The sequence below is a fragment of the Gopherus flavomarginatus genome, chromosome 1 (assembly GCF_025201925.1).
Source record: "Gopherus flavomarginatus isolate rGopFla2 chromosome 1, rGopFla2.mat.asm, whole genome shotgun sequence".
Taxonomy (NCBI): domain Eukaryota; kingdom Metazoa; phylum Chordata; order Testudines; family Testudinidae; genus Gopherus; species Gopherus flavomarginatus.
Window position 1 is genome coordinate 143,187,172 of NC_066617.1, and position 60,948 is coordinate 143,248,119.

At 49.0% G+C, this 60,948-nt stretch overlaps 1 protein-coding gene and 1 pseudogene across 2 annotated transcripts; both read right to left on the minus strand.

The window, feature by feature from the left end:
* Positions 1–10,217: 10,217 nt before the first annotated feature.
* On the minus strand, positions 10,218–20,909 carry LOC127057587 (C-type lectin domain family 6 member A-like). Of its 2 annotated transcripts, XM_050966477.1 has the most exons (6): positions 20,848–20,909; positions 20,198–20,299; positions 19,628–19,738; positions 11,939–12,090; positions 11,617–11,750; positions 10,218–11,273 (listed from the first exon to the last, which is right to left on the minus strand). In XM_050966477.1, exons 1-6 carry the CDS (start codon positions 20,882–20,884, stop codon positions 11,114–11,116), a joined length of 696 nt encoding a protein of 231 aa, XP_050822434.1. In that variant the 5' UTR covers positions 20,885–20,909; the 3' UTR covers positions 10,218–11,113. The 2 variants fall into 2 exon arrangements, with proteins under 2 accessions (XP_050822434.1, XP_050822425.1); XM_050966468.1 differs by lacking the exon at positions 20,848–20,909 and having other exon boundaries at positions 20,198–20,465.
* A 10,369-nt stretch (positions 20,910–31,278) lies between these two features.
* Positions 31,279–57,167, minus strand: LOC127042946 (C-type lectin domain family 4 member D-like; annotated as a pseudogene).
* Between the last annotated feature and the right edge of the window lie 3,781 nt (positions 57,168–60,948).

Here is a 60,948-nt window from a genome sequence, read left to right on the forward strand (position 1 = left end):
CTTTACGCCCAGTTATTGTATCTGACTCAGTGACCCCCTGCAGCAGTGAGTTCCACCAGCAGTCCATATGCCGTGTGAATGTGAATTTCCCTTTACTGGTTCTGAAAGTACCAGCCATTCATTTCACTGGGAACCTCTTTTATTTTTGTAATTTAGGGCTGAGGGAAAAAGTAGGACAGATCCTTTCACAGCACCCCCCATGAGGAGAACCAATCCCCCTTAGAGCTGTACAGTCCCTGCTTATTGCATCTTATCTGGTGTCCTTTCCAATCCAGCTCAATAAGCAGCAGCCAGAACCCACCAAGGATGCTGGAGATGAAACAGGCACTGAGGATCAGGATGGAGATCACAGCAATGACCCAGGGGCTCATCCAGGGGCAGCATCCCCTCTTCTCTGCAGGGGCTGAAATACACCAGGCAGCAATCACACAGACCAGAGCCAAAGGAGCAGAAGAGCCAAGGAGGCCCAGCAGGTCTGTTTCTAGCACAGTGCCTGGAGGGACTTGATAGGTTTTACTCTTCTGTGTGCTCACAGGAACCATCTCTTCTTCTCTCCATTTACTCTTTTGTCTTTCCTTTCACCTCTCTCTCTCCTCTCTGTTCCTTCACTGCTTCTCTCTTCCATTTCTTCCTTTCCCCAAATTTCATTCTTGCTCCCTGTCACGGAGTTTGGGGGAGACAGTGCACCCACAGCTTCCTGCAATTCACCATGACTCTCAGCCAGCCAGTAAAACAGAAGGTTTATTTAGATGACAGGAACACAGTTTAAGATAGGCTTTGCAGGTACAGACAACAGGACCCCCTCAGTCAGGACAGAATGTCTGTCTGGTCTCCCCTCCATTATCCCAGCCAGCTTCAAACTAAAAACTCTCCAGCCCCTCCTCTGCCTTTGTCCCTTTCCTGGGCCAAGAGGTCACTTGCTCTCTGTTCTCCAACACCTTCAGTTGGCACCTTTGCAAGGGAGGGGCCCAAGCCATTAGTTGCCAGGACACAGAGTGTCGGCCATTCTCTGTGCAGACAATATCACAGGGACCCTCTTGGGCTCTGCAACAATCACACACCCTGTTCCCCCACACCTAGATACTTAAGAAATGCTGAGGGGAAACTGAGGCACCCACAGTATTCAGAGAAAACATTAAGAACATTCCCACTTCGTCACACTCTCCTTCTTTGCTTTGGCTTTTCTCTCCTCTCTCCCCTGCCAATTTCCTTCCCATTTCACCCCTAGTTCTTGTCTCTCTCTCCAGGGGCGGCTCTAGGTATTTTGCCTCCCCAAGCACAGCAGGCAGGCTGCCTTCAGCGGCTTGCCTGCGTGAGGTCTCCGGTCCCGTGGATTCAGCAGCACGCCTGCGGGAGGTCCGCCGAAGCTGTGGGACCAGTGGACCCTCTGCAGGCATGCCGCTGAAGGCAGCCTGCCTGCTGCCCACATGGCGACTGGCAGAGCGCCCCCCCGTGGCTTGCCGCCCCAGGCACACGCTTGGCGTGCTGGGGCCTGGAGCCGCCCCTGTCTCTCTCTCTCTGTCCCTCTATTTCATCCTCTCTCTCCTTGGATTGCCCATTTCCGTAAGGCCCTTCTATTGATCTGACTTATCCATCAGTCCTTGGCCATTCCCTTTTCTAGGGGTCATTACCACCATCTGTCCCCCAGCAGAGCAGAGATAAATTCCCCCTTGTCACCTGCAGTTCCAGGGCTGGTTTCCCCCATTGGCCTCATGGTCTCTGCCAGACCTTGCTCTCCCTGTCAGCGAGTTCGGGTTTCACATGTAGTCACGAGCACGGAGACTCAGAGCTGAGGAATTGATGTATTTGGAGGTGGCCAGACACAAACAAGGAGCATATAAATTCTCTGCTGGGGCTGGCAAGCAGCACCGGAGGTTGAGGAACCCCACTGAGTGTGCACAAGGGGAAGCTGGGGGTCTGCTGCCTCTTGCATTACTTCTCATCACAGGAGAAAAATATGGAGAGGTGAGCATGAAATGGAATGAGCCAAATGAGCCAAAAATAAACCTCAAAGTTACAGAGAGAGAGAGAGTGTTAGTGGAGAGTAGCTAGTGCACTGTAAAGTCACATTGTAGCTTGGTGCACACTAACTTCCCCATGTGGACAAGGGCTAAATGTGTCTGGGCTGCTGGAGGTGCCTGGAGTGTATTGAAGAATGACTATTAAACACCTGGTAGTGGGACCTCGTAGGATGCTGAGCCAACAGTCTCCTCCTGCTGGCTATGAATCTCTCGGTGGAGCCTTGAACTGGAATACAAGAGGGACCACAGGGCAGGACTGAGGGGCATTGGCAGAGCTGGGTCCAGGCACAGTGGGATGAGCCAGAGCTGTGCTGCCAATACAAATGAGGGAGACTGGGTAAGATTTCATTCCACCACATTGGGGAACTCAAACTTTGCAGAAGGTCGAGCTTGGTGCCCAGGAATCAAGCTTCTGTGTCCTAAGATGTGACTTTAAGATATAGTAAAGACAAATAGATATAGCCACAAAGTGCCCATACATGAAAGGTAACTTCACAGTATTAAGAGGAGGGGAAAAAAAAAAAACCAAAAAAAGAAGAGAACCATCTCTACAGCATCAGACATTCATCTTCTAAATCCATTAACAGGTTTGACACCCCTTCAAGGGAAGTGGTGGAAACCTCATTGCTCAAGCCATTCAAAGTAGGTGAGATAAGGAAGTGGAGAATGTGCTGCAGGGAATGACCCTGCCCTGACTCCCAGACCAGAGTGAACTAGAAGATCTTTTCAATGCCTACGAGATACAATTGTCCCTCTTTCTGTGCCTTGGCACAGCAGGGTATTAGTGGCTCTAACACAATCTTTGGTCTGGTTTGTTCTAATAAGAATGTTTAAACTATTGACAGGAATCAGTGACCAGAATTCTTACAGTCTTAGGTTTTTAAAAGGGTTTCCAGCCCTTCTGCTCACACAGCAGTTATTATTAAGTATTTTCTGTGTAACCCTTGTGCCCCTCTGAGTTGGCAGCAACAAGGGCTGGGTTCAGTATCCAGGGGTTCCGTTTCAGTAACACAATGCATAACCGGCTCAAGCCCCCACCCAGTGACCTGGGACACTTACATACCACACCCCCTGGGCACCTCTAGGAGGCAATACTTCCCCTCTCGCAAGCACGGAATCTGAGTGTAGCAAAATCCTTTTAATAAAGGAAGGAAACAATGCAGCATCCCATTGGAGAAACACCACAAACAGGATTATAACACAAACCATAAACAAAAACCCGCCTCCAAGTATGTTTGGCAATGTCCTTTCCCCCTTAGGGTCTTAAGTCCAATCACCCCAAAGTCCAACAACCCAAAAGTCTCTGGTCAGTGCCACCCCAGAATTCAAGAGTTTATCTGCAGAGTTTCCCCCCCCCAGCCTGGGTGGAAATGAGGAGGGGAAGGTCCACACAGGGAGTTAAGGGGCACCTTACGTGGGCCAGGGCCAACTGCTCCGCCTCTCCATGGTGTTCTGCTGCAGCCTTCACCACGACCAGCTCCACTACACCAGCTGTGCCGCTCCTCCAGCTGTCCCTGCAAACCACTTCACTCCGCTCACTGTTCCATGGGCTGCTCCAACACGCTGCAAACTGCTCCGCTCTGCTAGCGGCTTAATGATAGGTCTTCAGGCTCCCCCACTAGTTAACACAGCACTCAGTGATTTCAGCTCTTAGAAGGGGAGCTCTGGTGCACCATTGGCCCAACATGAACTCAGCTCAGCAATCTCTAGACAGGCTCCTAATGGAATCAAAATTAGTTCTACTCTTTTACAGTGGAGAGAGGAGGCAGTGCAATTGGCATTGCAGGCCCTCAAAAGGGACTCATACCATCAGGTACACACACACCAGTCCCCAACTTCTCTCAATTCACTGGGTATTGGCACCCATGTCCCTTGTTTAGCAAGTGTCACTTAAGTTATATAGAGACATCTCTGTCATAAAGCAGTCTCATAGTTCCTCATTCACATAACCAGCTGGCAACACTTTATTTATCCTGCCCCAATAACAAAAATTGGGGATCCCAGAGCTGTCAAAATAACCATCCCAGGCTGTATTGGGCTATGCTGGGCATGCCCAGGCAAATATCTGAGAATTCACATTCCTGAAATTCTTTCCACACTTCCCATAATTCACTACCAGATGTCAGGGTAGAGCTCATCCTGACTCTGCTTACAGTGATAAATATTCATAATGGCTATTTACTGTACTGCTTAGGCCTTAGGTACCCTGCAAGTACAGCCAGATTAGAGGGCCCAGATAAAACAGGAATGTCTTCCAGAGTGTCAGCAGGGCTCAATCTTGTTGATTTCAATTGTGGGCTTGTCTCCATGAGAAAACAGCACCAATTTAACAAAATGAGTTCAGAGGCTTGTAGCCATATATGCATGCATGGCCACGGCCATCCCTCACTGTCAATCTCCCAGGGAGGCCACACCTTTTTGTTGTCACATACCTAGAACAGCAGTCTGTAAAAGGGGGAAATTAGCTGTCTCTAGGGCTCAAATCCTTAGACAGGAGAGAGTAGTGAATAGTCTATAAGCCCAGGCCCTGAGGCAGGGCAAGGTACCAAACAGTCAAGGGGCTCAGGCCTCAGGCAGGGTGGAGCACCAATAGTCTAGGGCCTCAGGAGGGTTTCTCTGATCCATGCAGTGGGGCAGAGCATCAGACAGTCTATTGCCAGATATATTGGCTCAGGCAGACAGCAGACAAACACAGGTCTCTTGGCCTTTGGTGGCATGGCAGGGGGACCCAGGCCCACCCAACTCCACCAGGCCCCAGTGGCAGAGTGTTCCACTACTGGGTCAGCAGGGATCCAGCCACAGCACACTGACCTTGGTTCAGGCAGCAACATGCCAGACTGGAGTCAGCTATTCTCAGGTTACTTCCACCCCTCCAGATGTTCCTGAGTCCCAGGGTCAATCTCCATCTCCCCAGAATACACTGCCAGTGGCAATTCCAGCAGCTCCTCAGGGTTGGGTGCATCTGGCAGCTCAGAAGAGTCCTCAGGACCAGGGCCGGCCTTAGGATTTATGGTGCCCTAGGCGAGATTATTAAACTGGTGCCCCTGTGCCTGATCTGCTCTTAGCAACACAAACATAAGCTTATAGTACTGGAAAACTTGCCACATTCACATTATTAAAACCAGTTTAACTGAATTAAGCACACTGTAAGGCTGATGGACTAGCACTAAAGAAGCAGCACTATAGAAAAAATTCTGATATGACAGAATGATGCAAATAATATATTTTTTTTAATTTATCAAAATTTTATTGGAAATTTATATGAAGAGGTATTGAAACAAAGATTTATTTTTAATTAAAAGCAATCTTTCTGGCTTTTTGGCTGCAAAATCAGTAATAATGTCATCGTATGACAAAGACAAAGTCGTGTCTTGTTTGATCGCAAGAATAGCAAGACCAGTAAAGTGTTCCTGACTCATTGTAGAGCGGAGATAGTTTTTAATGAGCTTTAGTTTTGAGAAACTCCGTTCTCCTGATGCTTCTGTTACAGGAATTGTCAGTAGAACACGAGTGGCAATATACACATTAGGATATATGTCAACAGGTTTGCGGGTATGAATAAACTGTACAATGTCCATCACCGATTTTGCATGTGGCAACATTGATGACAGTGTACTCAATTCTTCGTACAGTTCAAGTCCATTTAAATCAAAACTATCACCGTGCTTCAGGAGGCTCTCTAGGTTCTTGCACTTTGTCATTAGTTGCTCTTGTTTTCCTATTTTGTTGAATTTAATTATGTCATACAAAAATCCAAACTGTTCATGGCGTACTTGCAAGGTATTAAACCTTTCATCAACAGCAGATACTGCTTTATCCATCACAACATTAAAAAATTCAACCTCAAATTTCTTTTCTGAATCGTCTATGGGCATGATCTGCTGTACAGATTCTTCACAAAGAAGTGTCCCTGGCCTTTTTAACTCATATTAACTATGTATTTACTTTATGAAAGTTGGAGAAAACATTGTGAAAACGTAAAACATTGGCTGCCCAACTTCTGGGCTGGCAAAAGTTATACTGACTCACAGGGGAAAAAAAAAGCAGGAGAATCTTAGTACAACATATGGTCACTCTATACCAGGGGTCGGCAACCTTTCAGAAGTGGTGTGCCAAGTTCACTGTAATTTAAGGTTTCTCGTGCCAGTGATACATTTTAATGTTTGTAGAAGGTTTCTCTCTATGTCTATATTATATAAATAAACTATTGTTATTATCTGAGGTCTTGGCCACCGGTCCTGCTCAGGCCACTTCCAGCTGAGTAAATGAAACCCCAAACCGGCAGCGAGCTGGTGGCTGGAACCCTAGACAAGGATCCCAGGCCCTGCTCAGCCCGCTGCTGGTCTGGGGTTCTGACCACCAACTCCTGCCAGCCAGGATCCCGGCCGCCAACCCCCCCTCAGCCCGCTACCAGCCTGGGATTCTGCTCACCCAGACTGGCAGGAGGCAGAGTGGGGCTGGCGGCTGGGCTCCTGACTGGCAAGGGGCCGGCAGCCGGAACCCCGGAGTAGCAGTAGGCTGAGTGCTGCTGGCACCCCAGACTGGCAGCAGACTGAGCCACTCAACCCCCCCACCGGCCCTGCTCAGCCCGCCACCAGCCCACTCAGCCCGCTGCCGGCTGAGTGAATGGAACCCCCGGCTGACAGCAGGTTGAGTGGTTCAACTGGCCTGCTCAGCCCACTGCCAGCCTGGGATTCCTTGGGGGTCCCCAGGCCAGCAGCAGGTGCTGAGTGGGGCCGATGGCTAGTATCCCAGTTGGCAATAGGGCAGCAGCCGGAACCCCCGAGCAGTGATGGGCTGAGCCGCTCAGCCTGCTGCTGCATACCATCAAAAATCAGCTCACCTGCCACCTTTGACAGGTGTGCCGTAGGTTGCCGAACCCTGCTTTATACACTAGTAAGGAGATGAGCATATTACAGTTGTTGGAGGGCTCTTATCAGGAGTAACAGGCTATAGGAAAGTCAGTCAACATTTTTGGTTTCTCTGATGAAAACTGACCCACTCCCTGCCTCAAACCAAACCTGTCACTAATAATTGTCAACAACTTAATTTTCTGTTTTTGGCTAAGATATTGATTTAAAAAAAACATTGAAATTGGATTCAGGATTGTTAGCAAGAATTTTTGGCAAACAAAGTTGTTAAATGACAATCTAAATGGCAACACAATACTGCTTTCATGCTTGGCTCATCCCCCAGCCTGCTGGTCCAACAGCTGCAGTAGAGGAGGAGATAGGTGGAAAACTGCAGGACCCCAAAATCCACCTCTTGGGGTGCAGAGTGGCAACAGCAGCAGCAAACCCTCAGGTCCAATCACACGCCAATGGGCACCGCCGCCAGCCCAACGGACCATGGTGAAGTTAGCACAGCATCTGATCTCAGGGACAGGGCACCCATGGAGCCACAGCAGCTCATCCTGCCCTGTGCAGCTCCCCCCGGATGAGATGGATCGCTGGCAGCTGCCAGCCTGGGGGAGAGGCGCTCCCCAGCTAGGGTGATAGATCCAGATGTCCTGATTTTATAGGGTCAGGGCCTGATATTTGGGGTTTTGTCTTATATAGGCACCAATTACCCCCACCTAGAGTGACCAGACAGAAAGTGTGTAAGATCAGGACAGGGATGGGTGGGGGTGGGAGGGTAAAAGGAGCCTATATAAGAAAAAGACCCCAAAATTGGGACTGTCCCTATAAAATAGGGATATCTGCTCACACTACTCCAATCCCCTATCCTGATTTTTCACACATCTGGCTAACCCCAGCCAAGCCCTGTGTGACATTCCAATTCTGGCTGCCTGCCGAGGAAGTGAGTTACTTTCACTTTCATTCCTCAGCAGGCAGCCAGCCAGCCTCCCCTCCCCCCACCTACCCCCAGCACCTCACCCAACCCAGCCCTGACGGAGGGGAGGGAGGAGAGAGAGAGAGGAGTGCTCCTGGGGAGGAGGGAGAAAGGAGGGGGTGCTCCGTGGGGCAGGGGGGAGAAGAATGGATGTTATGGGGGACAACAAAGGATACTGGTTCCAGAGCCACAGAGCCTGCCTCACCTCACCTCAGCCGGGGGGAAAGAGTCACACTCACAGGTGAGCTCCTTCCCCAACCCCTACCCCCTCATCTTCCCAGAGACCCCAGCAGCTAATCCCATTCCTCAGACTGTGCTGCATTCGTCTCTCTGTAGGACCCAGCAGCCCTGCTTCTACACTGTCTGGGCTGCCTGTAGAGTGGTGCCCCCAGGCAGAGTGAGGCCCTACGCAGCTGCCTATTCTGCCTATGCCTAAGGACGGCCCTGCTCAGGACAGCATATAGCTGCTCCTCACCCAGCAGCAGGGCGGAGACATCTGTCTCCCTCAGCAGCTCTAGCCAAACTGAGCTGCAAGGCCTGCCTTTTATACTTTCATAGATTCATAGATTCATAGACTCTAGGACTGGAAGGGACCTCGAGAGGTCATCGAGTCCAGTCCCCTGCCCTCATGGCAGGACCAAATATTGTCTAGACAATCCCTAATAGACATTTATCTAACCTACTCTTAAATATCTCCAGAGATGGAGATTCCACAACTTCCCTAGGCAATCTATTCCAGTGTTTAACTACTCTGACAGTTAGAAACTTTTTCCTAATGTCCAACCTAAATCTCCCTTGCTGCAGTTTAAGCCCATTGCTTCTTGTTCTATCATTGGAGGCTAAAGTGAACAAGTTTTCTCCCTCCTCCTGATGACACCCTTTTAGATACCTGAAAACTGCTATCATGTCCCCTCTCAGTCTTCTCTTTTCCAAACTAAACAAACCCAATTCCTTCAGCCTTCCTTCATAGGTCATGTTCTCAAGACCTTTAATCATTCTTGTTGCTCTTCTCTGGACCCTCTCCAATTTCTCCACATCTTTCTTGAAATGCGGTGCCCAGAACTGGACACAATACTCCAGCTGAGGCCTGACCAGCGCAGAGTAAAGCGGAAGAATGACTTCTCGTGTCTTGTTTACAACACTCCTGTTAATGCATCCCAGAATCATGTTTGCTTTTTTTGCAACAGTATCACACTGTTGACTCATATTAAGCTTGTGGTCTACTATGACCCCTAGATCTCTTTCTGCCATACTCCTTCCTAGACAGTCTCCTCCCATTCTGTATGTGTGAAACTGATTGTTCCTTCCTAAGTGGAGCACTTTGCATTTATCTTTATTGAACTTCATCCTGTTTACCTCAGACCATTTCTTCAATTTGTCCAGATCATTTTGAATTTTGACCCTGTCCTCCAAAGCAGTTGCAATCCCTCCCAGTTTGGTATCGTCCGCAAACTTAATAAGCGTACTTTCTATGCCAACATCTAAATCGTTGATGAAGATATTGAACAGAACCGGTCCCAAAACAGACCCCTGCGGAACCCCACTTGTTATACCTTTCCAGCAGGATTGGGAGCCATTAACAATTACTCTCTGAGTACGGTTATCCAGCCAATTATGCACCCACCTTATAGTAGCCCCATCTAAATTGTACTTTCCTAGATTATCTATAAGAATATCATGCGAGACCGTATCAAATGCCTTACTAAAGTCTAGGTATATCACATCCACTGCTTCTCCCTTATCCACAAGGCTTGTTATCCTATCAAAGAACGCTATCAGATTAGTCTGACATGATTTGTTCTTTACAAATCCATGCTGGCTATTCCCTATCACCTTACCACCTTCCAAGTGTTTGCAGATGATTTCTGTAATTACCTGCTCCATTATCTTCCCTGGCACAGAAGTTAAACTAACTGGTCTGTAGTTTCCTGGGTTGTTTTTATTTCCCTTTTTATAGATGGGCACTATATTTGTCCCCTTCCAGTCTTCTGGAATATCCCCCGTCTCCCATGATTTCCCGAAGATAATAGCTAGAGGCTCAGATACCTCTTCTATTAACTCCTTGAGTATTCTAGGATGCATTTCATCAGGCCCTGATGACTTGCAGGCATCTAACTTTTCTAAGTGATTTTTTACTTGCTCTTTTTTTATTTTATCTTCTAAACCTACCCTCTTCCCATAAGCATTCACTATATTAGACATTCCTTCAGACTTCTCAGTGAAGACTGAAACAAAGAAGTCATTAAGCATCTCTGCCATTTCCAAGTCTCCCGTTACTGTTTCCCCCTCCTCACTGAGCAGTGGGCCTACCCTGTCCTTGGTCTTCCTCTTGCTTCTAATGTATTGATAAAAAGTCTTCTTTCTGTCCCTGTGTCACCGCCCTCTGCTTCTGGTGTGGTGGGTGTGGCCTTTCTGGTTCCACCCACGGGCAGTGTTTGGCCGTCCCTTGCTGTCAATCTCTGAGGGAGGCCATGCCTCTTTGCTACAATGCTGACTGGGTTAAATTGGTGCAAGCCCCTCCCTGCGAACACTCTTGTTTCTGTATAAAGGAGCCCTACAGTAATTTAGGTTAGGTGATTTCTCACTGACTGGGTATAAAGCATCAGTCCTAAACCACAATAAAAGCCTCCACACAGGGGGGTTGCACCAATGGAACTAAACTGTTTGTAAACCTATGTAGTTCAGTCAGTCCAATTCCAATGTAGACAACCCCTTGTCCCTGAGTGATGTTAAAGCGTTGGACCATTTAAGGGTTTTAGCATTGCACAGGGACATGGACAAAGCCCCATTTCTGTTTCAAGGGGAAGTTGAGTTGTAGGATAGTCAAGAGGAAAGAAGATCAGACCTAGTTATTTTTGCGGCATGGATAGGACCTTATTCCTGGTAAGTTGTTACCTGGAGCAGGACTGGCAGGGTTAATATGAACAGGAAACCCCCTTTCAACATTTCCCAGAGCAAACCCACTGATCCTGCCTTTCCCAGCCTGCCTCCTCTACCAGTCTCCTGGGAGCTTCAATGACATCACAGGCAGAGCTCACTGCACTTTGGCTTGTTCCACATTAGATATTTTCAGCAGTTTTCAAATTTTTCCAAAATTGATCTAGTGAGTGAGTTTGGGCCCCAGCATCATCCTCCACTGCCTACACCCAATGTCATGATAGCCGAGGGCTGATCCAAACCCTCCTGCCAGAGGTCTCTGTGAGCTGACCCAAGCGAGAGATGTGCTGACTCTTCAGCTTCATATCCAGGACAGGGTTTCTTCAAAATATAAGTGCTGCAGTTTCACAAATTCGATTATATACTTTGAAACATGCGATGTCATTCCAATTCCTGTTTCCATGTTTGGTTTGTTTTCCCTCCACATGCATGACAGCACAGTACTCACTGGGCTCATTATTGGGTTCTCCAGGTCTCCAGAACCTGTAAAATAGAGACGCTCATGTGTTAGAGATGCATCATTATAAATGTTGCAGGGGAAAGAGTTGTAGCTGATTATGATGAGGGAGAAGGAGAATTGCAACACTTGAATCAGCCACAAACACTCCTCTTCTTTCAGCACACTGTTCCCAAAAATTCATTCATAGCCTCTGTCCATGTTTCCTTTGTAAATCATCTCTCTATTACAACAAAAACAGTTAGTTCCAGTTGAGGGTAAGCTGCTCTCTCTTTTTCGCTCTCTCTCTCTCTCTCTCTCTCCATTGTGTATTAATCCTGGAACTAAGTGGAGGGTGGTAACTGGTCTCCATCCCCAGGAAATACTCACGCTGCAGTATCATTATATGGAGTCTCATCCACCCAGTGCCACTGGCCTTTCTTCTCCTTATCAGTCAGACCAATACAGTAATTCCTTCCTTCGCTGCCTGTAACTGTTCCATTTACCCGAGTGAAGATGAAATCCTGGATAAAAATAAAATCAAATCTCTACCAAGTGCAGTACCTGGGCAGACAGTAGGAGATTGAGGTCCCTGTGGGGGTGCTGGATGTAATGGATGAGGAAGCCCAGGATTGAATGAACATAAAGCCCAAACATCCTCTCCAGGGCTGCACTCTGAGTGCCCAGAAGAGCCTGACTCCCAGCAAGTTACCTGCTCAGCTTCTGTGTTGATTACCACCAGGTGGGAGCCCATCCCTGTGCAGTTCCTCTCACTGTCATCCCAGGTCATAAAGTCTTTAGAGAAGTAGTAACAGTTGGCCTGAAAGGGCTCCCAGCCCTCGGGACAGCACGTCCAGACTTGCTCTGTGAGAGAAGAGGTGAATGAACCACAGAAAATAAAAATGGAAAGGACTTGTTAGATGACACCCAGTTCAGTCCTCAGGTCCAGCACAGGGTAGTCCCATCCAGTCCATCTTCATTTCACACATATCTCGAGCAATGGGGACTAACAGAGGCCTTCATGGTGAGGAAATGATTCACCACATGCAGACTAATTCTTTTTTCTCCTACTTGGTCTTTTTTATACCTAATTCTTCCCCCTAAATCCCTCTTGGTCAGTTTTTTCTCTCATTGTTGCTTGCCCCCTGGAGGCACTTGTAGGCCATTAACACACACTAACTAGTTCTGTGCTGGACTGTTTCCCTTCCTGCTTCTGCGCTTGCTCTGGCAGCATGTCCCTTAGTGTGTCCTCCTTCACCTTCTCCCCCTCTGTCCTTTTCCTTCAGTGTTCCTCACTCTTCGCCTCTTCTCACTCTATACCCCACCCCTAGGTGACCTCATTCACTTCAGGTATCAGAGAGGTAGCCGTGTTAGTCTGGATCTGTAAAAACAGCAAAGAGTCCTGTGGCACCTTATAGACTAACAGACATATTGGAGCATGAGCTTTCGTGGGTGAATACCCACTTCGTTGGATGCATCATAAGGTGACACAGGACTCTTTGCTGTTTATTCACTTCAATGGCTTCATGTCTTGTCTTTGCTATGACGTTGTCTCTCACCTTTACCAGCCATTCATTTGCACCTCTCTCCATTCGACTCATGAGCTCCTCCAGAGAAACCCTCCTCTGCTCCCTTCTATATCATAAATAACAATGTCAGTATCCCCCACTTAGACTTGTAATCTTTGTGTATATTTAACTCCTCTGTCTCTCCCGCCTTTATCCACAAATCCATCCTGCTGCTCAACACTGCCAGTCCTTTTCTCTTTCCATTGTTACTGCCAAACCCTTAGCCCATGTCTTGGCCATCTTTCTGTAATCTTGACTGCTGCACCTACCCCTCTCTGGACTCCGCAGGTTTCATACTGTGTCCCTCATGTATAATATTGATTCCATTTCATCTCCCTATCCTTTCCCACTTGAGTCTCCTCCTTGGCTTTGTTCTTCTTCTGGGTCAGATTCAAATCCCTCACCCTGACCTTCAGGGGCCTCCACAACTCTGCCCCTGTCTCCATCTCATCTATAGTTACTTTCTACTCCTATATTCAGCCACTTCAGCTTATCTCATCACTCTCCTGGTCTTCTTCCAGAAATAGCTCTGCACCTTCTCTTGCTGTGGCCTCGAAACCTGGAATATCCTCCTTGACCTCCACATGCTCCTGCCTCAAATCACTCCTCGAAACTCATTCCTTTCAGTCAGTCTTCCACCCTTGCCCTCTCTTCCGACTGCCTCTAATTTGCCATATTATGGTGGAGTGGTCACAAAGCCATAGTTAAGGATGCATCATAGATTTGTGTTTAATGGAGAATAATGGGGCCCCTGCTGATTCTAATGTCAACACCGACTTCAGCATTGCCAGTTTGAAAGTGCCCAATTAATTGATGAGGCCATCCTTTACTACATATTGCCATATGTCTTTTATGTGTCACAGCACATTTGCCAAGTTGCAGTGGCTTCATTTAATCGAACTTGGCATTTCTCCATGTAAGAACACTCACTGCAGTCACTGTGTTCTTCACTACATTGGCATTGTTCTTTGCAAAGTTCTGCATTATTTGCTTTTATATTTTTCATGTCCAGTTTAAACAGTTTCTTTTAAAACTAGGAAAATTCACAGAGAAAAATCTTTCTTTAATGTTAATTATCGTTGCTCTGTTCTACATTCTTCTCAAGGGCTGACAAAGAGTTCAGGCCAACAACCACACTTCTGTTTCTCTACAGACACCAAGAGAAAACTTTACAACTCTTACCTATTACTGTCCTCCTTCCACAACACACTGGTCACACCAACAGCTTCAAAAAGCTTTAATTCCGACATACACAGAAGGAAAACACATAAGTTCCATAGATTCATAGAATTTAAGGCCATTAGATCATTTAGTCTGACCTCCTGTCTCCTGTATGTCACAGTCCCTAGAATTTCATCATTACCCCTCTATCGAGCCTGAGAAATTGTGTGTGACTTATTAAGAGATCAACTTTTAATTGACAGGCAAAACTGTGACTGAACAATCTGTACCTCTACATCCAATGAGGACACGATCCCTATTGCAAACTCTTGCCTTCTTCACAAGGTCTTGTTCGGCCACTACTACTCACATTGAGTCACCTACTAGAAAGAACCCTGGACTGGAATTCTAGGTTCTGTTCCCAGTTTTGCCACTGGCCTTCTGGGTGACCTTGTGTAAAACCGTTGCCTCAGTTTCCTCATTTGCAATTTGAGGACAATGATACTGCCCACCTTCACAAAGAGCTTTGAAACCTACGGATAAAAAAGCAGTATACAAGAGCTGAGCAGACGTAGTAGTACCTTACTCCACAAGGAGGCTGATTGAAGTGAATGGGACTATTTCTGAAGTAAGGTATAATGGGCTGTGAATAAAGAGGCAGACCTAATCCACTGTCTGACAGTCAGCTGGACTGCTCTGTTGATAAATGAATGTATAAGGTCACTGTTAAAGTTTGCATCTGACAATGTGAGTATTCACCCACGAAAGCTTATGCTCTAATATGTCTGTTAGTCTATAAGGTGCCACAGGACTTTGTTGCATTTTACAGATCCAGACTAACATGGCTACCCCTCTGATACTTGTTAAAGTTTAGTGACTCATAGTTTGGGCATTAGAGCACATCAGATTGTAAAAGCAGCAAAGAATCCTGTGGCACCTTATAGACTAACATGTTTTGGAGCATGAGCTTTCGTGGGTGAATACCCACTTCGTCGGATGCATGTAGTGGAAATTTCCAGGGGCAGATACATATATGCAAGCAAGCTAGAGATAATGAGGTTAGTTCCGTCAGAGAGGTCGAGGCCCTGTTCTAGCAGTTGAGGTGTGAAAACCAAGGTAGGAGAAACTGGTTTTGTAGATGGCAAGCCATTCACAGTCTTTGTTTAATCCTCAGCTGATGGTGTCAAATTTGCAGATGAACTGAAGCTCAGCAGTTTCTCTTTGAAGTCTGGTCCTGAAGTTTTTTTGCTGCAGGATGGCCACCTTAAGGTCTGCTATAGTGTGGCCAGGGAGGTTGAAGTGTTCTCCTACAGGTTTTTGTATATTGCCATTCCTAATATCTGATTTGTGTCCATTTATCCTTTACCATAGAGACTGTCCAGTTTGGCCGATGTATGTAGCAGAGGGGCATTGCTGGTATATGATGGCGTATATTACATTAGTGAATGTGCAGGTGAATGAACCGGTGATGGAGTGGCTGATCTGGTTAGGTCCTGTGATGGTGTCGCTGGTGTAGATATGTGGGCAGAGTTGGCATTGAGGTTTGTTTCATGGATTAGTTCCTGAGCTAGAGTTACTATGGTGCGGTGTGCAGTTACTGGTGAGAATATGTTTCAGGTTGGCAGGTTGTCTGTGGGCGAGGACTGGACTGCCATCCAAGGCCTGTGAAAGTGTGGGATCATTGTCTAGGATGGGTTGTAGATCCCTGATGATGCGTTGGAGGGGTTTTAGCTGAGGACTGTATGTGATGGCCAGTGGAGTCCTGTTGGTTTCTTTCTTGGGTTTGTCTTGCAGTAGGAGGCTTCTGGGTACACGTCTGGCTCTGTTGATCTGTTTCCTTATTTCCTCATGCGGGTATTGTGGTTTTGAGAATGCTTGGTGGAGATTTTGTAGGTGTTGGTCTCTGTCTGAGGGGTTAGAGCAGATGCGGTTATACCTCAGTGCTTGGCTGTAGACAATGGATCGTGTGATGTGCCCGGGATGGAAGCTGGAGGCATGAAGGTAGGCATAGCGGTCGTAGGTTTTCGGTGTAGGGTGGTATTAATGTGACTATCACTTATTTGCACTGTGGTGTCTAGGAAGTGGACCTCCCGTGTAGATTGGTCCAGGCTGAGGTAGATGGTGGGGTGGAAGCTGTTGAATTCATGGTGGAATTTTTCCAGAGTCTCCTTCCCATGGGTCCAGATGATGAAGATGTCATCAATGTAGCGTAGGTAGAGAAGGGGCGTGAGTGGACGAGAGATGAGGAAGTGTTGTTCCAGGTCGGCCATAAAAATATTGGCATATTGTGGGGCCATGCGGGTGTCCATTAGCGGTGCCACTGATCTGGAGATATATATTGTCATCAAATTTGAAATAGTTGTGTGTGAGAATAAAGGCACAGAGCTCAGCAGCCAGTTGTGCTGTGGCATCACCAGGGATACTGTTCCTGACAGCTTGTATTCCATCTGTGTGTGGGATGTTTGTGTAGAGATCCTCTACATCCATGGTGGCTAGGATGGTGTTTTCTGGAAGGTCACCAATGCATTGTAGTTTCCTCAGGAAATCAGTGGTGTCACGGAGATAGCTGGGAGTGCTGGTGGCATAGGGTCTGAGTAGAGAGTCCACATATCCAGACAGTCTTTCAGTGAGAGTGCCAATGCCTTAGATGATGGGGCGTCCAGGATTTCCGGGTTTGTGGATCTTGGGTAGTAGATAGAATAACCCTGGTCGGGGCTCTAAGGGTATGTTGATTTGTTCCAGTGTTAGTGTAGCGAGTGTCCTGAGTAGATGGTGCAGTTTCTTAGTGTATTCCTCAGTGGGATCTGAGGGAAGTGACCTGTAGAATTTGGTATTGGAGAGTTGTCTGGCTGCCTCCTTTTGGTAGTCAGACCTGTTCATGATGACAACAGCACCTCCTTTATCAGCCTCTTTGATGATAATGTCAGGGTGGTTTCTGAGGCTGTGGATGGCATTGAGTTCTGCACGATTTAGGTTATGAGGCAAGCAATGTTGTTTTTCCACAATTTCTGCCTGTGCACGTCGGCGGGAGCATTCAATGTATAGGTCCAGACTGTCATTTCGACCCTCAGAAGGAGTCCATGTGGAGTTCTTCTTCTTGTGCTGTGGGTGGGAGGGTACCTGTGATCAGTGCGCTGTTCAGTGTTATCCTGAAAGTATTCTTTAAGTCGGAGATGGCGAAAGTAAGTTTCCAGATCGCTCCAGAACTGTATCATGTTGGTGGGAGTGGCAGGGCAGAAAGAGAATCCGCGAGATAGGACAGACTTTTCTTCTGGGCTGAGTGTGTAGTTGGATAGATTGACGATATTGCTCGGTGGGTTAGGGGTACCATGGTTGTGGCCCCATGTGGGTTCATTCACCTGCACGTCCACCAATGTAATATACGCCATCATATGCCAGCAATGTCCCCTGCTATGTACATCGGCCAAACTGGACAGTCTCTATGGAAAAGGATAAATGGACACAAATCAGATATTAGGAATGGCAATATACAAAAACCTGTAGGAGAACACTTCAACCTCCCTGGCCACACTATAGCAGACCTTAAGGTGGCCATCCTGCAGCAAAAAAACTTCAGGACCAGACTTCAAAGAGAAACTGCTGAGCTTCAGTTCATCTGCAAATTTGACACCATCAGCTGAGGATTAAACAAAGACTGTGAATGGCTTGCCAACTACAAAACCAGTTTCTCCTACCTTGGTTTTCACACCTCAACTGCTAGAACAGGGCCTCATCCTCCCTGATTGAACTAACCTCGTTATCTCTAGCTTGCTTGCATATATGTACCTGCCCCCGGAAATTTCCACTACATGCATCTGACGAAGTGGTAATTCACCCACAAAAGCTCATGCTCCAAAACGTCTGTTAGTCTATAAGGTGCCACAGGATTCTTTGCTGCTTTTACAGATCCAGACTAACACGGCTACCCCTCTGATATCAGATTGTAGTCACAGACTTAGAAAATAAAATATTTAAACACTTAGCGTGAAATCCTGGTTTCATTAAAGTCAGTGGCAAAACTCATATTGACTTCAATAGGGCCATGATTTCAACCTGTTTATTTTTATGGAGATATATGTTTAAAGTATAACTCCTTGTAAGATATGATTGTCTTTTGGGATTTCTTAGAGAAAAAAAAAACATTTTTAACTTCTGCCTCCCTCTTGTATGTAGAGCTGGGTGAAAGTTTTTAAATACAACTTTCGTTCACCAAAAAATACAGATTTGGGTCAGAGGAAACATTTTGAGAATTTGTGTCAAATTAAATTCTTGTTTTAAATTTTGCATCAGTTTTCTTTTAAGAAATCTTTAAAAACTCAAACAATGAAATGTTTCATTTCAGGTCAATCAAATCGTTTTTTTGACCCAATATGAATTTTTTTCAACTTTTTTGATATGCCTAGTGTGACAGACCCAGACCAGTGGGGTGCAGGAGTCTGGTTGAGAGCAAATATACTGGTCACTGGATGAGTAGTTTTCTGTTCCCTGAGTGACCAGAGCAGAGGCTGCACTAGAGTAATCAGGAACCTGCTAGAACCAATTAAAGCAGACAGGCTGATTAGATCACCTGCAGCCAATCAAGGCAGGCTAATCAGGGCACCTGGGTTTAAAAAAGAGCTCACTCCAGTCAGGCGGGGAGAAGCCAGAGGAGAGGAAATGCGTGTAAGGAGCTGGGAGCAAGAGGCACAAGGAGCTGAGAGGGAGAAGGAGAGGGTGTGCTGCTGGAGGACTAAGGAGTACAAGCATTATCAAACACCAGGAGGAAGGTCCTGTGGTGAGGATAAAGAAAGTCTTTGGAGGAGGCCATGGGGAAGTAGCCCAGGGAGTTGTAGCTGTCCTGCAGCTGTTACAAGAGGCACTATAGACAGCTGCAATCCACAGGGCCCTGGGCTGGAACCTGGAGTAGAGGGCGGGCCCAGATTCCCCCCAAACCTCCCAACTCCTGATCAGACACAGAAGGAGTTGATCCAGACTGTGGGGAAGATCACTGAGGTGAGCAAGTCTGCAAAAAGCGCAAAACCCACCAAGGTAGAGGAGGAACTTTATCACACTAGTAAACCAAAAACTCAGTTATTCACACAGCTCTCCTTATATTTAAGTTTGAGTTAAGGCTGTGTAAATTACGAAAAGGAGATATTTGTTAGAAGTTATTCTTTATAGTGGACCAAAAAAGAGAATTTCTGTCCCAAGGGAAAAATGATATTTTGACATTTGTATTCATCCTCAATCAGGATGAAAATTGAAATATTGAAACTTTAAGGAACAAAACGTTCTGAAAAAATTTGACTCAGAAATACCAAACATTTCATTTTGACATTTTCAATTGAAACAAAATATTTAGCCATTCCCAAACCAAAACCTTTAATTCTGATTTTCCCAGAGTGAAAATTCTTCTTAAATAGACCTTCATTACCATCTCAGCAAAAACAGCACCTCCTACTGAGTCTCCAGCACCATTCCCTCCAGCTCTCACTCTGTTACTGCCTATTTACCCATTCATGTAACTCAGGGCTCAACTGGCTGGTTTGTGTGATCTCGCTTGGTTACCAGCCCCACCCAAGGTGAGGATCTCTTCAGGCTACACAGGAGTTTGAATCAGATTCCAGGTCCCAGAAAAAATGGGAATTGCATGTGGTGGAGAGTCATTTCTGCTGACTTTCATTCATACTGACCTTTCCCTTCCTGACCATCTGAAACACAAGTTTTTTCCTTCAGATACTGGCGCAGCCAAGACAGTTTCTCTTGCTCTTTGTGCCGTGTCCTAGTGTCCCAATGCCAGGTAACTACAGACACAGAGAGAGTGAAAACCAGAATTACAGCACTAGCCTGTGGAAGAGGGGGACCAGATCTGCAGGATGAGAACAAACTCTTGGTCTGTCTCTTGCCAAGTGCCTCACAGGAAGGCAATGTAACTGCTCCTCATAAATGTATCCAGCCCCATCTTTAAACCCTGTTATTGTTTCTGACTCAATGACCCCCTGCAGCAGTGAGTTCCACCAGCCGTCCATATGCCGTGTGAATGTGAATTTCCCTTTACTGGTTCTGAATGTACCAGCCATTCATTTCACTGGGAACCTCTTTATTTCTGTAAGTTAAGGGCTGAGGGAAAAAGCAGGACAGATCCTTTCACAACACCCCCCACGAGGAGAACCAATCCCCCTTAGAGCTGTACAATCCCTGCTTATTGCATCTTATCTGATGTCCTTTCCAATCCAGCTCAATAAGCAGCAGCCAGAACTCACCGAGGATGCTGGAGATGAAACAGGCACTGAGGATCAGGATGGAGATCACAGCAATGACCCAGGGGCTCATCCAGGGGCAGCATCCCCTCTTCTCTGCAGGGGCTGAAATACACCAGGCAGCAATCACACAGACCAGAGCCAAAGGAGCAGGAGGGCCCAGGAGGCCCAACAACCCCAGCGGGTCTGTTTCTAGCACAGTGCCTGGAGGCATTGCATAGGTTTTCCTCTCTTCTGTGTGCTCACAGGAACCATCTCGTCTTCTCCCCATTTTCTCTTTTGTCTTTCCTTTTCTTCTGCTTCTCTCTCTTCCCTCCTCAACTCTCTCCTCACTGTCTGTTCCTTCACTGCTTCTCTCTTCCATTTCTTCCTTTCCCCAAATTTCACTCTTGCTCCCCTTCTTTGCTTTGGCTTTTCTCTCCTCTCTCCCCTGCCAATTTCTTTCCCATTTTACCCCTAGTTCTTGTGTTTCTCTCTCTCCTTCCTTTCCCTCTCTGCTCCTCTATCTCATCCTCTGTCTCCTTGGATTACCCATTTCCATAAGGCACTTCTATTGATCTGACTTATCCATCAGTCCTTGGCCATTCCCTTTTCCAGATGTCATTACCACCATCCACCCCCCAGCAGAGCAGAGATAAATTTCCCCTTGTCACCTGCACTTCCAGGGCTGGTTTCCCCCGCTGGGCTCATGGTCTCTCCCAGATGTCGCTTTCCCTGTCAGTGAGTTCGGGTTTCACATGTAGTCACGAGCATGGAGATGCTGAGCTGAGGAATTGGTGTATTTGGAGGTGGCCAGACACAAACAAGGAGTATATAAATTCTCTGCTGGGGCTGGCAAGCAGCACCGGAGTTTGAGGAACCCCACTGAGTGTGCACAAGGGGAAGCTGGGGGTTTGCTGCCTTCTTATCGCATGGGAAAAATATTGAGAGAGGAACATGAAGTGAAACTAAAATGAGCCAAACATGAACTTCGCAAAGATATGTAGAGAAGGAACCTCCCTCCTCTGCATCCCACAGAACTTCATGGTCCCCCCGTCCCAAAGTCAGTGGGACTCCCTGCGCAGATCTCCTCAGTGGCTTCAGCAAGCCGTCTCTGACTCACTTTTCCCCTAGACCCCACCAATAACTCTTTAGTCCAGGATTGGCTTATGAGACATGGAGATAGGGTGACCAGATGTCCCAGTTTTATAGGGATAATCCTGATTTTTGGGTCTTTTTCTTATATAGGCTCCTATTACCCCCCACCTCGTCCTGATTTTTCACATTTGCTGTCTGGTCACCTGTAGTGAGGCACCCTGGCTCCCAGCTGCGCCTGAGAGGGCCGAGCCCCTGCAGCCTTCAACGTGGGAGGAGCCACCGCCACCTGTTCCCGCTCCCCGGAAGTCAAGGGGCGGGACAGGAAGTATAAAAGCACAGCCCCGGCACTCACTTGGAGGCTGGCTGCCGAAGAGACCAGACGTGGGTGGCCGAGCTCCTGCCTGGCCTGAGCTTCCCCGTGCCTGGTATCCTGAGGAGCTGCCTGAGCTTCCCTGTGCCCGGTATCCTGAGGAGCTGCCTGAGCTTCCCCGTGCCTGGTATCCTGAGGAGCTGCCTGAGCTTCCCCGTGCCTGGTATCCTGAGGAGCTGCCTGAGCTTCCCCGTGCCCGGTATCCTGAGGAGCTGCCTGAGCTTCCCTGTGCCCGGTATCCTGAGGAACCCATGGTCTGGGACCCCTCAGACGACGCCGGCGAGCGACAGGTACCCGGAGAGGGGGAGGCCGGAAGTGGCCCGGGGGTAGCTGACCCTAGTTTGGCTCCCGAAGAGCCTGAACCAATGTCAGTGTGTTGCGGCCAGGATCCCCACTGACAGCAGCAAGTCTTGGCCGCTGCTAGGGCCCCGGGCCAGAATGCAGTGGAGTGGGAGGGCCTGCGTTCCCCCGGCCACCCGTCCAAGGGTGGCAGACTCCCCCTCTCGCTGGCCTGAGGAGGCCGTTCTTGTAGGCTTAGAGACTATTTGCTCAGCCCCTGCTGAAGGGCCTGAGCTTTGAACTGCTTATTGCCCCGCCCTGACCAAGGGCTTGGGCTTAGAGACTATTTGTTTGTTTAACCCCTACTGAAGGGCCAGAACCTGGAACTCTTTGCTGCCTGTAGTGAGGTGCCCTGACTCCCAGCTGTGCCTGAGAGGGCCGAGCCCCAACACCGGACAGTTACACGTGGTGCCTTCTCTGACGAGCTCTGCCCAGGATGTGGGTGCGGGCTCTCGACTCAGGTGAGAAGGGGGCTGGGGGGGAGAGACTCCCCTCCCGAAAGATGGATCTTTCCCAGCTCCTTGTGCTCGTGACCGAGACTCAAGAGCGACAGCAGGCGGCCCAGTCGCAGCAACAGCAGAAGCAGCAGGCCACCCACCTCCAACAACAACAGCAACTTGTCGAGCAGCTGGGAACGCAGTAGCACCAGCTGCTCCAAGAGCTGATCACCCAGCACCAGGAGTTCCAATGCCAATGCCTCCAGCACCTCGCGGCAGCTCGGTCCGCGCCAGAGGGAGTCCAGCCAGGGGGCACGGAGATGGGGGGGCAGCCCAGTCCCCCGATCCGGCTGATGAAGGTGGGCCCCAGGGATGACCCCGAAGCTTTCCTCATCACGTTCGAGCGGATGGCGGTCGTCACAGGGTGGGCCCACGATCGGTGGGCTGCCATTCTGGCCCCCTACCTGACAGGGACTGCCCAGGTGGTCTATCGTGGCCTGTTTTCAGAGGCAGCCCAGGATTACGACCAGGTGAAGGCCGCGATCCTAGATGCCCTAAATGTGAGTCCGGAGATGTTCTGACAGCGATTTAGGAGCTTGGCCTACCCTTCCGGGGCCCGGCCCCGTATGGTGGCCCAGGAACTCCACGAGATCTGTAAGCGCTGGTTGCAGCCAGAATGACAGACGACGGAGGAGCTAATGGAGCAAGTGATGCTCGAACAGTTCACCCACATCCTTCCCCCGTGGGGAAGGGCCTGGGTCCTCCGCCATCGGCCTGCAACCCTGGCCGCCGCCATCTCACGGATGGAGGACTTCCTCACGGCAGAAGTACTGGTGGGCCCGGCAGTTCAAGCAGCCCCATCGGGGGCAGAGTGCCCTAGCTCCGAGAAGAAGACGGTGCTCATCTGGGCTGACGGACAAGTTTCAGGTCAGGGGGTGGAGGCCCGGACCCACACCACAGCGCCCTCCGGCCTATCTGCTCGGACCCCGGCTCCAACAGTGAGGGAGGGCCCCTGGAGTCCTCTGGCGGACAACCCCAGGGCCCGGCCCCGGTCCGGACAAACAGACTGGGGGCCCTGTTTCTCCTGCGGGGAATGTGGTCACCTACAGCGGGACTGCCCCAGACTCGAGTCCGCTTTTGGCCAGGTCTGTTCAGGGGAAGCCCGTGCCTGCTTGTCCCAGGCAGCCAAGATCACTGTGCCCGTGATAGTTGAGGAGTACCCGATGACGGCCCTCCTCGACTCGGGCTGTGGACAGACGTTGATCCGGCAATGGTTGGGTCCCCCGGTTGATGCACGGCTGGGAAAAATCCAGCTACAATGCATCCACGGGGACATCAGACCTTACCCCAGCACCCAGACCCAACTGACGATTGATGGGGTCACCCGGTTGATGGTGGTGGGCCTCGCGCCGCGGCTCTCCTATCCGGTGATCCTGGGCCGGGACTAGCCGGATTTTCCTGCAGTCCTGCGCCGCCACACCGGGGATGGCCCGGAGCCCATGCCGGCCTTGGAAGGGGAGGCCCCAGAAGCTGAGAAAGACGAGCCGGAAGCACCTGACCTGGCCGGCCAGCTGGAAGGAGTGGGGAACATCGGCCCGGGAGTGGTGGAGGATCCCTCGGCCCCCACGGACTTTTGCCGAGACCAAAGGGCCGACCCTACCCTCAAGCAGGCATATGAACAACTAGCCACCGTGGATGGAACCATCCTCGATCCTGGCCGGGCGGCGCAGTGGCCGCATTTTGAGCTGCAACAAGATCGCCTGTATCGGGTCGAGAAAGACCCACACACTGGGGAGCCCCGGACCCAACTCCTTGTGCCCCGATGTCATCGGTGGGCGATCCTGAAGCTGGCCCACAACATCCCAGCCGCCGGACACCTAGGTCATGAAAAGACACTGGCCTGGATCCTAAGGTGCTTCTTTTGGCCGGGTATACATCAGGAAGTAAAACACTACTGCAACTCCTGCCCCGAGTGCCAATTGGCCGCCCCCGCCAGAATGCCTAAGGCCCCCTTAGTGCCCATGCCCGTAATCGAGACCACCTTTGAGCGCGTGGCTATGGATCTAGTGTGGCCTCTCCCCAAGAGCATCACGGGGTTTCAGTACATCCTGGTTATGTTGGACTATGCCACCCGGTTTCCCGAGGTGATTCCCTAGTGAAGCATCACAGCTCGCACTATCGCAGGTGAATTGGGCGACACGACTTCGCCCATGTCGGCCTGCCCCAGGAGATCCTCATGGACCAGGGGACCAACTTTACCTCGCGATTACTACGCCAAGTATGTAAACTCCTGGCGATTAAGCAACTGCAGACGTTGGTATATCATCCCCAGACCGATGAATTGGTTGAAAGGTTCAATCGGACCTTAAAGGACATGCTGTGCAGATTTCCGCCGCAGGACTTCTGCCAGTGGGACCAGCTACTACCACCCTTGCTTTTAGTGGTACGAGAGGTCCCCCAATCGTCGACCACATTTTCGCCATTTGAACTGCTGTACAGCCGCCAGCCCTGGGGCCTCTTGGACCTAATGCGGGAAACCTGGGAGCAAGCCTCATCCCCCGCCCAAGGCCTTTTGAAGTACGTGATCCAGCTGCAGGAGCATCTTACGCAGGCGGGTGCCCTGGCCCAAGAGAATTTGAAAGCCGCCCAAGAAACACAGGTCCAGAGTTACAATCAGGGCACACAGGCCCACGACTTTCAACCTGGAGACCGGGTCCTTCTCCTTCTTCCCTCCAACAAATCCAAGCTCCTGGCTCGGTGGCAAGGACCGTATGAGGTGGTTAGAAAAGTGGGCCCAGTTACCTATGAAATCAACCAGCCTGACCGGCGAAAGAAGCTGCAGCGATACCACATTAACCTTCTCAAGCCGTGGCGGGAACGAAAAGGTTTTCTAATTAACCCCTACCCACCAGAACCAGAGCTAGGACCTCAGGTAACTCACACTGAGGACCTGGAGGGACCCCAGCTTGGGGAGACGCTGACGGAGATGCAGCTTAAGCAAACCCAGTGCCTCCTGCAAGCATTTTCCCGCACTTTCACAGCCCAACTGGGATACAGCACCCTGGTATACCATATGATTCAGACAGAGCCTGGAGTGGTCGTCCGGAGCGTGACCTGGCCCCTGCCATACCATAGGAGGTGTGTCGTTGATGAGGAGATCCGGAATATGTTGGACCTGGGGGTGACTGAACCCTCGCAGAGCGAGTGGCATAGCCCCGTGGTGTTGGTCCCGAAGCCCGATGGCTCCCAGCGATTCTACATCGACTTCAGGCACGTCAACACCCTCTCCAAATTTGATGCATACCCCATGCCCCGGATAGACAAGCTCTTGGCCCAGTTAGGAGAGGCCCGTTATATCACTACCCTGGATTTGAGTAAGGGATACTGGCAGATCCCCCTCGATCCGGCTTCCTGGGAGAAGACTGCCTTCGCCACTCCTACGGGCCTCTATCAGTTTACCCAGATGCCCTTCGGCCTCCATGGGGTCCCGGCCACATTCCAGCGCCTGATGGACCGCCTCCTCCGACCGCATCAAGACTACGCTGCGGCCTATCTGGACGACATGGTCATTTACAACCGCTACTGGGAGAACCACTTAGAGCGGGTCGCGGCGGTCCTCAGGTCCCTGCGGGCGGCCGAGTTAACGGGCAACCCGAAGAAATGCCGCATTGGCTGGCAAGAAACCACCTACCTGGGGTACACCATCGGAAATGGACAGGTAAAACCCCTCATGGACAAGGTTCAGGCCGTTGCAGCTTGTCCCCTGCCAGCCATGAAACACCAAGTACGTCAATTCTTGGGGCTGGTCGGGTATTATCGACGGTTCATTCCCCAGTTCGCAGCGATCGCCACTCCCTTGACGGGGCTCCTAACCAAGGACCGCCCACGACAAGTGAAATGGACCCCCGAGTGTGACGAGGCCTTTCGAACACTGAAAGCAAGTCTCTGCCGTGAGCCGGTCCTGTATAGCCCCGATTTTGACCAGCCGTTCATCCTACAGGCGGACACCTTGGAGGTGGGGCTTGGGGCTGTCCTCTCCCAAGAGGTGGAGGGGGAAGAGCATCCTGTCCTCTACATCAGCTGGAAGCTGTTCCCCCGAGAAGAAAATTACGCGGTGGTTGAGAAGGAAGCCCTCACGGCGAAGTGGGCTTGCGATGCCCTGTGATACTACCTCCTTGGGGCCCTATTCACCTTGGTCACCGACCATGCCGCCCTCCAGTGGTTGGCCCGCATGAAGGACCATAACATGTGGCTGCAGCGCTGGTACCTGGCGCTGCAGCCCTATGCCTTCACTGTTCACCATAGGGCTGGGAAGGATCATGCCAACGCGGACTTCCTTTCCCGCCTGGGGGGTATGGAAAGGTCTGGCCCTGCTCCATGGGAGCCAGCCTTGAGGTGGGGGACGTGTAGTGAGGCGCCCTGGCTCCCAGCTGCGCCTGAGAGGGCCGAACCCCTGCAGACTCCAATGTGGGCGGAGCCACTGCCGCCCGTTCCTGCCCCCCCAGAAGTCAAGGGGTGGGACAGGAAGTATAAAAGCACAGCCCCGGCGCTCACTTGGAGGCCGACAGCCGAAGAGAACAGACTCGGGTGGCCAAGCTCCTGCCCAGCCTGAGCTTCCCCGTGCCCGGTATCCTGAGGGGGACTGGCCGAGCCTGCCCCGTTCCTGGTATCCTGAGGAGCTGCCTGAGCTTCCCTGTGCCCGGTATCCTGAGGAGCCCATGGTCTGGGACCCACTGGAAGATGCTGGCGAGCGACAGGTACCCAGAGAGGGGGAGGTCGGAAGTGGCCTGGGGGTAGCCGACCCTGGTTTGGCTCCCAAAGAGCCTGAACCAATGTCAGTGTGTTGTGGCCAGGATCCCCACTGATAGCAGCAAGTCTTGGCCGCTGCTAGGGCCCCAGGCCGGAATGCAGTGGAGTGGGAGGGCCTGCGTTCCCCCTGCCACCCGTCCAAGGGTGGCAGAGTCCCCCTCTCGCTGGCCTGAGGAGGCCGTTCTCGTAGGCTTAGAGACTATTTGCTCAGCCCCTGCTGAAGGGCCTGAGCTTTGAACTGCTTGTTGCCCCGCCCTGACCCAGGGCTTAGGCTTAGAGACTATTTGTTTGCCAAGCGCCTGCTGAGGGGCTTGAGCTCTGAACTGCTTATTGCCCCACCCTGACCCAGGTCCTGGATTTAGAGACTAATTGTTTGCTCAGCCCCTGCTGAAGGGCCTGAGCTCTGAACTGCTTATTGCCCCGCCCTGATCCAGGGCCTGGGCTTATCGACTATTTGTTTGTTTAACCCCTGCTGAAGGGCCGGACCTGGAACTCTTTGCTGCCTGTAGTGAGGTGCCCTGACTCCCAGCTGTGCTTGAGAGGGCCGAGCCCCAACACTGGACAGCTTCATCACCCTACGTGGAGAGTGACACACATCCTCTCCTATGAACCCTTTAGGGTTTCCTCGGAGTAGATAATGCCAGCCTGGGCTCTACTACTCATCCTACCTCTTATACTTGGAGATGAGAATCCTTTTTGATGGTGTCCCCTGAACAGGCACTGGCTGTAAAAGCACTGGCAGCTTGACTCCAATGGCACTGCCGTACTTGGATGGATGGTGGCTGGAGGAGAGGAGGGTGAGATGTAGGAGACCCAGGACCCGAGAAAGACACAGGGCCTCCGACAGGGTGGCCTAGACATCCATCTGATCCCTTGTGGGGCTCTCAAGAGCTGGATTTCAGCCCCACAACCTATAGGCACAGACTTCTACTTGCACTGGTGGGTGCTCGACCCCATCTGCCCCTGGTTCCGGCCTGACTCCACCCCTTCACCCCAAATCTGCCCCTTCACTGCACCTATTTTTACTCCTTTCCCAAATTCCTACGCCAGCACCGCCTCTTCCCTGCCACCTCTCCTAAGTGTGCCACTTTCCCGCTCCTCCCCCCTCTCTCACAGAGTTCACTATGCCACCAAACAGCTGTTTGGAGGCAGCAAGCACTGTGAGGCAGGTGGAGGAGTGGGGACGTGGCACGCTCAGGGGAGGAGGCGGATGCAGAGGCAGGGGGGCAGGGAGGGAGCTTGGCTGCCAGTGGGTGCACCCACTAATTTTTCCCTGTGGGTGCTCCATCCCCAGAGTGCCCATGGAGTCGGTGCCTATGCCACAACCTCTTTTGATCACTGGGGGGGAACAAGCCCCACTAGCTGAAGGAACTGCTAGGGAGGGAGTCCTGAATGAAACACAGCCCCATTAGATCCCTTACAGGATGTCCCAGGAGTAAGTCTTTGTGCACTAGCTGTGTGACAGGGGATGGATCACTTGATGATTACCTGTTCTGTTCATTCGCTCTGGAGCACCTAGCATTGGCCACTGTCGGAAGACAGGATACTGGGCTAGATGGGCCTTTGGTCTGACCCAGTATGACTGTTCTTATGGTAGGGATGCCATGATGAAGTTGTGTGGGAAGCCTTTGATTGAAACAGCAGATTGTGCTGCAGGGCAGGATGGAGGGGCATTGGCAGAGCTGTGTGGGGAACCCAGAACTGGAATAGCGGTGGGCTGCAGGGAAGGATTGAAGGGCATTGACAGAGCTGGGGCCCAGGCCATAGGAGGACAAGCAAGAGCCATGCTGCTCAACACGAATGAGGGATAATGGGTAAGATTTCATCCCAGCACATTGGGAACTCGAACTTTGTAGAAGGTCAAGCTTGGTGCCCAGGAATTAACCATCTTAGGTTCTGTGTATTAAGATGTGACTTTATTAAGATAAAGACGTCAATAGATACAGCCTCAAAGTGACCATGTATGAAAGGCAACTTTAAAGTATTCAAAGAAAAAAAGATAGGACCCCACCAGGAGAGAACCACCTACACAGCATCAGACGTTCGACCTCCAAATCCGTTAACAGGACTGACCTCTTCAAAGGAAGTGGTGGAAACCACATTGCTCAAGTAATTCGAAGCAGAATGAGATAAGGAAGTTGCTGCAGGAACCAACCCTGTCCTGGCTCCCACGTGGGATGAGAACTAGAAGATCTTTTCAAGGCCTTGGAGGTACAGTCTTAGGATCAGGGTGTCAGTTGACATTGTACCCTCTTTCTGCACCTCAGCACAGCAGGGTATTTATGGCTCTAACGCAATGGTTGATTTGTTTTGTTCCAGTAAGAATATGTTTAAACTGTCAGCAAGAATCAGTGGCCATAATTCTACAGTTTGGGGTTTTTACAGTGGTTTTCTGGCTCTTCTGCTCACGCAGCACTTGTGAATATTTATCACAGACAGTAATTATTAGGAATAATAGCTTAGGTCTTGTTTACACTGCAGGTAAAGCCAGATTAGAGGGCCCAGGTAAGAGAGGTACATCTCCCAGCATGGTGTCAGCAGGGCTCGATGTTGTTGATTTCAACTGTGGACTTGTCTCCATGAGAAAAGGGCACCAATTTAACTAAATGAGTTTAGACACTGATGAAGTTAAATTGGTGCCACCCCATCCATGCTGACACTCTTATTTCTGTATAAAAGAGCCCTCTATTAATTTAGGTTAGGTGATTTCTCACTGACTGGATATAAAGCATCAATCCTAAACCACAATAAAAGCGTCCACACAAAGGAGTTGCATCAATGTAACTAAAGCAGTTTGTAAACCCATGTACTGTAGTTCAGTCAGTTCAGTTCCATGTGTAGACAAGCCTCTGTCCCTGAGTGATGCTAAAGCACATGGGCGGTGGGTATAATAAGCCAGGGAAGGCTTTACCGTGCTGACTCGCCACCGGACAACTGGGCTGTTGTGGTCCCTGCCATTCCCCGAGACTCCCACTGCCTCCTCCACTCCACTCCACCCCCGAAGGTCCCTGCTGCTCGCTATGTCCCTCCTCCTCAGGACAGGGGAGTGAGGAGCGATGCAGAGAACCAGTGGCTGGTGGACCGAGGAGAGCCAGTGGCCAGTGGACTGAGGAGTGGCTTGGCGGGGGCAGGGCCTTTGGGGTGGGGAGGAGCTGGTGCTCGGGTTGGCTGCCAGCGGCTCAGCTCAGTCCAACTGTGGCAGGGGGGCCGTCAGGGGCAGGGTGGCCTGTGGCTTGGCCCAGCACTGGGGCTGGCCTGGTGCTCGGGGTGTGGGGTTGCTTGGTCTGGTGGATCGGGGGCTGGCAGCAGCTTGTATCGATGTGGCTGGGCTAGGAGGGCCGGGGCTCCTCCAGTTTGGGGGGTGCCTCTGGGCTTTTCCTTTTATGGAGGGAGAGGAGTTTGGGGACTCCAATGTGCGTGGGGGTGGGGTCTTGTGTGGAAGGGGCGGGGCCAGCAGGCTAGCCTCCCCAAAGCAGGGATTCACCCACTGCCCATGTTAGAGCACTGGACCATTCAAGGGTTTTAGCATTGCTCAGGGACATGGACAAAGCACCATTTCTGTTACAAAGTGGAACTGTATTATAGCAGAGTCAAGGGGAAACAGGTCTGACCTAGTTATTTCTGCAGTATGGACAGGGCCTTATTCCTTGTTTTAACAGCCCTGCTGCAGTATGCAGACAATGTAAGTTGTTATCTTGACCAACACTGGGAGGGTTAATATGAACGGGAAACCTCCCTTCAAGATTTCCCAGGGCAAAACCACTGCCCCAGCCTGCTTCCTCCACCAGTCTCCTGGGAGCTTCAATGACATCACAGGCAGAGCTCACTGTACTTTGGCTTGTTCCACATTAGATATTTTCAGTTGTTTTCAGAGTTTTCCAAAATTGATCTAGTGAGTGAGTTTGGGCCCCTATATCACTCTCCATTATCTACGCCCAACGTCATGATAGCCCAGGGCTGATCTAAACCCTCCCACTAGGTCTCTCTGTGAGATGACCCCAGCAAGAGATACGCTAACTCTCCAGCCTCACATCCAGGATGGAGGTTCTTCCTCAAAATCTAAGCATTGCAATCTCACAAATTTGATGATATGCACTGGAACAAGGGACGTTATTCCAATTCCTATTACCATGTGAATTTTGTTCTCCTGGCACATGCATGACAGCACAGTTCTCACTGTTGTGAGGACTGGGTTCCTCAGGTCTCCAGAACCTGTAAGAGAGAGAAGCTCAGTGTTAGAGATGCATCATTATAAACGTCTCAGGGGAAAGGGTTGTTGTTGATGATGATGAGGTAGAAGGAGAATTGCAACACTTGAATCAGTCACAGACAATTCTCTTTTTCTAAAATTCATTCATAGCCTCTATCCATATTCCCTTTTCAAATCTTCTGTTAGACCAGATATGGTTAGCTCCAGAGCTCCAGTTGTGGGTAAGGCGCTCTCTCTCTCCATTGTGTATTAATCCTGGAACTAAGTGGAGGGTGGTAACTGGTCTCCATCCCAGGAAATACTCACGCTGCAGTATCGTTATATGGAGTCATCCACCCAGCGCCACTGGCCTTTTTTGTTCTTATCAGTCAGACCAATACAGTAATTCCTTCCTTCGCTGCCTGTAACTGTTCCATTTACCCGAGTGAAGATGAAATCCTGCATAAAAATAAAATCTAATCTCCACCAGGTGCAGTCCCTGGGCAGACAGTAGGAGACGGGGGTCCCTATGGGGTTGTGGTGGTGCTGAATGTGATGGATGAGGAAGCCCAGGATTGAATGAACACAGAGCCCAAACATCCTCTCCAGGGCTGCACTCTGAGTGCCCAGAGGAGCCTGACTCCCAGCAAGTTACCTGCTCAGCTCCTCTGTTGACCACCACCAGGTGGGAGCCCATCCCTGTGCAGTTCCTCTCACTGTCATCCCAGGTCATGTTGTCTTTAGAGAAGTAGTAGCAGCTGGCCTGAAAGAGCTCCCAGCCCCTAGGGCAGCACGTCCAGACTTCCTCTGTGAGAGGAGAGAAGAATGAATCACAGAAAATAGAAACAGAAAGGACTTATTAGATGATACCCAGTACAGTCCTCAGGTCCAGTACAAGGTAGTTCCATCCAGTCCATCTTCAATTCACACATATCTCAAGCAATAGGGACTAACGGAGGCCTTCATGGTGAGGCAATGATTCATCACATGCAGACTAATTCTTTTTTCTCCTACCTGGTCTTTTTTATACTTAATTCTTCCCTCTAAACCCTTCCTGGTCAGTTCTTTCCCTCATTGTTGCTTGCTCCCTGGAGGCACTTGTAGGCCATTAACACACACTAACTAGTTCTGTGCTGGACTGTTTCCCTTCCTGCTTCTGTGCTTGCTCTGGCAGCCTCTCTCTTAGTGTCTCCTCCTTCGCCTTCTCCCCCTCTGTCCACTTCCTTCCTCAATGGTCCTCTTCTATTCTACCTCTGCACCCTACCCTTGCCTGTGCTCATCCACTCTAATCACTTTATGTGTTGTCTCTTCTGTGAAGACTCTCACCCTTACCAGCCATTCAGTCCCACCTCTATCCATTTGACCCCTGAGCTCTGCCTGTCCTTTCCTCCCTCTCTCTATCCGTACTGCCAATTCCTCAGGCCATGCCTTAGCTATCTCTCTCTAATCTTGACTACGGCTCCAACCCCCCATCTGGTCTCCTCAGGTTTCATATTATGAACCTCAAGCCCATCCAGCTTACTGCTGCCATTCCACCCCCCAATCTCCCGCTTAAGTGTCTTCACTGGCTTTTGTTTTCTGCTTGTGTTAGATTCAAACCCCTCACCTCACCTTCAAGGCCCTCCACAGCTCTGCCCTGTCTCCATGTTATCTATAGTTGCTTCCTACTCCTGCATTCAGCCATTTTGGCTTATCTCATTACTCTCCTGACCTTTTTCCATAAGCAATGCTACAACTGTTCTCACTATGTCCTCGATACCTGGAATAACCTCCTTGACCCATGTGCTCCTACCTCAATCACTCCTCAAAACTCATTCCTTTCAGTCAGTCTTCCATCACTGCCCTCTCTTCTGACATCCTCTAATTTGTAGTATTATGGTGGAGTGGTAACAAAGGCATACTTAAGGTTGCCTCAGAGAATTTTGCTATATGGGAAAAGAGTGAGAATATTTGCAAAATAGTTTACTACAGGAAAAAAAAACTACAGAAACATACAAAATAGGTGTGTAGGAGGGCTTTTCATTTGCTGTCCATTTGGAATTTGTAAGACAGTAATGTACTTAAAAATATTTCAGATACAGAAATGTTTTGTTATTGGATCCCTGGTGTCTCACTTTTTAAAATAGCCTTTTGCAAGGGTACAGATGGAGGCACTTTATGTGTATTGCTATAGTTTACACAAACACCCCTTTATAATTTTCCATTTTGGAATTTCAGAGAAAAATATTTTTTGCCTCATAACTGATGTGAGCTGCAGCAAATCGGAAGCACTGCAGTGAAGATATGAAAGTGTTTACTACCCAGCAACCTATGTTGCTAGGCAGTGACTTATATATGTACCTGGTGTTAGGAGAATGTGAAGCAAATAGGGTAAAGACCAAACAATAATAATCTTGCTTCTGGCCTTGCTTTTAATTTAAAGAGGCTGAATAAGCAAGCAAGAGAATGTAAGTGAAAGCACAAGGCTGTCCCTCCACCACACAGAGTGAAAGCTTTACCTTTCAGTAACAAGAGAAGATAAGGGGACCATATTTAACAAGGGGTTGTGGTAACCAAGCAGCAGGAAGGGGGGAAGATGTAAGGAAGAGACTCTGTGAGAGAGTGATCATGCCCCAAAGTAACCCCACTCCTTACCCCTCTGTCGATGGGTTCCGCCGGGGCTTGACCCTCCTGGAGGGGGAGGGGAGCCACACTGGCCTCGATGTCTTCCCTGCAATTACAGTCTGCTCTGGCCTTTCGGCAGGTCAGAGTAGTGGCAAAGTCAAAGGGGGCCCAGCCCTTGGTTCAGGCGGGGCACCAAACACAGTTTAAACAGCCCTGGCCCTTTGGAGCAGGGCAGAGCAGTGGCAAGATCTGTGGGGGGCCCAGCCCTTGGTTTGGGCAGGGCACCAAACACAGTTTAAACCGTTACAGGCCTCTCCGACTGGGGAGAGGGGGAATCTGCCACCCGGTTGCGGGTGGCAGGGGGAACGCAGGCCCACCCACTCCTCTGTGTTCCAGCCTGGGGCCCTGGTAGCTGTTGTCACCTCTACCGGTGGTCAGTGGGGTCCTGACCGCAACACACTGACATGGGCAACGGTAGCTCTGCAGCCTGACTGGAGTCAGCTGCCCCCGGGCTACTTCCTAATTCCCCCTCTATTCCTACCTGGTCCGGGGCCTCTGTTCCGGAGACGTCCAGGACCATCGGTTCCTCCCAATCCGGGCTGGGCGGCAGGTCCGGTAGAGTTTCGGGGAATTCGGGCCACGCCTGGTCTGGGGGCTTCTCGGGGCCGTAGTAGGGGCGAGGCAGTTCTGACAGCCCCTCGTCGTAGTAGGGGCTGGGCAGCTCTGGCAGCTCCTTATTGTAGCAGGGGCGAGGCAGCTCTGGCAGCTCCTGGTCTCGACCTCTGGCTTGGGCAGCCTCCCAGTCACGAGCAGCGGCAGGCATATCTGCTCCTGCCGGTGGCCAACCCACAACTGAAGGCTGGGGCCCAGCTTTTATTCTTCCGGGTCACCGTCTGACCCTTTGAGGGGCGGGACTTCCGCCCAGCGGCCCCGCCCCCGTGGATGACTGATGGGGCTCGACCCTCCCGGAGGGGGAGAGGAGCCACACCGCCTCGCTACACCCTCCCATCAAGTATGAAAAAGGTGGTATTTGATTTGTCCTGAGGCCAACTTGGGTAACTATAAAGGAGAGAGAGAGGGAAAAAAAAGAGTGGGTAAAATATTTCCCTCCTTCTTGCCATCTCCTCCATACATTACAACTTCTCCTGGTGCTCACCAGGGACTGCTTCTCCTTTGTTTGTTTTCTTGTCACAAATGCCATCACAAACCTCTCTAGGGAGGGAGAAGAATAGGGCAGCTGTCTTGGGTTCCCTCTGTTATCCTGGAGGCCCAAGTGCACTCTGTCATAGGGACATATTACCCTGGTCTAGCCAAGGAATAGAAATTATTGAGGGGGTACGAGGCTGTCTGCCAGCTCAGGATAGGGCTGCAGGCTAATTCACTCATATATTAACAAAGAATTGTTAAAAGATATTGCAGTGTAATAAGGCCCATTCACTGATGTATTAGTTTAGTTCAAAGGAAATTGTAATGGTATTGTCTTCACTTAGCTATAACCTGTTGTCCGGTTTTTGATTGGAACACCCAGTCGAAAAGGGATACTGGTGGCTCTGGTCAGCACGGCTGACTGGGCCGTTGACTGTCCAGCTGGCGGCGCCTTGAAGCACTTTTCCTTTTTTAATTTTCTGGCTCTCTTTCTTTGAGTCTTTCCTTCTTTCATTGTTTCTGCTGGTTGTGACTCCACAGTCTCAGCTACGTTAACAAAATCACCCTTTGCTGATAATGTGTATCATCTGCCATAACCACAAGTGCAGCCAAGGACAAGCAGTCAGCACTGTTTGAGACACTATGGTTAAGCCCTGCCTCTCAGACAAAGGGCAAGATGTGAACTAGTAGTGTCTCTCCATCCCTAGGAGTTTCAGTCTAAGCTCAGTCTCTCAGGGCTTATCTACATAGGAAAGTTTTACCAGTATAATTATAATTAAACCACTGGTGTTGTCCCAGTACAATTCCCCCCATGAGTATATCCTTATTCTAGCCTAAGAGTAGCATTTTGGGGGGGGGGGGTTGCAGGGGTTAAGCTTAAATCTCTTACAAAAAGAGAGAAGATAAACTAGAGAAAGTTGCTCTTAAACCAGAATAAGAGTGTTCCCACAGGGAATTATACCAATGTAATACAGCACTTTAAATTCACATCCCACCTTATTCTGGTATAATTTACCATGGAGACAGGCCCTCCTTTGAAAAATCAGCCCTCTTTCTGCGCCTCCTCACATCAAAGTATTTGAGTCTCTCACACAAGGGGGTTGAGTCTTTTTCCTCTTCTCTTCTGGTAAGTATGTCTTTAAAGTAGCATGAGTCAGTAGCCATAACTGTAACAGTTTGTAGTTTCTACAGAGGTTTTAAAGTCCCTGCTGCTCACACAGCACTTGTGAATATTTATCCCAGACAATAATTATAAGAAATAATAACTATTCACTGTACTGCTTAGCCCTCATCTACACTGCAAGTACAACCAGGCTAGAAGGCCTAGTCATAACAACAACATCTCCCAGCAGAGTTTCAGCAGGACTCCATCTTATTGAGTTTAATTGCAGGCTTGTCTCCATGACAAAACTGCACTGATTTAACTGAACCCTGAGTTACTCTAAGACTTCATGTGGGCCTCTCTAAAAAGCAATTGTAAAAATGGCTCCTCCATGCCCTACAGACCCCGCTCCCTGTGTGAGTTCCTAGTCAACCTACTGACTTTACATGTTTGCTACCTTTTACTCCTGTTAGCCTTACAGAGCAAGTACAGCTCAGAGAGAGAACTAGAGTCTGTTCCTGCCTGTGCATCATCAGCAGAGTTGTTATTTGCTATGTAATTCTGCCCTAAGTTACACACCCAGGAGATACAATGAGGGTTGTGCAGGCATCCTTGAGGGTAGAATTTGCCCTGCAGAATCTTAACAGCAGTGATGATGAGTGAAGAAGAAAGAGCCCAGATTGAGTCTCAGAGCCCAGGGGGATTTGCAGGGATGGAAATTAAAAAAGATATCTATCTATATCTTTATCTGGACTCATTAAGAGACAATGAAGATCTATGAATGCTTGTGACAGATCCTTTGATGTCCACTGCTAGATCCCTCCCTTCCCTGCCACACCCTGCCCCAGAAAAGAAGCAGTGAAGGTGGGTCCTCTAGACCTGTCTAGAAAGGCTGCAGGAAGCAGCCAATCAGAGCCCTGAAGGCTCAGTTAAAAGGCGCTGCAAGGGCTAAGCAGATTAGATGCTGGCTGGGAGTGTAAGGATGAGGAAGGTAGTGAGATGCTCCTGGTGAGGAAATCTGTGAGACACCCTGCTCATAGAACTTCAGCCCTGAGGTAAGGGTGAAGAGGAAGGGGCTATGTGGGAAGTGGCCCAGGGAATAGCAGCAGCAACTATGGGTATGTCTACACTACAAAATTAGGTTGAATTTGTAGAAGTCAATTTTTTAGAAATCAGTTTTATACAGTCAATTATGTGTGTCCTCACTTAAGACCATTAAGACCATTAACTCGGCGGAGTGCATCCACAGTATCGAGGCTAGCGTTGACTTCTGGAGCATTGCACTGTGGGTAGCTATCCCAGAGTTCCCACAGTCTCCGCTGCCCATCAGAATTCTGGGTTGAGCTCCGAATGCCTGGTGGGTCAAAAACATTGTTGTGAGTAGTTCTACAGGTTTGTAGAAATTTTGGTGGTGCCTAGAACCCGTACTGCACCGTCTTCTGGCAAGCACCCAGGAGACAACGACGACTAGCAGTCGTGCTGGATCGTCTGCTGCCAGCTAAAGATGTATAAGAGAGATGGAGTGGATCAAGACAAAAAAGACACCAGATTTATTCTGCATTCATTTGTATTCATTTCCTCCCCCCTCCCTCCCTCTATGAATAGTTGGGGCAGGGATAGCTCAATGGTTTGAGCAATGTCCTACTAAACCCAGGGTTTTGAGTTTAATCCTTGAGGGGGCCATTCTCTGTGACAGTTGTGTGTATTTCTCCTTGATGCAAACCCGCTCCGTTTGTTAATTTTAATTCCCTCTAAGCCATGTCATCAGTCGCCCCTCCCTCCGTCAGAGCAAGAGCAGACAATCGTTTCACGTCTTTTTTCAGTGCAGATGCCATAGCACGGAAAGCATGGAGCCCGCTCAGATCACTGCAGCAATTATGAGCACTGTAAATACCATGCGCATTATCCTGCAGTATATGCAGAACCAGAATCTGCAAAAGCAAAACCAGGCAAGGAGGCGATGGCAGCGTGGTGACGAGAGTGATGAGGACATGGACACAGAGTTCTCTCAAAGTATGGGTCCTGGCAATGTGGACATCGTGGTGTTAATGTGGCAGGTTCATGCTGTGGAACGCCAATTCTGGGCCCAGGAAACAAGCACAGACTGGTGGCACTGCATAGAGTTGCATGTCTGGGACGATTCCCAGTGACTGCGAAACTTTCGCATACGTAAGGGCACTTTCATGGAACTTTGTGACTTGCTTTCCCTTGCCTTGAAGCACAAGAATACCAAGATGAGAGCAGCCCTCACAGTTCACAAGCAAGTGGCAATAGCTCTGTGGAAGTTTGCAGTGCCAGACAGCTACCGGTCAGTCGGGCATCAATTTGGAGTGGGCAAATCTACTGTGGGGGCTGCTGTCATCCAAGTAGCCAACACAATCAAAGAGCTGCTGATATCGAGGGTAGTGACTCTGGAAAATGTGAAGGTCATAGTGGATGGCTTTGCTGCAATGAGATTCCCTAACTGTGGTGAGGTGATAGACAGAACCCATATCCCTATCTTGGCACTGGAGCACCAAGGCAGCAAGTACATAAACTGCAAGGGGTACTTTTTCATGATGCTGCAAGCACCGGTGAATCACAAGGGATGTTTCACCAACATCAACGTGGGATGGCTGGGAAAAGTACATGACACTTGCATCTTCAGGAACTCTGGTCTGTTTCAAAAGCTGCAGGAAGGGACTTTCTTCCCAGACCAGAAAATAACCATTGGAATGTTGAAATGCCTATAGTTATCCTTGGGGACCCAGCTTACCCCTTAATGCTGTGGCTCATGAAGCCGTACATAGGCAGCCAGGACAGTAGTTAGGAGCTGTTCAACTATAGGCTGAGCAAGTGCAGAATGGTGGTAGAATGTGCATTTGGAGGTTTAAAATCTTGTTGGCACAGTTTACTGACTTGGATAGACCTCAGCAAAACCAATATTCCCATTGTTATTACTGCTTGCTGTGCACTCCACAATCTCTGTGAGAGTAAGGTGAAGATGTTTATGGTGGGGTGGGAGGTTGAGGCATATCGCCTGGCCGCTAATTACGTGGAGCCAGACACCAGGACGGTTAGCAGAGTACAGGAGGGTGTGGTGCGCATCAAAGAAGCTTTGAAAACCAGTTTCATGACTGGCCAGGCTATGGTATGAAAGTTCTGTTTGTTTCTCCTTGATGACCCCCCTCAACCTTGGTTCATTCTACTTCCCTGTAAACTAACCACCTTCCCCTCCCCTCTTCCATCACAGCTTGCAGAGGCAATAAAGTAATTGCTGCTTCACATTCATGCATTCTTTATAAATTCATCACACAAATAGGGGGATAACTGCCAAGGTAGCCCTGGAGGGGTTGGGGAGTAGGTAAGCACTGGGTGGGGTGGGGAAGGACAAGGCCACACTGCACTTTAAAACTTATTGAATGCCAGCTTTCTGTTGCTTGAGCAATCCTCTGGGGTGGAGTGGTTGGGTGCTCGGAGGCCCCCCCACTGCGTCTTGGGCATCTGGGTGAGGAGGCTATGGAACTGGGGGGGGAGAGGGCGGTTGGTTACACAGGCACTGTAGCAGCTGTCTGTGCTCATGCTGCCTTTTCTGAACCTCAACGATATGCCTGAGCATATCAGTTTGTTCCTCCAATAGCCTCAGCATTGCCTCTTGCCTTCTGTCAGCAAGCTGACACCACCTATCATCTTCAGCCTGCCACCTGTTGTGCTTTCCTGGATTCTGACATTGTCTGCCTCCATGCATTCTGCTGGGCTCTTTCAGTGTGAGAGGACTGCATGAGCTCAGAGAACGTTTCATCACGAGTGCGTTTTTTTCATCTTCTAATCTTTGCTAGCCCTGGGAAGGAGAAAATAGTGTGAGCGTTGAAACATTTGCAGCTGGTGGAGGAAAAAAAAGGGAGAGTGCTAGTTAAAAAGACACATCTTAGAGAACAATGGGTACACTCTTTCACAGTAAGCCTTGCTGTTAACATTACATAGCACATGTGCTTTTTGGTACAAGGTCACATTTTGCCTCTTATTGAGGGTATGCCGGTTTGGTGTGAGAGATCTTTCACGTAGGGCCGGGCAACAGAATTCAGCTTGCAGGCAGAAGACACAGTCTTTCGGCTTCTTTAAGCTTCATAACATCTGGGAATGGTTTCAAACAGAAGCGCCCTCATTTTGCATACCAAGCACCCGTTGGGTTGGCCATTTAAAAGGAGGGGCTGTGGTTTTTGGCTTAATGTGCAGCACAAACCCAACTACCCCACCACCCCAATTCTCTGGGATGATTGTTTTACCCCTCCCCCCACTGTGTGACTAACAGCAGGGAACATTTCTGTTCAGCCACAGGCAAACAGCCTGGCAGGAGCCTCTGAATGTCCCCTTAATAAAATCACCCTATTTTAATCAGGTGACCATGAATGATATCACTCTCCTGAGGATAACACAGAGAGAGAAAGAACGGATGCTATTTGAATGCCAGCAAACACCGGGACCATACGCTTTGTTATGCAATGATTCCAGAGTATGTGTTACTGGCCTGGTGCGGTAAAGTGTCCTACCATGGAGGATGGAATAAGGCTGCCCTCCTAGAAATCTTTTGCAAAGGCTTTGGGAGTACATCCAGGAGAGCTTTATGGAGATGTCCCTGGAGGATTTCCGCTCCATCCCCAAACATGTTAACAAACTTTTCCAGGAGCTGTACTGGCCGCGAGTGCCAGGGCAAATTAATCATTAAACATGCTTGCTTTTAAACCATGTATAATATTTACAAAGGTATACTCACCAGAGATCCCTTCTCCGCCTGGCGGGTCCAGGAGGCAGCCTTGGGTTGGTTCAGGGGGTACTGGCTCCAGGTCCAGGGTGAGAAACAGTTCCTGGCTGTTGGGGAAAACGGTTTCTCCACTTGCTTGCTGTGAGCTATCTTCAACCTCTTCCTCCTCATCTTCTTCGTCCCCAAAACCCGCACCCCTGTTGTGTGCTATTCCATTGACAGAGTCAAAGCACAGGGGTGGGGTAGTGGTGACTGCACCACCTAGAATGGCATGCAGCTCATCATGGAAGCAGCATGTCTGGGGTTCTGACTCAGAGCGGCCGTTTGCCTCTCTGGTTTTTTGGTAGGCTTGCCTCAACTCCTTAAGTTTCACGCGGCACTGCTGTGGGTATCTGTTATAGCCTCTGTCCTTCATGCCCTTGAAGATTTTTTCAAATGTTTGGGCATTTTGTCTTTTGGAATGGAGCTCTGATAGCATGGATTCATCTCCCCATACAGCAATCAGATCCTGTACCTCCCGTTCGGTCCTTGATGGAGCTTTCTTGCGATTCTGGTCACTTCTACTGATGAGATCTGCACTCACCTGCAGATTGCCACATTGGCCAAACTGGAAATGAGATTCAAAAGTTTGCGGGCCTTTTCTTGTCTACTTGGCCAATGCATCTGAGTTGAGAGTGATGTCCAGAGCAGTCACAATGGAGCACTCTGGGATAGCTCCTGGAGGCCAATACCATTGAATTACAACCACACTACCCCCATACTACCTCAAATTTAACCCGGCAAGGTTGATTTCAGTGCTAGTCCCCTTGTTGGGGGAGGAGTACAGAAATCAAATTTAAGAGCCCTTAAAGTCGGAAAAAAACGGCTTTGTCGTGTGGACGGGTGCAGGGTTAAATCGATGTAACGCTGCTAAATTTGACCTAACTTGTAGTGTAGACCAGAGCTATGAAAGGAAGTCACATGTGGCTGCAATTTGTAGGGTCTGTGGGTTGGGACCTGGAGTAGTGAGGGTGTCTGGGTCCCCTCACTGGCAGAGTCACCAAAGGCCTGAGAAGGGGAAAAGTTTTGTGTAGAAGCACAGGGCTGGAATTTAAAGGGCTCTAGGCTGGGACTGAAGACCCTGCAGAGGGCCAACCATTTGTTGAACTTTGTTACCCTGGGGACGGAAGTGAAGGAGTGACTTGACTGGAGAGCTGGGGACATCACAGGACTGCTAAAGGCAAAGAGTTTCCAGGGAGAGAGCCCTGGGGGCACTGCTCCATACCAGGGCAGGGATGGACTTAAAGTTAGCCCAGAAGACAGAAGAATTAACTGGCTTTGTCATAAACAAATAGTTAAGGGTTAATGTCTCTTTTACCTGTAAAGGGTTAACAAACAGGGAACCAAACACTTGACCAGGGGACCAATCAGGAGACAAGATACTTTCAAATCTCGATGGAGGGAAGCCTTTGTTTGTGTTTTTTTGGGTTTTGCTTTGTTCTCTCTGGGTCCTGGAAGGGACTGGACGTGCAACCAGGTTTCTTGCCAATCTCCCTGCTACAGTCTCTCATATATTCAGAATAGTGAGTAATTTAGTAAGAAAGGCGGTTATAGTCTTTTGATTGTTTCTATATTTGCAAATGAAAAGTTTTATATTCCTTTTTACCTTACGGAGAGTAGCTAGGGGAAAAAGTAGAAAGACTCTGTTGCTTAGCAACAGAGAATGCAGCAGAGGAACAGCAGTTCAGGCAGTAAAACACCAGATGGTGCCCCAACACAAAAAAGCAGGAAACATGACTTCCAGGACAAAACTGGATGCAGAGGAACAAATCAAAGACGCAGACCACAGGCGAGACATGGAAAAAAAACTACAAGAGATGGAGCTGAGAGAAAGAGAAAGAGAGGCTGCCCACAGGAGAGAGTTGGAACTCCTGAGGGAAGCCCACCGGCAGGCCCTGGAATTAGAACAGGCTAAGCAACAGAACACAGCCAATCCTAACAACACTTCTCCAATTATGGTTCCACATCCCAAGAAATTTCCCACCTACAAGGCAGGTGATGACACTGAAGCCTTCTTAGAAAATTTTGAAAGGATCTGCCATGTATACAGCATCTCTGAAAACCAGTACATGATAGAGCTGAGGCCGCTGCTCAGTGGACCCTTAGCAGAGGTGGCGGCTGAAATGCCTAAGGAGAACATGAACGATTATAAACTTTTTCAAACCAAGGCCAGATACAGAATGGGGATAACACCTGAACATGCCCGTCGGCGGTTCAGAACCCTAAAATGGAATCCAGATGTGTCATTCCCCTGACACGCCTACCACATTGCAAAGAATTATGAGGCCTGGATATCAGGAACAACGGTTAACAATATGGACAAGCTGCACCTCCTGATACAAATGGAGCAGTTCTTAGATGGTGTTCCTGAGGAAATAGAGAGATACATCCGAGATGGGAAACCCAAAACAATAACCGAGGGGGGGGAGATTGGAGCCAAATGGATGGAAGTGGCAGAAAAGAAAAAAGCTACTGTCAAGGGGAGCGACTACCCCAGGGGGCACACCGACAATAAACCCTATAACCGAGGGCAGCACAAGACCCCACCTACTACCCAAGGAAAGCCACAGACGCCATATTCTCCCACCTCACCAGTCTCCAGTAACCCACCTCGGCCCAGTGACCAGTCAGCTGGGTGATGCTTTAAATGTAATGAACTGGGACATATAAAGGCCAACTGCCCAAAGAACCCCAACCGAGTGCAGTTCATTACACCACCCTCACACCAAAGATCCCCAGGCCCAGATGCCTCTCAAATACCCTTGGAGCGAAGGGAAATTTTGAGAGTGGGCGGAAAGAAGGTTATCGCGTGGAGAGACACGGGGGCACAAGTGTCAGCTATCCACCAATCCTTAGTGGACCCCAAATTCATCAACCCAGAGGCCCAAGTGACAATTTACCCCTTCATATCACAAGCTGTAGACTTGCCTACAGCTGAACTGCCTGTCCAGTACAAAGGCTGGTCAGGAATGTGGACTTTTGCAGTCTATGACAATTATTCCATCCCCATGCTACTGGGGGAAGACTTGGCCAGCCAGGTGAAGCGGGCCAAGAGAATGGGAATGGTTACACGCAGCCAAACCAGGCAAGCTTCCCGACCCATTCCTGTTCCTGAGCCGTCCACAGAGACCCCGTCTGTGTTACCAGAGACCCAGACCGAGGTAGTGGACCCGAATCCCCTACCAATGACTGAAACAGCCACAGTGCCTCCAGTCCCAGACCAGGAACTGGAAAAGCAACCAGCACCAGAACCGTTGCCAGCACCGACACCAGCGCTTGCAAACCCATCTTCAACCCCAACGCCTGAGGGTGCCAGCGAGCCTAAACCGGCTGAAGCAGCAGACAACCACACCCAAGAGGCTCAGCCAGAGACTAAAATACCACCTGGTGCACCAGCGGAGAGTGGTTCACCCACAACGAAAACAACCCCATCACCTACATTGCTTCCAGAGGGACCAAGCCCAAATCCACAGTCTAAGGAAGAACTGGTGTCTCCAGCTTCAAGGGAACAGTTCCAGACTGAGCAGGAAACAGATAACAGCCTTCAGAAAGCTTGGGCGGTGGCACGGAGCACCCCACAGCCTCTCAGCTTTTCTAATCGATCCCGGTTTGTTGTAGAACAAGGACTTTTATACAAGGAGACTCTTTCTGGTGGACACCAGGAAGACTAGCATCCACAAAAACAGTTGGTGGTTCCAACTAAGTACCGAGAAAAGCTCTTAAGCTTAGCCCATGATCATCCTAGTGGCCATGTTGGGGTGAACAGAACCAAAGACCGGTTGGGGAAGTCCTTCCACTGGGAGGGGATGGGCAAGGACGTTGCCAAGTATGTCCGGTCTTGTGAGGTGTGCCAAAAAGTGGGGAAGCCCCAAGACCATGTCAAGGCCCCTCTCCAGCCACTCCCCATAATTAAGGTCCCATTTCAGCGAGTAGCTGTGGATATTCTGGGTCCTTTCCCAAAAAAGACACCCAGAGGAAAGCAGTACGTACTGACTTTCGTGGACTTTGCTACCCAATGGCCGGAAGCAGTAGCTCTAGGCAACACCAGGGCTAAAGCTGTGTGCCTGGCCCTAACAGACATTTTTGCCAGGGTAGGTTGGCCCTCCGACATCCTTACAGATTCAGGATCTAATTTCCTTGGCAGGAACCACGAAAGAACTGTGGGAAACTCATGGGGTTAATCACTTGGTTGCCACCCCTTACCACCATCAAACCAATGGCCTGGTCGAAAGGTTTAATGGAACTTTGGGGGCCATGATACGTAAATTCAATGAACACTCCAGTGACTGGGACCTAGTGTTGCAGCAGTTGCTTTTTGCCTACAGGGCTGTACCACATCCCAGTTTAGGGTTTTCACCGTTTGAGCTTGTGTATGGCCACGAGGTTAAGGGGCCATTACCATTGGTGAAGCAGCAATGGGAGGGGTTTACGCCTTCTCCAGGAACTAACATTCTGGACTTTGTAAGCAACCTACAAAACACCCTCCGACACGCTTTAGCCCTTGCTAAAGAAAACCTAAAGGATGCTCAAAAAGAGCAAAAGGCCTGGTATGACAAACATACCAAAGAGCGTTCCTTCAAGGTAGGAGACCAGGTTATGGTCTTGAAGGCGCAATGGGCCCATAAAATGGAAGCATCATGGGAAGGGCCATTCACGGTCCAAGAGTGCCTGGGAGCTGTTAACTACCTCATAACATTTCCCAATTCCTCCCTAAAGCCCAGAGTGTACCATGTTGGGATGGTCTAGACAGGGATGGTCTAGACAGTATTTGGTCCTGCCATGAGGGCAGGGGACTGGACTCGATGACCTCTCGAGGTCCTTTCCAGTCCTAGAGTCTATGAGTCTATGTTAATTCTCTCAAGCCCTTTTATTCCAGAGACTTACAGGTTTGTCAGTTTACAGTCCAGGAAGGAGATGACGCTGAGTAGCCTGAAGGTGTCTACTACGAAGGAAAAACTGACGGTGGCGTGGAAGAGGTGAACCTGTCCACCACCCTGGAACGTCTGCAGCGGCAACAAATCAAGGAGCTGTGCACTAGCTTCGCCCCAGTGTTCTCAGCCACCCCAGGACGGACTGAACGGGCATACCACTCCATTGACACAGGTAATGCTCACCCAGTTAGAACCCCACCCTACTGGGTGTCTCCTCATGCTCAAGCTGCAATAGAACGGGAGATCCAAAATAGGCTACAGATGGGTATAATCCGCTCATCTACCAGTGCATGGGCATCTCCAGTGGTTCTGGTACCCAAACCAGATGGGGAAATATGTTTTTGCGTGGACTACCATAAGCTAAATGCGGTAACTCGTCCAGACAACTATCCAATGCCATGCACCAATGAGCTATTGGAAAAGTTGGGACGTGCCCAATTCATATCTACAATAGACTTAACCAAGGGGTACTGGCAAGTACCGCTAGATGAACCTGCCAAGGAAAGGTCAGCATTCATCACCCATGTGGGGGTGTATGAATTTAATGTACTTCCTTTCGGGCTGCAAAATGCACCTGCCACCTTCCAGAGGCTGGTAGATGGTCTACTAGCAGGACTGGGCAAATATGCAGTTGCCTACCTCGATGATGTGGCCATTTTTTCTGACTCCTGGCCCGAACACCTAGAACACCTGAAAAAAGTCTTTGAGCACATCAGGCAGGCAGGACTAACTGTTAAGGCCAAAAAGTGTCAAATAGGCCAAAATAGAGTGACTTACCTGGGACACCAGGTGGGTCGAGGAACCATAAACCCCCTACAGGCCAAGGTGGATGCCATCCAAAAGTGGCCTGTCCCAAAGTCCAAGAAACAGGTCCAATCCTTCTTAGGCTTGGCCGGGTATTACAGGCGATTTGTACCACACTACAGCCAAATCGCTGCCCCACTGACCGACCTGACCAAAAAGACCCAGCTGAATGCAGCCAAGTGGACTAATGAGTGCCAAAAAGCCTTTACTCAGCTTAAGGCAACACTCATGTCTGACCCTGTGCTAAGGGCCCCGGACTTTGACAAACCATTTCTAGTAACCACAGATGCATCTGAGTGTGGTATAGGAGCAGTTCTCATGCAGGAAAGACCGGATCATAACTTCCATCCTGTCGTGTTTCTCAGCAAGAAACTGTCTGAAAGGGAAAGTCACTGGTCAGTCAGTGAAAAGGAATGCTACGCCATTGTGTAAGCCCTGGAAAAGCTACACCCATACATTTGGGGACGGTGGTTCCAGCTACAAACCGACCATGCTGCACTAAAGTGGCTTCATACTGCCAAGGGGAACAACAAAAAACTGCTTCGATGGAGTTTAGCTCTCCAAGATTTTGATTTTGAAATTCAACACATTTCAGGAGCTTCTAACAAAGTAGCTGATGCACTCTCTCGTGAAAGTTTCCCAGAATCCACTGGTTGAAATTTGTCCTTGAAATGTAAAAAGTCTTGTAGTTTACATACTTAGTAGTATATGTAAAGGTGCATGTGTTGTATTAATCTGTTTATTCTAAAGTTCTAGGAAGAAATCACCGCCAGTGAGGTTCCCCACTGTCTGTGATTTGAGGGTGTGTGTCATAAACAGATAGTTAAGGGTTAATGTCTCTTTTACCTGTAAAGGGTTAACAAACAGGGAACCAAACACATGACCAGGGGACCAGTTGGGAGACAAGATACTTTCAAATCTCAGTGGAGGGAAGCCTTTGTTTGTGTTTTTTTGGGTTTTGCTTTGTTCTCTCTGGGTCCTGGAAGGGACTGGATGTGCAACCAGGTTTCTTGCCAATCTCCCTGCTACAGTCTCTCATATATTCAGAATAGTGAGTAATTTAGTAAGAAAGGCGGTTATAGTCTTTTGATTGTTTCTATATTTGCACATGTGTAGTTTGCTGGAAGTATTTTAAATTGTATCTTGCTGGAGGGAAGGCTTCTTTCTAGTTTCTATAAGCTGACAGACCCTGTAACTTTTTACCATCTAAATTGCAGAGATAAACTTTTATCTTTTTTTCTTTCTTTTTATTAAAAGTTTTGCTTTTAAGACCTGTCTGATTTTTTCCCCCTTGTTGAGGCTCAAGGGAATTGAGTCTGTACTTAACAGGGAGGGAGGGGAGAAGGGGGAATCCCTTTGTTTTAGATTCACGGAGCTTGAATCTGTTTTGCCTCTGGGTGAGGGAGAAAGGGGAGGGGGAGGGGAAGGGACATTCCTCCCTATTTTAAGATTCAAAGAGTTTGAATCATGATAATCTTCCAGGGTAACCCAGGGACGGAAATCCTAGGAAAGGCAACGGTGAGGAAAGGGGTTTACTTTCCTTGTGTTAAAATCCAGGGAGTCTGGGTCTTGGGGGTCCCCAGGGAAGGTTTTGCGGGGACCAGAGTGTATCAGGCACTGGAATTCCTGATTGTTGGCAGCTTATCAGATCTAAGCTGGTAATTAAGCTTAGGGAAATTCATGCTAGTACCCATATTTTGGACGCTAAGGTTCAGAATTGGGAATTATATTATGACAGGCTTATATTCAGTATTTTCCAAAAAAATTGCTTTAGTCAGATAAAGACTTCAATAGACACAGCCTTGAAGTGAGCCAAGAGCTATACTGCCCTTTGTGAACCACAAAGCCTGTGTAAGAGGTCATCCCAGTACTCTGGGGATCTCTTCAGGGCTGGTTGCTCAGGAAATGGGCTTCCTGGAATGAACTGGATCAGAGTCTGTTTACATCTTGACTTTAGTAAGATAAACACCATAACAGACACAGCCCTGAAACGAGCAGGGAATTCATGATGGGGCATTGTACATAGTGAGAGTAAGGAGAGAGCAGTAAAAGGACAGTACTAGAGAGAGAACTTTATATAAAGCATCAGACAGTCTGCCTCAGAACCTAACAAGTATATATGAGCTGGTTATCCAAGGAAGGAGGAAAATATCAGAGGGGTAGCTGTGTTAGTCTGGATCTGTAAAACCGGTAAAGAGTTCTATGGCACATTATAGACTAACAAACATATTGGAAGATGAGCTTTCGTGGGTGAATACCCACTTCGTCGGATGCATGTAATGGAAATTTCCAGAGAGAGGGTAATTGTTTGGAGAAGGTGCCTGTGGGAGGAGAACTGGGACTAAACTGGATAAAATTGAGCAAAGAAGGAAAAATTCTGCTAGGCAATCAGGAAACAGTTCCTATTAGTGAGGGGTCTGTTAGGAGTTTCCCTAAGGACAGGGCGGGAGCTCCAGTGTTTGGGCCTGGAGAAAGCACTGGAGAATACATTAGAGGAGCAATCCTTCTGTGGCTGGCGAAGAGGGATGGAAGAGTAGATGCACAAGATTAGAAATGGGCAGCAAGGAATATAGTCTCTCTGTTAGAATATGTCTGGGGCAAGGTCAGAGCTCTGCCTCACAGTCCACTGGAGCAGTTACTTCATAATGATTCTGCTGGTTAGTTATTTGCTGCGTCCTTGCTCCTGTGGCTCTGCCAGTTGTCTATCTAGTGGCAGCCCCGCTCATGGGAGGCCCTCCCTATGCCACTCTACACACACCAGGACATTCTGCTGGGAATCTGGGACATGTGGCTAGAAGATGGGCAGCTAATGGTCACTTTATTGTCACTGACCATGGGGTCATAATGACCAAAGTGATTATTCATGAGCACTGGAGCAGCAGCTAGCACTTTGGTCACACCCCTTTGTGACATTGCACCCATAATGCTTTATAGAAATATGCTTATGAGTGTAAATATATCATAATTGGAATATGCTTTATGCTAGATATGCCATGTAACATCTTTGCAAAGGTTATGATCTACTGAATATATTCTTCCTATTTGTATGCTTGTATCATTTTTATATCTGAAGTTATGAGTGTTGGCTCTATGCTTGTATTTAAAATGTTTGCTGTAGGAAGCACATAAGGCAGATTTGGTCAACATAGCATGAAGGGATTATCAAGTAATTGAGAGTACTTAACTAACAGTGGACTTTGGGAGATGCCAATCCACATCTGAGTTTTCCTGGGAACATTCAAACTAATTTGTAAACAATGGTGTTGGCCTGCAAAAAGCTGAATCATTTGTGGACATGTGACTTGCCCAGGTGGCTACAGACTCCATCTTGCTGCTGTGATTTTTGCACAGGAGAAAAAGGGTTTCCCCTCCCCACAAGAGAGAATATAAAAAGCCCTGGAAACCCCTCCATTTTGTCTTTAGCTGGCTCAGAAGATAGCCTCTTCACCCCATAGGGATGTCTGAAAGAAACTGGAACAAAAGCAGTAACTACAGGGGTGTGAGTGATTGCTGGACCCAGACTAGGAAGGAGTCTCGTCTGTGAAAGAAGCTTATTGGAACATCTGAGGGTGAGATTTAACTGCAGCTAGTTTTCTACTGTGTTAAGCTTAGACTTGCATGTTTTGTTTTCTTTTGCTTGGCAATTTACTTTCTTCTATCTGTTATTACTTGGAACCACTTAAATCCTACTTTTTATACTTAATAAGCAAAAAGTGATTTTTATTAATGAACCCAGAGCAAGTAATTAATATGTGGTGGAACAAACAGCTGTACATATCTTTCTATCAGTATTATAGAAGGCAAACAATTTGAGTTAACCCTGTAAAGCTTTATACAGAGTAAAATGGATTTATTTGGGGTTTGGACCCCATTGGGAACTCGCTAACTCAATGCTGGAGACAAGAGCACTTCTTAAGCTGTTTTCTGTTAAGCCTGCAGTTTTTGAGGGACATGGTTCAGACCTGGGTCCGTTTGCAGCAGGCTTGCATGTCTGGCTCAACAAGACAGGGTACTGAAGTCTCAAGCTACCAAGGAAAACCGTCTCAGAGGTAGCATCAGCACATCAGGTGGCAGTTCCAAGGGGGTCTCTGTGACCCAAACTGTCATACCTTTATCTTCTAATCACTCGCCCAAGTCCTCCAGAGAGGCCCTGACTCTGAGAGACAACACTGCAACAGCATGCAACATTGTTGGATATTTCTATTGCTCTCTGAAAGCAATGTACTAGCTATGGCCAGTCCAGGGTCCCTTAAGCACCCCCACAGTACTGGCAGCAGTGTTTGAGCATGTCCTGGGACCTCCCAGTGTTCCCCTGGCACCAGCTGAGTGTGCAAAAACAAACTCTTCAAATGCCTTTTGAACAGGACATGTGTGGGGGTGGGGGTGAATATTAAACAAGCACCAGCTCATCATGATGGAAACATGAGTGAGGACAGGAGAAATATCTGAGTACAGTACATCAAGCCTCAGTGACAGCATAGTGTCACTGAGTCAGTCACCCCAACTGTGCATGCCTGTCTGGTTTCTGTGACTCATTTCCTGAAGCAGGCAGGAAAGGGCCCCATGCAGGTCCCTGTCAAGGCAGCTGAGGTTGGCAAATCTGAGGGCAGAGCTGCAACATCAGCTTGCAAATGTCCTTGACAGCACTGAATACATCTGCATAACCCTGCTGGATCTTAGTGTTGTGCACAAGGCCCTGAAGCTTGGGATGAAGACCCACAGACCAATTTCTATATACTGTACAAAGAAATACGGGGCAGCCTGCATTTCCTCTCTATGGTACCCCTGGTCTTCCTGCTGATCCCCTCAAACCTGTCTCCTTCTGCTCCTTTTGTTTCCTTCCCCCTCCACTCTCAGCTTTTTTGTCTTCTCTCATGCTGCTCCTGATGTGTGCAATTTTCTCCTTGTCCTAATTTATTTATTTAATTTATTAAGTGACCTCTCTCCTTAAAATCTACTTCATTCCTCCCTGGCTTCTCCTCCTGAGTGATTGCTCCACAGGCTTCCATTGCTGAATGACAGGGTTCTTTGCCTTGCTTGTTTTGTCTTGTCTAACTTAGATCGCATGCTGTTGCAGGCAGTGAACATGAATGTTAGGTTGTAAGATCTTCAGGGTAGGAAGCTTGTCTTATATTTGTAAGGTGCCTTGTAAATTTACAAGGCATTAAATGTGATTGTTAATAGCAATAGCAATACTTAATGTTTGTGGGGCTTCTAAGTGTTTTTCAGTAGAGATAAGCATAAGCTACAACACTTGGATCCAGTTCCAGATTTCAGATACTATGTCCCCCTTAAAGTCTCTAGGGATTTGGTTTAAGCCTCTCTCTCCTTTGCAGAATTTAGTTCCTTGTTCTCTCTGTAACATTCTCAATATAATTGTAACCACCACCCAACTGAGACAGTCTGTTTTTCTCTCCTGGCCAGCACTGACCAGGTACAGATGGATACTGTGGAAAGGCAAATGTACACCTATAATGAAATTAAATCTGCTCTGGACTGCCCCTGTATGCCCTGGAGATGCTACAGGTGCTGCTCATAGACCAAACAGTGTATGGAGCTACTGCTTCCCATCTTCTAGGCAATGGTCTCGAGGTCTAGTCCAGTTCCCTGCACTTAAGGCACAACCAAGCATTATCCAGACCAGTGGTTCTCAAACTTTTGTACTGGTGACCCCTTTAACATAGCAAGCCTCTGAGTGCAACCCCCAGCCTCCTATAAGCTAAAAACACTTTTTTTGTATATTTAACACCCTTATAAATGCTGGAGGAAAAAGCTGGGCTTGGGGTAGAGGCTGACAGGTCACGACCCCCACATGTAATAACCTCCTGACCCCCAAGGGGTCCCAACCCCTAGTTTGAGAACCCTGGTCTACACCATCCGTCACATGTCTGTCTAAACTGCTCTTTAAAAACAAACCAAACAAATAAAAAAAAACTCCAGTGATGACGATTCCACAATCTCCTTATGCAATTTATTCCAGTGCTTAACCACCCTGACAGTTAGGAAATTTTCCCTATTGTCCAACCTAAAGCACCCTTGCTGCAATTTAAAGTCCTCTTGTCTCATCAGGGTGGAGGGATAGCTCAGTGGTTTACCCTTTGGTCTGCTAAACCCAGGCTTGTGAGCTCAATCCTAGAGGGGGCCATTTGGGTAACTAAGGTAAAAATCTGGGGATTAGTTCTGCTTTGAGCAGGGGGTTAGACTAGATGACCTCCTGAGGTCCCTTCTAACCCTATGATTCTAATGAGAACAACTTTTCTCCCTCCTCCTCATAGCAACCTTTTATGTACTTGAAAACTGTTATGTCCCCTCTCAGTCTTCACTTCTCCAGAGTAAACAAACCCAATTTTTCAATCTTCCCTCATAAACCATGTTTTCTAAACCTTTAATCATTTTTGTTGCTCTTCTCTGGCTTTTCTCTAATTTGTTCACATCTTTCCTGAAAAGTGGCACCCAGAACTGGACACAATACTCCAGCTGAGACTTTATCAGCACAGAGTAGAACAGAAGATTTTCTACTTGTGTCTGGCTTACAACACTCCTGATAATACAGCCCAGAATGATGTTTGCAGGATTTTTTTTCCAGCAGTGTGACACCAACTCCTATTTAGCTTGTGATCCACAATGAAACCCAGATCCCTTTCTGCAGTACTCCTTCCTAGGCAGTCATTTCCCATTTTGTATGTGTGCAACTGATTGTTCTTTCCTAAATGGAGTACTTTGTATTTGTCCTTACTGAATTTAATCCTGATAATTTTGATTCTATCCTCCAAAGCACTTTAAACCTCCCAGCTCAGCATCATCAGCATAGAAAGTACACTTATACAGTTTGCCATCTAAGTCATTGATGAGGATATTGAACAGACCCAGAACTGATACCTGCAGGACCCCATTCGTTATGCTCTTCCAGCTGGACTATGAACCACTGATAACTACTCTCTGGGAATCATTTTCCAACCAGTTTTTTACTCACCTTATAGTAGCTCCATCTAGTTTACATTTCCCTAGCTTGTTTCTGAGAAGATCATGTGAGACAGTAATAGACAGAGTCAAAGGCTTTTGATGCTATGGACCTTACAGCAGCACAGCTGTACTGATTAGCTGTGTAGCCACTTCATCAGCAGGAGAGTCTTCTACCAACATAGCGCTGTCCATATCTCTGACGGACGAACATTTTGCTGAAAACAGTGCTAGTGTAGACAAAGCCTTAAAGTCAAGATATACCGCTTTCACCCCACCCCCATCCATAAGGCTTGTTACCCTGACGAAGAAAGCTATTAGGTTGGTTTGACACAATTTGTTCTTGACAAATGCATGCTGACTGTTACTTATCACCTTATTATCTTCTAGATGTTTGCAAATTAATGGCATAATTATTTGCTGCATTATCTTTCCTGGTACTGAAGTTAAGCTGACGGGTTTGTCTTTATTCCCCTTTTTATAGATTGGCACTATATTTCCCCCTTTTTCTGTCCTCTAGAATCTCTCCATCTTCCATGACTTTTCAAAGATAATTGCTAATGGCTCAGATATCTCCTCAGTCAGCTCCTTGAGTATTCTAAGATGTCTTTAATCAGGCCCTGCTGCCTTGAAGACATCTAACTTATGGAAGTTTTAACTTGTTCTTTCCCTCTTATTTCAGTCTCTGATCTTACCTGATTTTCACTAGCATTCAGTAAGTTAGATGTCCAGTTGCTACAAAACTTTTAAAACCTTCTTTCATTGTTTTTGCCTATTGCGACTCCACATCCCTGTTACCAGAATTATGCTTAGTGCTAACAATATATACAAGTGACCTGTGCTGACTGTAAATTTAACCTCAAGTGAAGCCAAGGACTAGATGTCATCCTCCTGCAGCCAAACAACAATAGAGGTGAGTCTTGTCTCAGTTCTCTGCCCAGGGCAATCATATTTCTCTTCTCCACTGCAGATCAGAACAGCCATCTCCCTTTCGTGGGGAAGGAATGATGTCTCTTAGAGTCCAATTCAAGTCCTGCTTCTAGGCACAATTCATTAATGTGGTTTTCAGGCTTCAGCAGATCACACCAAGTAAAACAACTTTCAAAACCCCAGAGTAAGACAGGTAAAAATGCAGCAGTGCTTCATCCTCACACCAAGGTCCAGTCATACCTGAGAGTCCGCTGAGAGCGAGGAGCTTGAACAGAGGGGTGAGGGGAAGGAAGGTGGTCAAGGACCCACAGAAGAACTTTGCCTGCTGGTTGGAGCAGCTCCTGGAAATGCAGAGGAAGATGCCGGACTAAAAGGGGGAGAGTTCATCAAGCATGTCATAGCAACTAGGAAGCTGGACCAACAGCAGCAGAGAGACCTGTTTTGAGCAGCTGATTAGCCTGATGGACAGCAGTCAGCCTGCCCAAACCTCAACATCTACTTTTGCCCTAGTCCAGTCACCTACAATGGTCTCCCCTCCATGCTATTGCTGGAGATTTCTGATCGGGGAATGAGCCAATCAATGCACTCCTGGCCCGGGAATGTGCCTGCTGATATGTATCCTAGTCATTCTCCCCCATACATCCACAGGGGAAAGATAGTTGCACTGGTGACTTCTCTAGCACACTGATCGGAAGTGGTATCAGTTTGTTTTCTGCACTTTTCTTAAAATTCTCACTTCTGAGATAGTGACTGCTGGGCTGCCTGTGTTGTTATTAATAAAATGTTTGGTTGCACAATACACCTGTGGGTGAGTGCTTGGGAAAGAAATAGGAAGTTCAAACCAAAGCTATTACTAAAGTCAGATGAACAACAGATCCACTTATAATAGTTGTACTGGACACATGACTCCCATTTGCCCACCTCCAGCATTTGTAGGGGAAAACAGGGCATCCCTTACTACCCATACACTCCTAGACCTAGCCCCACTTATCAGAGACATGCTCTCCGGGTTTCAAGAGGGATAGCTGGGTTAGTCTGTATCCCCAAAAACAATGAGGAGCCCTGTGGCAAAAACAGACTTCAAAGAAAAACTGCAGAGCTACAATTCATTTGCAAACTTAACACCTGCAATTTGGGCTTGACTAGGGAGTGGCTGGCTCACTACAAAAGCTATTTTCCCTTTCTTGGTATTGACATCTCCTCATCAATTATTGGGCATAGACCACATCAGCCTTGACTGAATTGGCCCAGTCAACACTGGTTCTCCACTTGTAAGTTAACTCCTGTCTCTTCATGTGCCAGTATATATTTATGCCTGTATCTATAATTTTCACTCCATTCATCTGATGAAGTGGGTTTTTTACCCACAAAAGCTTATGCCCAAATAAATCTGTTAGTCTTTAAGGTGTCACCGGACTTCTCATTGTTTTTATGTTCTCCCGATGCCTGTACTGGGCCTCTAAACCAGTACTATCTTCAACCCACTCGGGAGAAAGTTCTCCTCCTTCTCACTTATGTTGTGCAGTGTCCAGCATGCCCTGTTAACATAAATGGCATTACACAAACTAGCCCCTACACAGCTTGTAAGCAGTGCCATCTTGCCTTATTTCACCAAATGCGCATTTCACCATCATCCTGAAACTGCTCTGTGTGTAACTAAACTTTCTTCTGCTAGGTGTTCTCACATCCGGGTAGGGCTTCATGAGCCAGGACAGTGAAGGATAATCTGGGTCCCCTGAAATATGAGTAGGCCCAGACACCGTTACTATTCATATTACTGGGAGAAAATGAAGTCCCTTCTTGTCCAACGAGGTAAATGTGAGATTTTGGATACCCTGGCATCATGCACTCTGCCAGTTCCTCCCATGTTAGCATCCTTGGCCATCCCTTTATGGTCAACCGAGGCCTGCATAATGTGCAAGTGGTATCCTTGCCAGCTGACATATTCATGTGCACCTGGTAGGGGTAAACAGTGATCATATATGAGCCATCAATAGCCCCAGCACAATTCACGGAACCCATTCTCTTAAAGCTAGGTCTTGTTTTGGGGACAGTAGCAGCCATCACCATCCATGGCTAAACCACACAAACCTCCCGCACCACAGCACCAACAGTTGACTTGCTAATACCAAATGGATTGATTAGCCACCAAACTGTAGCCCTCTGGGATATCCAACTAGTAATAGCAGCCTGCTTTTGCACCCATAAAGTCCTCTCTCATCTGCTTGTCCAGGTACTGAAATGTCAGGGCAAGCTCCTCACACAGTTCCAGGACAATGGCCTTCCTCCACTGAAAGTTCTGGAATCCCTGCTGTGCATCCCAGGTTTGCATGACCATGTAGTCCTACCATTCTGTGCTTGATGCCACAGCTATTAAAACCTGCATCAGCTGTCTTCACTCCACTATGCAGGCACACCGCCTGCATGATCTCCTCATCAAGGCACATAGCCACTTTCTCAGGGTGATGAGCCACTGCTGACATGCCCTCCACCATGTCTCATGCCTTGCATTCATCTCCTGTTCCCAAAATAAAAGTTTTGTTAATGCCAACAGCTGGACCAGGTCATTGTTATGAGCTGAATCCATAGCTTGCTATCGGGAGGGACAGAGGCTGCATTACAGCAGTGAAGAGCTTGCAGAGTCAGAAGCATTTTAGTTTCCTGAGTTGGTAAGCTAAGAACTCTGTTTCACGGAAGCCAGGGAAGGACAGACAACTTCTTCTACAATACACTGCAAAACCATTGATAGAGTACTGCAGCTTAGTGTAGTGCTAAGAACCATGGGATATGCCCACAGAAATCCTAGCACCTAGCCTGCATTAGTGCAGCACCAGTGTGGATGTGGCTATGACTAGAGTGTGGCTTAGCAGTATATATGCTCACACTGGGCTTGGCTAACCTGGTGTCCCAGACCTGGCTTCCCACACCCAGGTAAACTCTGCAGTGAAGACATCCCCCAAGGTAATTATTTAGAATTGTTAATATGAATTATGAATCACAAATGTCCCAGTCTGCAGCTCTACAGAGATTTGTGCTGCTGGCCTGTTCATGCAGCCACACTTTTTTCACAAAGAGTTATCGAGAACAATAACTATTCAGTTCACTTATCAGGTCTCATCTGCATTAACTACAGCTACCTTGGGGGACCTGTTTACAACATGATTGTCTCCCAACACAGTTTAAGGACAGTTCTGCTCTTGCATGTCAATGGGATCTTAACTATGTCCTTAGCTAGACCTAAAGCTTTGGGTAGTCCAAAACATTACTATGATTCAGGAACATGGTTAAAGCCTCAGAACAGAACTATGTTGGAACTGGGTTATAGGACAACGAGACTGGATGCAGCTGGATTTGTGGCATAGAGACATCTTACTTCTGGGCTTAAATTCTGCTGACCGGCAGTCGCACAAAGATCTTTTCATGTAACAATTATAAAATGTATCCCTTTCCCATTGTTCCCAGCGAGAATGAAACAGCAGCAGCTCTGAAGTTTGGCTTTGGTTTATGCATCGTTATCCTGAAAACTGAAACACCCATTTGAAACCACAGTTGCAAGGACTGCAGGGACAGGATGAGAGACTCCCTATTTACAGCACTGACCTCCACAGGGACTGACACGTTAGCACCCTGGAAGCGATGACTTTACAAGAGATGTTATTAACTTTAGCAGCACTGTCATGGTATAATTCCCCACTCTGAACCTTAGCGTCCAAAAGATGGGGTACCAGCATGAATTCCTCTAAGCTTAATTACCAGCTTAGTACTTGTAGTGCTGCCACCAACCAGGAATTCCAGTGCCTGGTACACTCTGGTCCCCCCAAAACCTTGCCCGGGGACCCCCAAGACCCAGTCCCTCTGGATCTTAACACAAGGAAAGTAAACCCTTTCCCTCAGCATTGCCTCTCCCAGGCTTCCCCTCCCTGGGTTACCCTGGAAGATCACTGTGATTCAAACTCCTTGAATCCTGAAACAGAGAGGAAAATCTACCTTCCCCCCTCCTTCTCTCTCCCCCTCCCAGACTCTCTTTGAGAGAGAAAGTAATCCTAACACAGAGAGAAAATTAACCTTCTTCTTCGAGTGCTTGCTCATATCCATTCCAGTTAGGTGTGTGCGCGCCGCGTGCACGTTCATCGGAGACTTTTTACCCTAGCAACACTTGGTGGGCCAGCAGGTCGCCCCCTGGAGTGGCGCCGGCATGGCGCCTGATATATACCCCTGCTGGCCCGCCCGCTCCTCAGTTCCTTCTTACCGCCCGTGTCGGTCGTTGGAACTGTGGAGCACGCCTAGCCGTTCTCCACCTCCCTAGCGTTTCACTCTTCTGTAGTCTAGTGTTTATAGTTTAGTTATTATAGCGTTAGTTGTAGTTATAAAGTTAAGTAAGTATAGTTGTAAATAGTTATACTGAGGATCGGGGGTTCGCCCCTTTTTCCTCCCCGCGGTGCCGGGGCCCATGCCCGGTTCACCCGGCTTTAAGCCTTGTGCGGCCTGTCATCGGCCGATGCCAACAGGAGACCCACACGACTCCTGTCTGAGGTGCCTAGGCGAGTCCCACCTTGTGGACAAGTGTCGGATCTGCAAGGCGTTCAAGCCCCGAACTAAGAAGGAGCGGGACACTCGCCTGAAGCAGATCCTGATGGAGGCAGCACTGACTCCCCCACCGTCGGCACCGACTCCGGCACCGGGACCAAGTGTCGCCTCTGCTCTGGACCACCCGGCGCCGTCGAGGGCTCCAACTTCCCACTCAGCACCGACCCGGCACCCTAGCCGACACCGCTCCCTCTCCCCGAGGAGCAAAAAGCACAGGGCTCCTGCGGTGCCTGCAACTGCACCACAGTCAGAGCGTGCCTCAAAATCTGACCGCCCAGCACCATCATCTGCCGCGGCACCAAGCGTTGCCGCACCGTCGACTCCGGCCCCTCAGAGGCAGTTGAGTCCGGTGCCATTCAGCTCCCCGGTGAGGACAGGGGTCGAGCTCGTCGCGCCCTCCACGCCGGAGACCTTCTCAGCGGCACGCGACATCATTGCGTTGACAGAGCCCGAGCTGCCCCAACCCCCGGCACCGCCGGTGCGGGTTATACAATCGCTGGGCAAGCCCGCCATGGTACGACCGCATTCGCCAGGCACTACCGAGCAGCGGTCCCGATCTAAATCGAGGGACCACTCACAGCGTCGCCGCTCGAGATCTAGACGCCGCTCGCAGTCCCGAGACCGCTACCTGTGGCACCGGTCGTACTCGCGGCACCGTTCGAGATCCAGGTCGCCGTCGTACTACTCTCGGCACCGGTCTAGATCGCGGCACCGACGTTCATACCGCAGCCGATCCCGGCACGGCAGTGGCCGGCACCGGTCGACCTCCCGGCACCGAGCTGGTAGCAGGTCCCGGTCTAGATCATGGTACCGCCATGACTCCCGGTACCGTTCACCGGCACCGCGCAGCGACGTCGGGATGCGCAGAGGCCTGCCACAGTCATCGACGGCTCCTCCCTGGCCTTCGAGGCACTCGTTCGCTTCGTCCCATATGGACAGCGCCTCTTACGGGGGTTCAGATGTGCACGCCCGCACAGACCAGGGTCCACCTCAATGGTCCTTTTGGACGCCCTGGGCATACCACCAAGCCCAGGGCGAACCTTTGGGACAAGCTCGCTCCAACCCACCGGAGCGTCGTACACCAGAGGCCACAATCAGTCGGCCCCCCCCCCTCAGGTACGGAGGAAGACCCCATGGATACCATGGGGCAGCAGGATTCCCGGGAAACGGAGGCCCCTCTGGAGGAGGCTTCAGTGCAAGAACCGCTTCTCCCTGGGGTGTCTTCGTCCTCGTCCCCGGATGAGGCGGTAGCGGGCACGTCTTCATCAGGGCCCCCGCCGATCGATCTCCGGGCACATCAGGACCTGTTGAGGCGAGTGGCCCAAAACATAAACCTTCCTGTAGAGGAAGTCCCGGAAGTAGAGGACCCGGTAGTAAGCATCCTCTCGGCGGAGGCACTGACCAGGGTAGCCCTCCCCTTCATTAAGTCGATCCAGGCAAAGGCGGACACCATCTGGCAGTCTCCGGCCTCCATTCCACCCACTGCCCGTGGCGTGGAAAGGAAGTATATGGTACCATCCAAGGGGTATGAGTACCTCTACGTACACCCTGCTCCCTGCTCCTTGGTGGTACAGTCAGTCAATGACCGGGAACGCCACGGCCAACAGGCTCCTGCTCCAAAATCCAGGGAAGCCAGACGCATGGACTTGCTGGGACGTAAAATTTATTCTGCTGGAGGCCTTCAGCTCC

Excerpts from the sequence above, each read along its gene's own strand:
- LOC127057587 (XM_050966468.1), bottom strand. The coding sequence starts at position 20,465 with ATGGGGAGAAGACGAGATGGTTCCTGTGAGCACACAGAAGAGAGGAAA. Across the intron at positions 12,091-19,627 it reads AGATGGTCAGGAAGGGAAAG|AGCAAGTCTGGACGTGCTGT; the intron begins GTCAGTATGAAT and ends CTTCTCTCACAG. Across the intron at positions 11,274-11,616 it reads CCATATAATGATACTGCAGC|GTTCTGGAGACCTGGAGAAC; the intron begins GTGAGTATTTCC and ends TCTATTTTACAG.